The sequence below is a fragment of the Crocodylus siamensis genome, chromosome 6 (genome assembly GCF_052110815.1).
Source record: "Crocodylus siamensis isolate JL-2025a chromosome 6, ASM5211081v1, whole genome shotgun sequence".
In the NCBI taxonomy this organism is placed as follows: domain Eukaryota; kingdom Metazoa; phylum Chordata; order Crocodylia; family Crocodylidae; genus Crocodylus; species Crocodylus siamensis.
The window spans coordinates 37,082,763-37,143,710 of NC_143400.1; the positions used below are offsets into that span (position 1 = coordinate 37,082,763).

General features: G+C 55.2%; 2 protein-coding genes across 6 annotated transcripts; one reads left to right on the forward strand and one right to left on the reverse strand.

Annotated features, from left to right (window-relative positions):
- The first annotated feature begins 11,187 nt into the window (after positions 1 to 11,187).
- On the forward strand, positions 11,188 to 27,624 carry ERLIN2 (ER lipid raft associated 2). Of its 2 annotated transcripts, none has more exons than XM_090053245.1 (12): positions 11,188 to 11,246; positions 11,929 to 12,050; positions 15,447 to 15,528; positions 16,049 to 16,095; positions 16,568 to 16,629; positions 17,697 to 17,822; positions 18,896 to 18,969; positions 19,483 to 19,541; positions 21,359 to 21,450; positions 22,010 to 22,099; positions 23,477 to 23,556; positions 24,362 to 27,624. In XM_090053245.1, the coding sequence occupies exons 1-12, from the start codon at positions 11,202 to 11,204 to the stop codon at positions 24,548 to 24,550; spliced, it is 1,068 nt and encodes a 355-aa protein (XP_089909371.1). In that variant the 5' UTR covers positions 11,188 to 11,201; the 3' UTR covers positions 24,551 to 27,624. The 2 variants fall into 2 exon arrangements, with proteins under 2 accessions (XP_089909371.1, XP_089909372.1); XM_090053246.1 differs by lacking the exon at positions 11,188 to 11,246 and adding an exon at positions 11,540 to 11,561.
- A 10,069-nt stretch (positions 27,625 to 37,693) lies between these two features.
- On the reverse strand, positions 37,694 to 60,601 carry HR (HR lysine demethylase and nuclear receptor corepressor). 4 transcript variants are annotated; one of them, XM_090053646.1, is made up of 19 exons: positions 60,195 to 60,601; positions 48,863 to 49,837; positions 46,491 to 47,445; positions 45,659 to 45,851; positions 45,055 to 45,284; positions 44,734 to 44,883; positions 44,434 to 44,529; positions 43,866 to 43,987; positions 43,167 to 43,245; positions 42,582 to 42,745; positions 42,044 to 42,259; positions 41,489 to 41,660; positions 40,988 to 41,063; positions 40,611 to 40,741; positions 40,004 to 40,123; positions 39,779 to 39,918; positions 39,442 to 39,624; positions 38,913 to 39,041; positions 37,694 to 38,303 (listed from the first exon to the last, which is right to left on the reverse strand). In XM_090053646.1, exons 1-19 carry the CDS (start codon positions 60,384 to 60,386, stop codon positions 38,241 to 38,243), a joined length of 4,386 nt encoding a protein of 1,461 aa, XP_089909772.1. In that variant the 5' UTR covers positions 60,387 to 60,601; the 3' UTR covers positions 37,694 to 38,240. The 4 variants fall into 4 exon arrangements, 1 of the variants encoding a protein (XP_089909772.1); XR_016443168.1 differs by lacking the exons at positions 37,694 to 38,303; positions 38,913 to 39,041; positions 39,442 to 39,624; positions 39,779 to 39,918; positions 40,004 to 40,123 and having other exon boundaries at positions 40,612 to 40,741; positions 41,489 to 41,712; XR_016443170.1 differs by lacking the exons at positions 37,694 to 38,303; positions 38,913 to 39,041; positions 39,442 to 39,624; positions 39,779 to 39,918; positions 40,004 to 40,123 and having other exon boundaries at positions 40,683 to 40,741; positions 41,449 to 41,660.
- Between the last annotated feature and the right edge of the window lie 347 nt (positions 60,602 to 60,948).

Genomic DNA, 60,948 nt, shown 5'->3' on the forward strand with positions numbered 1-60,948 from the left:
CTGGGAATTGTTACCATCCGATGACTGATCCTCGGCCTGGGTATAATGTATGTGGGCAAGGAGGGCTTGGCACTGTTCTTTGCAGGCACACGTGACAGCTTCACAAAACTCACTGCCGTTAACACTGACTCTTTTAATTACCATTATTCTGCAGTCGGGGGCCGAGCCCAGAGCCCCATTTTGCCAGGTGCCATACAGGCAGGGTGTCTGCTACAGTTTGCAGCCTGAAGAGGCCAAATGAGATGAAAGGAAGGATCAGCATGCAGATGCCACCCGAGCACCGAAGCAAAGAGGTTGAGTGACTTGTCCGAGGTCACGTGGAGAATCTGTGGCAGAGCTGAGACGTGAATGCAAATCAACCGAACTTTAAAGCAGGGTCTTTGGCACAGAATTACAAGAGAGATGGACAAACAGTTTGTTCCCCTGAGACGCCCTGCCCAAAAGGCCCCAGATTTTTAGACACGGCCTGCTCCATCTGAGCTTCTCGAGTGAGTATTTTTAGCCGGGGTGTTTTTCTCTCCCCCTCTCTCTTTGCACAGATGGGTTCTGTTTGCCATTAGCTTCCTCCCTCGAAGCTGATCTGAGCACTGAGGCTCATGCGTGTTTTGGGTAAACCTACTTTCTTTCCCAGGATGAATTGTGGTTTCTAAGTGCCATTAATCATTTTCCTTGAAAAACAGGATCGAGGGCTGGAAACATTGCTCCTTTATTTACTGAGAAGATGACCTGGCATCCTGGCAGCTGGCCACTGGGCTGGCGTCTGGAAGATTAAGTGAAGGAAAAGCCTCTGGGCAAGTTCCCCTCAGCAAGTGTCAAGCTCTCTGCATTTCCTCTCCCTTTCTAAATGCCAGTCTGAGCCACGATGGCTTCCACCGGGACAGGGGGCACTCGGCGAGCTGTCCAACTGGAGACAAAACCTGAGTGATCCTCCACTCCCAGAGCTGGCTGGTCAGACTCTGCCCCAGCCTCTTCAGAAGAAGCCCTGGTACCTCCTGTGACTTGAGGCCAGAATGGAGAGTCCCCCTTCCCCATTTGCACCGGGAAGCCTCCCTGCATTGGAAGCATCTTCCCTCCCCTCTCCAGCAGCTGCCTTCCGACCCATGCCTGGTGCTGGGGACTTGTCCCCGGGGATTAGGGGAGCGCAAATGATGCAGAATGAGATGTGGTGGCAAGGAGGAGAAATAAATAGAAAGTCAGGGGTATCGGACAACAAGCAGACGTCAATTAATGTTGTGGGGCACCCGGGTTCCTCCCAGACCGCACACAGCATCCTTGTTCCCGCTCCTCTGACTCGCGCTCTCCGGACAGTTTCCACTCTCTGCTGCCCCGCACGTTGTGTCTGAAGATGTCCGGCTACTCTCTGCCGGGATTTCCTTCTGCTCCGAGCAGCCCGAGGTTTACAATTAGCTGCTTGCTTACTTTGCAAGCTGGCTTGCAGCAAGCAGCCTAGAGTTTGAAGGCCTGCCTCCCAGCCCCGCAGCAGAGACATGGCGGTGGCTGTAGGGTGCTGGTGGAGAAGGGGAATCTGGGATAACATCCCCTTTGCTTTGGGATGGTGAGCTGAGACATTTTTTCCTGGAAACTCAGGCTTTTTAAAGCACTCTAACCCTATCCCTTTGGCATCAGGCACAGACCATTGTGTAATAACACCACCTCTCATCGTTTTGCAGCGGGGCTTATCTTACTGCTGCCACCAGTACACCTTGCACACCCCTTTGCCCCCCTCGCCATTTGGACTCCCCTCTCGGTGACCCCCCAGCCCATCAGTACGCAAGCCCAGGAAGGCTAATGCCATCATTCCCCAGACCTTGCACACTCAACACCACACACAGCTTGCCCTAACATCCCAGACAACCTTTCCTGTGCAGCAGCCCCTCTGGGTCCTCCTGTTGCAGAGGTGGCTGCATTGCCTGGCACTGGATGTGCTTTCCCTATGGATTTGAGCTGACTCTGAATGATGGCCCTGGGCTTTGGGTTTCAGCTCAAGAGACCTGGTTTTGATTCCCTGGTTGGCTTTGGATTTGTTGTGTGTCATTGACTCTCCCGCTCCTCCATTTTACAAAGGGCCCTGCCCTGTCTCCCTTCCCAGGAGGCTGTAAGAGGAGACATCCTTTAAAAACATGGACCATGAGATGCTCAGTTATTACTGTCATGGCAGGGGGTGAGGTACCACTGAAATGCCTGAGAGGGACAGATCTCAAAGGTGCCTTTTCCCTTCCCTGCTCTTGCAAGAACCCACCCAACCACAATGTGCCCTCGCAAACTTTTTTGAGCAGAATGAGTTTGTTTGCGTTGTAAAATATTTTATGAAGATGGATCGAAAAAGCTTAAATGCAAAGCCTGTTTGTTAGGTGCCCTGAGCTCCCCATAAATACTAGTCCATGAAATAAGGACCCTTTCTCCTTATCACCACGAGTGAGGCTCTAGTAGGCAGGGAGTCAAAGAAAACTTTTCATGCCGTGATTGCAGCAAGGGTAAATAGGTACATCTAGCACATGTGAACAGTTTCCTAGTTTCCAATTCAGGACCGTCAGAGAGTGATTAATGACTAACAGCCAGAGAACTGCCTTGATTGCCAAGTGCTGTATTGTTAATGCTGACATTTAATGAGCCCGGACATACTTTAACACAATTCTGCCCTGTAATCTGCAAATAATGTTCGATAGACTTAATTTGTTAAGTATTTTTTCACCTCCCTTCTCCTTTTTTCGAACCTATGTCACAAAATGTCTGGGGACCGCACCAAGAAGCACGGTAATGTTGTACGCGACAAGGAACCCTCACAAGTCCCTTAGCAGTGGGCTGGAGGGGAGCAGAAGACAGCTTAGCCCCTGGGAAAGGTTAGGAGCAGGGGCACCAACCTGCAGATCTGGAGACTTGCATTCAGTCCCTTGCTATCCACCAGATCCAAAAGCAGAACAAGAGGCTCTCCGGACCTCAGAACTGCATGTGGAAAGCAGAGGCGTGCAGGGTTTGTGAGGCCTGTGAGGGGCTTGGATGGCACAGCTACAGTGAGAGCATATTGAAAGCAAGCTCAAGCTGGAAGACCGAGCTTCTGTGGGTGTGCGGAAAAGCAGGGCTCTGATCAGACACGGCGACGGCCTCTCGGAAATCGGTGCATCCAGGCAGGATTTGCCACCTGCATCTCTGCCACCTTTTTGCCATCCCCACCCGTCTGCAATCCTTAAGTACAAAGCGTCGCTGCTCCTACCAGGTGCTCGCTCTCTCTTTCGGTGCCAGCTCCTGGAGCTACTGCCAGGCTGCAAAACTGTGCAAGCCTCCTGGATCCCGTTTTATGAATCAAGCCCTTAGATACAGGGGGGAGGGTGCTTTGTTGTTGTTGTGGTTACTCGCTTTAAATAGCAACAGACATACACATAAGCTAGGCGTGAGGAGATGATCTTCTCCTATATGTGATTTAGGAACATATGGCAGGGATTGCCGTGCCAAATCCGAGTTTACAGAATGCAAATCTGGTGTGCGTGCTTGCATGCGTGCCGGTGCGTTTCTGGTCAGAGTTAAGGCTGCATGTGATTACTAGTCATTCAGAGCTCGGTGACGGGAAGAATTGGTTCAAACTGTTCCCTGGCTCGGTTAGTCCTGAGTTTCCTCAGCTGTCCTGCGGCCCCTTTGCCCAGCGTTCGCAGCTCTCCCTGGCAGTCCTCAGCCTTCATCTCATCTCGGCAAGCTTACGGCATCCTGGTGCCTTGCCAGCTCCCGTCACTCCTCCTCCAAATTGTTAATAGACACGCAAATGTGACAAAACAGCCCCATTCGCCTGTATGGAAATGGCGGGTGGCAGAAGTGACACCCACGCGTGTGAGCTCGGTGTGCCAGGAACATGCCTGCCTTGGATCTGAACCCGGTGGGATGACCAAGCACCCCTTGGTGCGACCGTACACAACAGGATGGTTCGTTTGCAGCAAGCCTTGCTCCTGATGCTGCCTTGGGGGATGTGACAGGTTGCGTTACCTCCCAAACCCTCACTCGGAGGCTGTCCCGACTCCCCGGCATGTCCTCGTGCAGCTGTGCGGGTGTCAGCTTTGGGAAAGAATAATGAAGGGGTACATTTTCCTCTTCATATTTTTGGACACGGGTCGTAACTGAACGGCCCTGTGTTCGCACATGCCTTTCAGATAACTCCTTTTCCTGCTGTCGCTTCTGCCAGCTTCATTCCCCTTGGCTTGATATCACAGGAATCTCTCCTGAATAGAAGGGACGACTGCGTCTCAGGAACAATGAACTGTTTATGCTTTCCCCGATCTTCCCCACGACCGACAACCTGACTCAGCGCAGCCCGGCATCGCCTCAGCCGGCTAAGCGCTAACTTTGCTTGCATTTTAACAGCCCTATGGGATTAGCGATTCTTCTGCCATTTAGCCACTGGGAACCTGCTGGAAATGTGCTCAGGACTTTGCAGAAGGCAAAAGCCACTCTGCAGAGAGAGCTCGCCCTAAGCCAATGCACCACTCGAATCCTAGGACAGAGCGGATGCGTAGTCCTTGTTCACACAGACACGCAGTCCTTGTTCACACAGGTCCTGGCTGCAAAGAGTTTGCAAGACTAGCGCTCGGACTCTGCGTCCTCACCTTTCTGCGCAGGCGAACGGTTCTCTTGCAACGCGACTTGCAAGTTGTGGGGTTCAGGCCTACGTGGTGATGAGAACGGTAGCAATAATAATCACCACCATCATCACCCCTTGCAAGCAGAGGCTTAGACTGGAGCAAATATAAATAAATCTCCTGCTCGCCGGCGTGAAAGAAGACACCTTTCAGCCAGATTGGATCGTGTCTCCGGGGGAAAAGTTCCAGTCGGGCTGTCAGTAAATAATAATAGCGCTTAGTGCTTACACGGGGCTTTTTATCTTCAAGGCGCTTTACAAACTTATTAAATCATGATTAGGCATCACTATTAGAGGAGCGCCTCACTTCCTTTTCTCAGAGATTTCACCCAAATGAGTTGGAACCAAGGAGGCATCTGCTAGGATACTCATCAGAGCATTAGGACTGTGAATATCCATCTGAACTGGCAGCCTCAGTAGTGACCTGGCCAGGCTCAGACAGAAGTGCAGCTGTAGGGGAGAAGTTGGGAGACCGGCAGGCACTCGTCTTTGCTGTAACTGCTCTGTGGGTCGAGGACATGACTCTCCAGGGCTCTGACAGTGACTAAGCATGGCATTTTCTTGGATATCTTGCTGTACTCTGGCCCCGTCTTATTCCCTGCGACAGTGAGGAAGTGGGTACTTTTCTCAGTCACTGCTCCAGCTGATAGTCTGGTTCTGCATCCAGGCGCGCATGTATGCGCACGTGTGTGGGATGCTTCGGGAAACTCGGGCCTTTTGGATGCAGTTTGGCAGCTGTTTTACAGGGACCAGCTGCACTCCCTAGCAAATTAGGACAAAACGCAGGGTAGGAGCTTGCATTTGGGCGTCACTGCCATGGAGCTGGAAGAAAAACAGGGCAGCCCGATTGAAGGAAGCAGAACTTGTGCTGGAATTTGGCCAGGCCAAGTTGGGTGACGCCCTGAGTCTCTGGAAGCAATAATCATGGTATACAATATATGTGTATCCTGACTAGGGTCGCCATCATAGAGGACAGTCCGGTTGTCCTCTGTCCTCTTTTGATACGAAACCGGACGCCTTTATGTCCTCTATTTTTTGTCTTCAAGAGAGGACAGAGTAGCAGAAAATCAGATTGTCCTCCTATGATGGCCACCCTAATCCTGACGTACAACCCTGATCTGCATGTGCGAAGACTGATACGTGCCAGTATGCAGAGTCTAGCGTGTCTTGGGTGCTGCTGCCGTACAAACAACAAATGCATCATCAAAATGAAAAGTGCCAGGGGGGTGTTTAAACTCATGAGTGATTCAAGCCTAAGCTTTATGTCTCATGCAGGAAAGCAGCACAGCACCACTCCTAATGCCTTGCCAGAGTATGGGCGTAGCATAGCCCAGAACTACCTACCCACATCCCAGCTGCTCCACCTGAAGCACCTGGGTTTGCTGAGATGGGCTCTCCTCCAGGCTGCGAGCAGACCCTCACTCCATCTAGCCATTGATGGGATCGCAGTGGGCATGGCCGCAAGCAAGCTGTCTACCTCCCAGGAAGACTTCAGGCAATGTAGTGAGCTGCCGAGGTGAGAGAATCACCCCCCACTGGAGACAACTGAGATTTTGGGGACTGAAGCAGCATCTCCCTTGGAGCGCTGAGTCACTGTGTGCAGCAGCGGTGCTCGGGAACAGCCCTCAGAGCTTCAGTATCAGCCTCTCCCTGAGTCTTTCATAAGGGAACCATTGCCAGGGAGTCCTAACACATATGCTGGTCCACCAGCAACAAAGCCTGAGCCCTCCGACTTGTTCTACAGCCACTGGCTGGTCATAACTCCTGATCTGCATCCATCATTGGGTTACAACAGGCAAGCTCTTCACCCCAGGAATGCCCCTGATGCCAACCAGTCCCCGGGACCCAGCCATTAACACCGGGAAACACTTGCAATTACCTTCGTCAAGAGGTGAACACCCTTCTAGCCAGTCACAGAGCTTACACCATGGGCCAGAAATGAGTCAGAGCTGTGCCATTGCTCTGAGTGCTCCTTTTCCCAGGCACGATCCATCTCCCCTGGCCCCACCAGGCATTTTCTGTGGACCAAGGGTTCAGCGTGGGCCTCGTGGCCACACACTCGCAACCTAAACGCGGCAACCGAGAAGTAACATGGAGTCCCCGTTCATAGCTCACTTGACAGTGTGAGATTCCTGCTGCATGATGCTATTGTTATTATTGACCGATGTCCCCGCGTCTCCCAATAACGCGTCCGCCACGTATGGTACGCATGGAGGTAACCTTAAACTCCCAAGCAGGAGCCGTGGGGACACAGTTTTTCCACCTCTATTCAAAACTGTCAAGCAGTGATTAATGACCAACAGGCTCGAAATTGCCTTTATTGCCAGCTCGGTATTGTTACTTGTGACAGTTAATGAGGTTAGACAGACTTTTACACAGCACTTTATGGGGCCCCCAGTTTGTCTCCCGCAGAGCTTAACAACACCGCAAGCTTTCGTACACAAAGAGCAAAGAATGTTTGGTTTCCCCTAAGACAATAGACAAAGAGCCAACTCACTTTTAACACAGTGTTTGTCCACCTGTTATAATCCATTATCAAGCCTTCCCTTTCATGCTTTTATAGCCGGGGCTTGTAAAGGGCGAGGGGAAAGGTAATGAAATAAAATATTGCACCTTTATTAAAAGGGGAGTGACTTTCTCGCCCCCCCTGCAGACAGGCTGGAGACAATGGCGTTAACAAGCAGATTTCAAAGACTTTCAAACTTGTCTCAATTAGCTTTGCAGTAAAACCCACAGAATATTTTTATCCCGGCTGCACTTCTACAGGGCACCGAGGAACCGAGGCTTGCAAAGAAAGCTCTTGAGTGCTGGAGAGAAGTGGCTGTAATGAACCATTTGTTAATCTAAAAAAAACCAAGCTGTTAAAAGCCAGCGAGATCTGTAGCAGACACCACCAAACGTTCCTGGCCTGGGGTCTCAAAGTAATGATTTTTTGGCTATTTTTTTCCGGGATTATTACAAATAATATTTACCTTTGTGCAAGTTCACATCTTGATACTGTTAAGCACGTGGCCACAGATGGTTTCCCATTTAGAGTAATGATATAGGCTTGAGTGTTATGAAGCAAAACCTCATCTGCCAGCCAAAAAAACACCCTGCATTTAAAAATCTATTACTTTCCAATATTATACGAATGCATTTTGCTTCAGCTCAAAGCAATTTCCTAGTTTACCCTTATTAAACTGAGAGGGGGCTGAGCAGACGTTCTTGATTTATGAAACACATACTAGATTCATTAAAACCTTTAAAGATTTAATACATTTTATCAAGGACTTAAATCTGGGCAAGCATTTAAAACATCTAATGCAGGGCATATTTCATCACAGGCGCCCTTTTGCACTTATTTAAAGGCTGTAAAATTTGGATTGACAAATATCGCGGCTCTTTCATTCCTTCTTTCTGAACGGCGCTGAATTCTTCTGACAGGTTTGTAATATATATGCTCGGAGATCTATTGAGTGTAAAGATCAAATTATTCTCCTTTATTGACATTTTATATGTCTTTTCTATGTTTTCTAAGTCCCCTTCAACAATTATAGAAGCAGAAGATTTAATAGATTTTTGCATGGTCTGTCACTTTCCCCATCCTGGCTCCTCCGCCTGGCCCAACAGGCATCTAAATAGGGAACAGATTTTTTAAATCACCTACAGATTTGTCAAACCCGGAATAGGAGAAGCTCAGAATTTGTGACACGGTCTAACAGCCACTTTGCAGCTGGAGACTGACATTGGATTAGTGTCCGTCAGGGGGAGTTAAGGAGTTTTCGATTCCTGAGAAAACTTGCTGAAATCTCTCCTGTGCGGAGAGGACTGGGAAAAGAGAGGCAGGTTATGTGCCTAACCCCAGGCTCACTTTGGGATGCAGGCTTCCCCCACACCGCCCATGGCTGTGAGTCCCAAGAGGAGGAGAAGTCTCTTTATTCTGCTCTTTAATCCATCCCACCTTTCCTTCAATCTTTGTGTCACAAAGATCTCCCCAGTGCTACTTCCCAGCCATCTGGGGGGTTTCATCCAGCCCTGGAAAGAAGAAAGGGTTTGCGTCTTATTCCAAGTGGATGATACCCCAACCCACGAGCCCTTGCACCAGCATGGACCCCGTGTCCGGCCGAAGCACCGCCACACTCTTCAGCCTGTGAATTCTCCTGTGCATCAAGTGCAGCCCTGAAAGCTGACGGCACAGTGGCCCCGCGGTGGGGCAATGGCTGCAGGCAATTAAATGCACTTCTTTGCATATTCGCAGTCGTTGAGGAAGCTATTTCTGTGCACCTAAGTCATCATTGGAGAGGTTTTGTGCCGCCTTGTAGTACTGCAGGCAGAAGCAGGTGCAGGCTGGCGCCGGGGAAGGGGGAAAGCTTTTCAGCACCGATTTGTGCATTCTCCCAGGTTGCAGGCTGCGCAGTTCTCTCAGCATCCCGGGCACCCTGGCTTTTTTCTGGCACGTTACAGGGTGTGACAGCTGGTTAGCAAAGGCCCAAATGCAGCCCTTACTTTTCAGCAGGTAGGTAGCACTCAGGCAGTGAAATCTGCACAAGTGCTTGGCTCTCCATGCTCCCCGCAGTCCTGTCCCACCTGGAACAGGAATTGCAGCTCTGTGGCCTTTGCAGAAGTAGTACCTGCCCTGCCCGTCACCAATAGCAAGGCTTGAACCTGCGGTGTCTTTTGCAGGAAATTGCCCTAACCAGCAGGCCATAGGTTTGGCCTTGCCTCATGTGGCCTCATGTCAAGGTTGCTTCCCTGGGGAGCTACGAGAAGATACATGGGGCTAGGAAATAAGCAAGCCCTCGAGTGTGTCATAAGCAATGGGGGCACTGTCCTGGAAAATAAGGGGCCATGGGTCCTGGCTCCTGCCCCGATGTTTTACGTGCACTGGATAAAATGAACAGGGCTGCCATAAGGGAGCTTCAGCAGGCCTAGGGACTAGAAGCCAGACCCTCCCACACACTAGGTAACACTTAGTCCTCAAAGCCCTATGCCCTCCTAGTCTTCAGGGAAAGGGGCTATTGAGCACGGGAGCAAGGGGCACCACATCTGAATGGACCTAGGCTAGGGTCTGGCCCAGCCTATGGCAGTTATTAGGTTCTTTGCTTGGCCAGTCTTCTCACCCCACACATCCTCCACATAACTCGGCTGCCTGGTGAAGCGCCAGCAACGGTGAGAAGGCTGCTAGGGGCAGAGCAGGTAGGTCCCTTTGCTGAACACTTGATGACAGAGGTTCTCGGCCTCTTCTGGGCGAAGATCAAACGTGGTCGCTGCACTGGTCTGATACCCGACCCAAAATGCATTTTAAAATGGCACTGTGTAGCTGAAGGTGCACCCCTATCTGCATGCAAATAGGACTCCCTACAAGAGCCTCCCAGTTAGCTTCCCACCGGCCAGCTTCCAGCAGGAGGACCTCAGCTACACCCCAACCTGATGGCAACGCTCCTGCGGCTGAGGGCAAGTGAAACTTGGGGGCAGCTGAACCCCAAACCTCCGGGCTCGGGCCCACACGTAGGATGCCTGCCGAAGGATTTGGAAGTCTCTGGAGCCCCAGGCTGAAAGGTCTGCAGTGGAGGATCCTTGTGGGCAGTACAGCCACATAAGGCTTTTGAATGATTCAAAGGATTCGGAAGTGATCTAGCTAATTTGCCCTGGGACACCTGGGACCTGGGAACCACCTCCCTTGGAAGCTTATTCCATATTTTGGTAACCCGCACTGTAGAGAATTTTTTCCTGATGTCCAATCTGAATTTGCTGTCTTCCAGTTTGTGGCCATTACTTCTAGCTATCCGGACAGGTGCCCTGGTACACATTGTATCTCCTGTTTCAGGGGCAGACAATTATTTCGGGCAGAGGGCTTACTGAGTTTCAGCAAGCCATCATGGGCTGCATGACAGGCAGCCCAGGGCAGATTAATATTAATTTTCTAAATTTTTAGGGGCCCCGCAGGCCGGATAGAATGGCCTGGTGGGGAACATCCAGCCCCAGGGCCGCATTTTGTCCACCCCTGCCCTATTTTTTGTTCCCCCCCATTGAGTTTGTAGGCGGCCACGAGATTCCTTCTCTGGCAGAGGCTGAAGAGATCCAGGTCTCCCAAACGGTCCACAAAGGGGGTCTTCTGTAGGCCTTTAACCAGACAAGCAGCCCTTCTCCGAACCCTCTCCTGTGTGTGTGTGTGTGTGCGCGCACACACGTACATGTATGCGTATATATTTGTGTGTGTATTTTATACTTTTAAAAAGTTTTCAAAATGTATTTTATTTACACCCACACCCCCCCCTCTAAATCCAAACCCAGAGATGAAGGCCTGGTGCCTGCAGCTGACACCTGGCTCGGAGGGGAGGACCCAGGCAGGGGCCCCTCCATGCAAGCAGCCAGGGAGGGAGATGGCTTCGGGTGCCCCAGCGCCCCTGCCGCCCGGGGTGCATTTTGGCCGGGTTTTGCTGCCCCCCTCGGCCAGCCCCCGCAGCAGACGGGGCGGGGCGCGGCGCGCTGCGCTCCCGCGGGCCAGGCGGCGGTGGAGCTTTGGCGCCCCCTGCAGGCGCGGCTGCTGGACCTGCAGGGCTGGGCCGGGCGGGGCGGGGCGGGGCGGGGCGTAGTGATGGCGTCACCGGCGCGACACCCGGAAGCGCTGTGGCAGGAGTCGGTGAGTGTGGGCCCTGCGGGGCTGGGGCAGAGCACGTGTCCCCGCCCTCCGGCCTGGGCAGCCCCAGGGCAAGGGGCAGTGGCTGGGCCCAAGATTAGTTGGCCAGGCCTGGGGTGGATCGTTTTAGCAGATTAGCAGCCTTGGTGCCTGCTGCCTGGGGCTGGGGGGGCGACAGGGCCTGGGCCTGGGCCTGGGCCTGGACCTTGACCTTGACCTTTCATCCCCTGCCTCATTCAGGGCGTCTGGCCTGAGCAGCCCCCTCCCCTGTGCAGGGGCAAGCCAGGAGGCACGGTGGTACGAGGCCCCACCGCACAGGTGGGGGACAGGGTTTGGGACACATCTCAGCTAATGTTTGGCTTGGTGATTGCAGAGCCGCAGCCCTGGCATGGGAGGGCGGGAAACAAAGGTTATTTGCACAAAGCCAAGCAAGAGCGAGAGGGGTCATGGCAGGACTCCCAGGCTCCACTCTCTGCTTTGTAGTCGCTTCGCAATGAGGGTTGCGTTAGCTCCCTGCTCTGCTATCACTGTTTGGCAAGCTGGGGAAGCCCCGACCTCCCGGAAACACCAGAGAAGCAGAAGTGCAGAGTCCTGCCTCTGCTGGTGTTCACCTCCCTGCCTGTAATAAACCTCTCCTCTTCGTGTCCAGCTGTGACCATGTGTGTCCTCCTTTTTGTTACCTCAGGGCTTACTCTCAGGGATGGCTCAGCTAGGTGCTATAGCAGCAGTGACTGTGAGTTTTGTGGCTGCAGCGTTCTTCTCTGCCATACACAAAATTGAAGAAGGACATATTGGCGTTTATTATAGGTAAGAGGCGTGCAAAAAAAAAAAAAAAAGAAGGGTTGATGTCACAGTGTTTTGAAGCCACTGTCCCGGAGATTCCTTATCCAAAGGCTGTACGCTGGTTGGCTGGGGCAGAGGGAGGAAAAGATAACGTTTGCGCTCCCAAATTAGTAAGGATGTGTGCAGCTTTAAACACCAGAAATCCAGTATCTTATAAAGTCTGAGTTCAGTCATCATTGCTATCCACAGAAGAGTGGATGACAAATGCCTAAGTTTTAAATTGGCAGGAGGCTTTCAGCTCTGCTCTTCTCCAAAGCTTTTGATGTTATCAGTAGCATTAGCAGAAACACCAGAAGTTCAAGTTCTGGTCTCTGCAGGCTGTGTGAAGAAAGGAATAGCAGCATGCTGGTGAGAGCAGCGGGCCTGATGCAGTAATGCCAACCTTCATGAAAACATCGTGAATTTCTAAGTCAAAATAATTCTGACTCATGATGTCCCAATCAAACCCTGAAATCTCCAGTCAGTCAGTCAGTCCATGGAGGGGGGTGGGCACAGATCGAGGCCCCCCATGGTGAGGGAGAGACTTGGACAGAGTTTGGGATGAATGAGGCCCCAGAGCAGGGGCAGGTCATCCAGAAGTCGGGGGGGGGCATGGCTCCTTGGAGCTGTGTGTATCCCTGGGGGAAGCATAAGGGGCACGTGCTCCACGTGGAGCAGAGGCAGGCTGGGGCTCTGTGCCCTGCTGCCTTTGCCCTGGGAGCTCAGCCATGTGATGCCAGTATGCTTCCTGCTACAGAGGTAGCAGAGTTGGGGACAATCCGCTTGTCCCAGAGGTAGGGACAGTCTCGGGGATAGCTCTGTCAGGCCTTCAGTCAGTGCAGGTGTAGTTAGGGATCTTCTGGAAGGGCTAGACATTTTTAAAATCCGCAGGTCCAGATGCCGTCCTCCCAAAGGTGTTGAGGAAGCTGGCAGGGGTCATCGCGGAGCCCTTGGTCCGGCTGTATAAGCATTCGTGATCATCTGGCCAGGTGCCGGGGGATTGGAAACTGGCTAATGTGGTCCCAATTTTCAAGAAACAGAGGAGGGAGGACCCAGGTAACTGTAGTCCTGTAAGCCTCACCTCGGTGTTCAGGAAGATCTTGGAGAGAGTCATCAAGGAGCACATCTGTGTGGGGCCTGCAGGGGAGATCATGCTCAGGGGCAGTCATCATGGGTTCATCAAAGGCAGGTCCTGCCTGACCAGCCTGATTACCTTTTATGACCAGGTGACTAAATCCTTGGATGATGGTGTTGCCATGGACGTAGTCTTTCTAGACTTTAAAAGGCCTTTGACACTGTCTCTCACCCCATTCTCATCAGTAAATTAAGTGACTGTGGCATCCATGCCTACACAGTTGGATGCGTAAAAAATTGGCTGACGGGGCGCACCCAGAGAGTAGTAGTGGACGGGTTGTACTCAACCTGGCGAGATGTGAGCAGTGGGGTCCCCCAGAGCTCGGTCCTCAGGCCCACACTGTTTAATATCTTCATCAGTAACTTGGACGAGGGGGTGGAAAGCATGCTGTCCAAATTTGCTGATGACACTAAGATGTGTGGCGAGGGGGACACACTTGAAGGGAGAGAGAGGCTGCAAATAGATTTAGACAGACAACAAAAGTGGGCAGATGAGAATAGGATGGGGTTCAACATAGACAAATGCAGGGTGCTGCACCTTGGGAGAAAGAATCCACAGCATACAGACAGGCTGGGGAGTTCCCCTCTTGAAAGCACAGAGGTGGAATGGGATCTTGGAGTCAGTATCGACTCCCAGATGAACATGAGCTGCCAACGCCAGACCACAGCCAGCAAGGCCAGCCATACCTTGTCATGCATCTAGAGATGCATCTCAAGCAGTTCCAGAGAAGTGATACTCCCCCTCTATGTGACACTGGTCAGGCTGCAGCTGGAATACTGCATCCAGTGCTGAGCGCCGCACTTCAAGAGGGATGTGGCCAGCCTGCAGAGGGCTCAGAGGGCCACCCACTCAGTGAAAAGGCAGCAGGACAGGCCCTATGAGGAGAGACTGAACCTGTTCAGCCTCAGCAAGAGGCTGAGTGGGGGACCTGGTGGCTGCCTACAAACTCATCAGGGCAATCAACAGCAAATAGGTAGAGCGCTTTTCTCCCCAGCATCACCTGGGGTGATGAGGAACAGTGGTAGTAAGCTGATGGAGAATAGGTTTAAGTTAGGGATCAGAAGGCAATATTTTACAGTTAGAGTGGCCAAAATGTGGAACCAGCTTCCCAGGGAAGTGGTCCTCGCCTCTACCTTGGGCCAATTCAAGAGGAGGTTGGATGATCACCCGTCTGGGGTCTTGTGAATCCAGCATTCATTCCTGTCTGTGGAATGATCTGTTCAGGTCCCTCCTGACCCTAGCTACTATGAAACTATGCTGGGCAGGCAGGGCACGCACCATGTGGCCAATGCACCCCGCATCCCCTGCCTGCCCAGCAGGCAGCAATGGCGTTGCGCAGCTCCTGGAGCAAAGGCAGCAGAGTACAGAGCCTTGAGCCGGCAGTGGGTAGCCTTGCTCTGCCCTGTAGAGGGCATGAGCCCCCCATTCCTCCCCTGGGGGTGTGCACAGCTTTGGAGAGGTGCTTCCCCCACACAACACTGGATGACCTGCCCCAGCCCTAGGGACCCATTCACCCCAGCCCCTGCTCCACTCCCTCCCTCACTGTGGGAGCATCAGTCTGCATCTGCCCACCCCCCCCCACTGCTCCATCCCTTTCTCCTCCACTTACCAGCTGGGTGCTGTCTGGGTCTCAACCTGGCGAGAGTTAGGGACAGTCTGCCTGTCCCAGAGGTAGACAATGTGTCTACCCCTCATTCCCAAGTCACAGCCCCCCTGCCCCCTGCTGTTGCCTTTATTCGGCCTCCATCCGCTTTCTGAGGCTGGCAGACTTTCTGCCTGGCAGTCAGTGGTTGGAGGATTCACTGCTTATATTTATTGTAGTTGGGCTTTGAGTGCAGTTGTGAAGAGGTTTTCAAACCTGCTATGTCTGCCATGCCACAGGAGGAGAGACGTGTTTGATGCCAAGGGGCCTGAATGCAGTTTGTGGTAAAGGAAAACCAACTGCCAAGAGGAGTTTTCCATTTATCAAAGGCAGGGTGAGCGCATGCAGCTCAAGTGCTTCATTGTTTAAAACATCTCTGAGCATTTGTGTATTCACAGAGCACAAACTCTGCTGTGAGCTTAAATCAGAAGAGAAAGCTATCCAGGCACAGCTTACAAATACTCAGGTGTCTGTCCATGCTTTGGCAGTGAAAGGCAAGGCTGGTTTATGATTTCAGTGAATCTACTTTCCTGCTTCACTTACTCACAGTCTTAGCAACTTATTCTGTTATAGCCCTGTTCTGTCCTTCTCCCTCTTCCTGCAGAGGTGGCGCGCTGCTGACATCAACCAGCGGACCCGGCTTCCATCTTATGCTCCCCTTCATAACCTCTTACAAGTCTGTGCAGGTAAACTTGCATTTGTTTGTTTAAGGCTTCTGCTGAATGTCTAGAGAATTTCACCCCAGAGCAGAAGACCAAGCACATACCCTATAAATTGCCTTCTGCGTGGCATTCCCACCTCCATAGATTTACCCTGGCCTGACAGTCCTCCCTGCCTCAGCCTCTCTTAGTCCCCACCGCCTGTTGCAGGGTCTGCTCCACAGCCTGCTTCATCCTTTCTCCAGGCTGTTCTCAAACAAGAGACTGAGCGGTCCAACAGAGGGGTTAGGGCTTGCCACAGAAAGTCACGCAGTGCTTCTGCTCTCTCCTGGGACTCCAGTACTGGATTAGGAAGACAGGGAGGAACTGAAAGAAACATATATGGTTCTGTTGCTTGGTCTTTGGGAACAAAGGGGCATGACTTAGTGAAGAAGTTGGAGCAAAAACTGGTCTCATGTCAAAGAAGTTGCTTAAGCAAAGGACTTAAAATAGCACTTGGCTTGTGAGCAGTCCAGCCTCTGATAGCCTGTGTTCTTTCTCCTCACAGACCACGCTGCAGACAGATGAGGTGAAAAATGTTCCCTGTGGGACTAGGTGAGCATTTCTGCCAGGACCCGGCACAGCAAACCACCTACTTTGCTTCCTGATTCCTCCCCCTACTGATTCCCAGTTTGCATCCCTGGATGTGTTTTGCCCTCCGTTCCTATTTAGAGGCTAATAAGATGCCTTCCTGTCCTCTCCCTGGTTGGAGCATGTGAGTGCTGAAACGTCTATCAGGCGGTAGAGCCTCTCCCCTGGTTATAGTGGCATGTTTAGGACTGGGGTTTTAGTGTTTTTAGCGTGACAGTAGCAGCAGCAGCATTCTGCTTCTGGAGCCACTTCTGGGAAGGTATAAAACTAGCTGGGATCTGTGAACATCTACACCTTCCCCTTCTCCCCTTCACTCTCCTGCCCTGCCTCAGAATGCCACCTGGGCCCCAGCTGTGTCTTTAAATAGGCCAGGCTGTCTCAGAACATTGCACTGGGATGCCCATGCTGCTTCTTGTGTTGTCTTTTTCTTCTGCAGTGGGGGCGTGATGATTTACTTTGACAGAATTGAGGTGGTGAATTTCCTGATTCAGAACGCCGGTGAGTCCTCTCTGCCCATGGCTTTACTAGTCTCCTTTAACCACAGCCTGAAGAATTGTCAGTCCTGAGGCGTAGTAGTGCTACTGCCTTCTCAAGACCCATTATGCAATGTGGGTGTAAAAAGCCGTGTGTGCAGGATAGTGGTTAATTTTGGGGTGGGATGTGCCAGAGGTATCCAGCATGAGCAAAGGGATTGGCAGTTGAAATACAGAGATGAAGAGGCTGAGCCCCTTTCACGCCTCGTATTTCACAGATGGTACGTGCAAGCTCCTCTGAAGTGCAGCCCTTCAGGGGTAGGTGAGTTAAACTGCCTAGGTGCGTGGGAATTCTCTAGCCGTGTTATCTGTTTTGCAAAGCAATGGTACTGCCTTGAACCACTAAAGTAGCAAAGGTGACTAGGAGCTGTGAATTGCAAAGCTTCTAAAGCCGTCCTGAACAGAGAAGGTCCTGTTGCTTTCAAGGTTGTTATCTGAGGCGTGAAGTGCTCTGAAAAGGTAACAAACAGGCTGTTCCTGTATTTAGTGGACATCACTTGCATTGAGTTCTGGCAAGTGTGTATCATGACTAAGTGCGTAATCTTTTTTCAGACCCAGCCTGCACTCATGAACACTTCTACTGTACATTGTGCAGACCCATGTGTGCACCCTTGAGACCTGCTGTTTCCCTCAGCTTTGGAGATTTCCTCCCTTTGTATACGTCCAACCTAGTGTGAAGCCCCATAAATAGAAGTGAAGTGCACACCATGGCTCAAGGCAGTTTGGGTGCAGGTGCCGTAGCAAGAACTGCAATGACACAAGCTTTGTTATTTTGCCACAATGTACCACAGAATATGGGTTAGCCTTCTGTAAAGCAGTGGCATGGGTTATTAAACTGTTAAAATAAAGCAAGCAGGTGCTGATTTGCAGTGTAGGACTTGCTCCCTTTTTGGTCCAGTTTGTTTGCTAATTGAAGCATTGCTCTCTGGTGTTGTGTTTCCTCTGCTCACTAGTGTAGGTGACTGAAGTTCCCACTGCCGGTGACATTAGTCCCTCCTGTCTACTAACTCCCCCCTTTCTTCTCCTCTCCAGTATACGACATAGTGAAGAACTACACAGCAGACTACGACAAAGCGCTTATCTTCAACAAAATTCACCATGAGCTGAACCAGTTTTGCAGTGTCCACACACTGCAGGAGGTCTACATAGAGCTGTTTGGTGAGCCTGGCTCAGTCTTGTCTCGCTGTAACCTTTCAGGGATGGACTTTCACACTAAGCCAGACCTGACAGTGAGGTCTTTCGTGCTTCATGCGGCCAGATGACATCTCTCTCCCAGTCATTTGGCAAATAAACAAGGTCTCTCTTTTGTCCTATCTCCATCACTGATGGACTCCTTACAAATGCTGTACTGTCTTCTGTATGTATTCTGTCTTCAAGCCATGGTACTAGAGAGTAATGTATTTCAGTTGCGTTGGATGCTGGGTGCTTTTGTACACTGGAACACAAAATAAGGGTGCTTAACCAATAACCAGCTGTCCAAGGCAAGGGCCAAGTTCTGTCAGGTAGATCTGTCACAGATTTGGTCCTGGATGTTTACTAACCTTGGCCATCACAACAAGTGTAAGTGAGAATTTACCCACCTATTCAGAAATGTTACATGTCTGGGGCAGCTGAAAGGTTGCAAGACTCATCGAGTCTTTCGGTATTCTAAAAGTGACACTTTCTGTCGTATCTGGGCATTGCATCTAAGCGAAAATGGTAGAATCTCCTGGGAATGGACAGATGATTTTCTGTTCTATCCTGCAGGCCGTGGTAAGAATTGACAGAATGGGCATTGGAAAGTACATTGCTAGAGATTATTTAAGAGACTATTGCAGTGGCTGAGCGTGTGGAGGGGAAGAAAAAAATTTCTCAGTAGGGCTTTGCCATCTCCAAATGTGATTACTTGTCAGCATTGATGTTTTCTGTGTCATGAGAACTACATGGGTTAGTAGAAGTGATGGCCTCATGCACAGAGGTACAGTCTGTGTGTTAGGTTTGGACCCAAACGGTCTCATTCATAGCAGGGGCTCCATGTTTGATTCCTCCTCTCAGAATAGAGGCTGCTTACCTTGCATTGGGTTTTGGTAGACCTGATGCTCACAGCCGTCTCTTGATGTTGCTACCTATATATTAATTGGAACTTAATTTCCAGGAGGACTACGTCTGAGTCCCCCTGAGAAACCGTTGATGATGACATCAGAGTGCCTTAGGAGTTCTGTAACCAGATTTCCTTTTTCTGATACCTGCAGATCAAATTGATGAAAACCTTAAGCTGGCTTTGCAGCAAGACCTGACCTCCATGGCCCCCGGACTCATCATACAGGTATGACGTATGGACTCAGTATCCAGGGAGCAGGGGCTACACTACACAGGCAGCTCCTGCTCTGACTTGGGTTTTAGCTGTAACCTGTGTGCTGTTCACATAGAAGATCTGACCCAGGTGTGGAGGTCTTTAAGCTCAAGCTTCCTGGCTCAGCTGGACAGTATAGGTTGGAGCCAGAACCCTGCTTTCACACAAGAAGGAACCTGCCTGTTTTGCAGTGAGGCTGCAGGCTGAATAACTTGCTCTTGTCCTTCAGTGCCCTTCCCATGGTTCCCCTTGAAGAGCAGACATTCTGCTGGGACAGAAACAATTGACTGGGGAAGCATCACAGAGTGCTCTGCATGCAGAACTGTGAGACAGGCCCCCTGGGCCAAGAGAGGAAACCATACCAGGGGAAGCTTGACAGTGGAGAGGCCCACATCCCAACTGGGCCAACCTGGCTGCTTGTCACCAGGGTAATTGTGCAGTGTGAACATTACTGTGGACTTCACCCTTTTCCTTCTGTCTCTTCAGGCAGTTCGAGTCACAAAGCCCAACATCCCAGAAACCATCCGCAGAAACTATGAGCTCATGTGAGTACCGGGGTCTTGTGCCTGATGGTCAGTGGAGAGCATACAGCCAGTGTGCTTTCTCAGTGTGCTATGATCTGAATGCTCTCTGCCAAGCACACTCTTGGCTGAGCTCATGCTGGCCTCCTGTTGTGGCTAGGAAAGTCCAGTGCGCAAGCAGGCAACTGCTGTTGGGTGGGGAAGCTGTTTCATAGTAAACTCTTGCAGCAGTTTCATAGTAGTTGTGGGGGTCAGAAGGGACCTGAACAGACCATCTAGTCTGACCCCCCACAACTGGCAGGAGCACATGCTGGGATCACACTACCCCAGACAGGTGTTCATCCAACCTCTTTTTGAATTTACCCAAGGTAGGAGTGAGGACCACTTCCCTAGGAAGTTGGTTCCAGATCCTAGCCACCCTAACAGTGAAATAGTGCCTCCTAATCTCTATTCTCCAGCAGCTTCTGGCCATTCTTCCCCGTCACCCCAGGTGCTGCTGGGGGGAATAGGGCCCTTCCTATTTGCTGCTGATCTCCCCTCACGAGTTTGTAGGCAGCCACCAAATCTTCCCTAAGCCTCCGCTTGCTGAGGCTGAACAGGTTCGGGTCCCTCAGCCTCTCCTCATAGGGCCTGCCCTGTTGCCCTCCAACCAAGCTGGTAGCCCTCCTCTGAACTCTCTCAAGGCAGGCCACATCCTTCTTAAAGTGCAGTGCCCAGAACTGGATGCAGTACTCCAATTGCAGCCTGACCAAAGTCGCATAGAGGGGGAGTATCACCTCTCTGGACTGGCTTGAGATGCATCTTTGGATGCACGACAAGGTGCGGTTGGCTTTACTGGCTGCGGTCTGGCATCAGCGGCTCGTGTTCATCTTGGAGTCAATAATGACTCCAAGATCCCTTTCCGCCTCTGTGCTCACAAGGCGGGGAGCTCCCCAGCTTGTATGTATGCTGTGGATTCCTTCTCCCCAGGTGTAGCACCCTGCATTTATCTGCATTGAACCCCATCCTGTTATCATCCACCCACTTCTGTAGTCTCTCTAAGTCTAATTGCAACCTCTCCCTTCGAGCGTGCCTACCTCTCCCCACATCTTGGTGTCATCAGCAAACTTGGACAACATGTTTTCCACCCCCTCGTCCAAGTCGCTGATGAAGATGTTGAACAGTGTAGGCCCCAGGACCGAGCCCTGGGGGACCCCACTATTCACATCCCGCCAGGTCAGGTATAACCCTTCCACCATCACTCTCTGGGTGCGCCCCATCAGCCAATTTTTGACCCATCCAACTGTGTAGGCATGTCAACTGTAAGACATGCAATGACCCAAGCTTTATTTTGCCACAGTGTACCACAGAATGTGGGTTAGCCTTCTGTAAAGCAGTGGCATGGGTTATTAAACTCTTAAAATAAAGCAAGCAGGTGCTGATTTGTAGTGTAGGACTTGCTCCCTTTTCGGTCCAGTTCCTTTTGGGGCACTGCTGGTTTTTGGAAAGGGCTTGCCCGAGCATGTGTGGGAAGTCATAACTGAATTCCAGGAGTTATCCGCCTGTCGGGATTGCAAGGGCTGTGGGTACAACAGGCTGAGCACTTACAGAAGGCTGGAATAACTTGCTTTCATAGCACTTGCCTGGCTGCTTCAGCCTTCCCGAAGCCAGCAGCTGGCCTTGCATTGACGGTGCTAAGTGTCTGCACACAGCCTGTGTCCCTGAAAACCTCCCTCCAAGAGATTTCCTCCCCCAGCATTGTCCACCAGGGAGGTGCTAGCACAAGCATGGGTGGTGGTGGCTTGCAGCCAGGGGCCACGATGATGCTTGAGGTTCACGGATGGCTTGTTTTGGCACAACAGGGAGAGTGAGAAGACGAAGCTGCTGATTGCAGCTCAGAAGCAGAAGGTGGTGGAGAAAGAAGCTGAGACAGAGAGGAAGAAGGCGCTCATTGGTCAGTATGCCCCACCATCTCCCCACCCTTTCCACAGGTGTGCCTGTCCAAGGTACTCTTCAGGGCCTGGGGAGGTAATAAAAGGGATCCCCATAAGAGATGCACCTAGCCTGTTCCTGTTGGTTGTCAGGGGAGCATTGCTACAGTGTGACAGCAGCTCAGGGAAACTTGAGACAAGGTGGCCATGAACTAGAGTAGCGTTGGCTGCTTATGTGGCACAAAGCAAAGCAGAAGCTGGAGGGGAGAGATCACGAGAAGAAGTACCCTGAGATCTTTGCCAAGTTCTGTCTCTCAGTGGTCTCTAAAAGGGCAGTGCAATCTGATGCCAGTCTGTTGCTGCTATAAAGCCCTCCAGTGTAGCTCTGGGCTTGGCCTGTCCTTGCTTTGCCTAAAACATCCCTCAGTGTGAGTGACACCTCCAGTGGAGCTAAAAGCATCTCTGCAGGACTTCTGCTTGCCAGAAGAGCTGGTGAAGGGTTGTGAGGCTGTGTCTGTTCCTGGCAGAAGGAAACCAGGGTCCTGGTTTGTTGGGCACTGAGATGTTTCTTTGATCCTTCAGAGGCAGAAAAAATTGCTCAAGTTGCCGAGATAACTTACGGGCAGAAGGTGATGGAAAAGGAAACGGAGAAGAGGATTTCGGAGATTGAAGGTGAGTGGCAGCCTTTCTAGTAAACAAGTAGCCACTCGTGGTTCCTGGCCAGGGGTTTTGAAGCACGTTACAGGCACATTTGCTAGTCCTTGTAGCACTGCTTTGAAATAGGAACACATTATCCCTGTTTCACTTCTGGGTAAACTGAGAGACAGAGAAGGGAAGCATCTGGTTCAGATTTTCTGAGCAGTAGGGCCTGGGGGCAACTGGCTACCATCCTACATTTTGAGGGGGCTCATGTTTGGAATGATTTAACAGGTTATCATGAATGCTGCTGAGAAAGGCAGTGCACACTCGAGCAGATTTCCCCTGCCTCCCTAGTGATGGAGCATGTGACTGCCTAGGTCTGTTGAGAGACTTGATGGTGTCTGCTCTGGTACCAGACCTGAGGACCTGCACAAGCTAGGATGTTTGTCAGGGACATGCAGGGTTCATGTCAATAGTGCTGCTGGGATCAGGAGTACAGACTCCCATCTCCACAGAAAGAAGGTTATCATCCCCATTCATATACATGGGGATGATTCAGATACATGGGAAAGACTTGAGAGCCTCTCAGAGTAGCCTCTGAGGAATTGCTCACAGGTGTTACCAGCTGGACTCTTTTTGGAAAAGATCCCTTCTTTCACCCCTGGCATTCCCTGGAATGGCCTATCCTTCTTCCTTGTGTAGAGCTTTGCAAAGGTGCTGATACTTGACATGACTTGTTTTTCAACAGCAGCTCTAGGTTTTCAGCCCAACTGCCCCCAGCAGCTTGTCTAGCAGGGCAGCAAGCAGAGACTATCTGGCCAGTATAGGGGAAATCTCCCAAAGAAAAACAAGGACGTGTTCCTTTTTAAGCACTGTCAGCAGTGAAGGGGCCCTGTAATTCTCCCATCTGTTGTAGTGCCCTGCCTTACACCCTTCTGAGGTTCCTCTGAGCTGCCTTTAGGAACCGGTAGGAACGGAAAAATTGATCTCCAAGGTGCTGGCTGCTGCGCGCCCTGAGGACAGTCGCGCCATTAGCCCAAGAAAGTTCCTTGCCCCTGGATGTGCAGAGGGTTCTGCCTTCATGGCTCAGAGCAGCCGGGCCTTGCCAGTTATGTTTGTTATAGGCCCTGTCAAGCTTTGCAGAAGCCCACTGAGGAGCCATTTAGAGCTTTACAGATCACCAGCTTCTTGTTTAAAAGGTCCCAGCAGAACCACCAGAGTTTTAATTCCTTATAAATCCATGTCGCCAGTCACTCCACCTCCAAACTGTATGCCAAGGCCTTTTCTGGCAGCAAGGGGATGCCCCTGGCTAGGAAGGTGAACCATTCTGCCCTCGTGTTCGCTGTTAACGAGTTCAGCGGCTGCTTGCTTTGTTCCACTAGTAAAAGGGTGCCACGGTTTTCCATTCAGATGCGGCGTTCCTTGCGAGGGAGAAGGCAAAAGCTGATGCAGAATGCTATACCGCTCTGAAGATAGCAGAAGCAAACAAGGTAGTATTGACCTGCCCAAGTCCCTTTGCGCTAAGTACTGCACAAATACACTGCAGCTCAGGCTCCAAAGAGATTGCGTGTTAGGTTTAAAAAAAAAAAAAAAAAAAAAAACAAGCTAGATCTGATGGGCCCAGAGCCTTCAGTTACCCTAAAGGCATGTGCAAAATGGACGCGGCTACCAAAGCAGAGACTCGTGGTGGTGGTGGTGGGGTTGGAGGTGGGCTCTGTCAAGCCCCTGAGCTGCACCTAGGTTAGTGAGGATGGAATTGTACTCGGTCCAGCAGAATGACAGCTTTGTCCTTACCTGTAAACTCATTGTCTGATAATGTTAATCCATCTGGCCAGAGGAGATTGGAAACTACAGGGTTGTGAGATAAGAATGCTATGTGCCCTCCTGACCGTGATGACTGAACAAGATCACTCTGATTCCCAGCATAGAAATTGTACCTGTGCTTTTGCTCCTGTCATTTGTGGAGGGGCGGTTACAGGCAGCTGGTAGGTTAATCGAATAATTTTCAATGGGTGGTAAGCGCTTCCCTTTCCAGAGTGGGCTGGACTTTCTATGTGACCAGTGCTATCATTTCCTGGCTTTGCCATTTAGGTACAAGATATTGAAGTTTGGTTTGGAAATGCCAGAAGGGAGCATTGTTCTTGGCACAGTTCCTTAAATTTGAAAGAAGATATGGATGTGCAGGGCTTAGGGGTCTTCCTACGCCACTGCCTTGGAGAGGTAGGACCCAAGTGACAGTTTGCATTTGTGAAGTGCAGGTTGTTGATGGTCTGTTTTCTTTTTTTTTTTGTGCAGCTAAAGCTAACTCCAGAGTATCTGCAGCTGATGAAGTACAAGGCCATTGCAGCAAACAGCAAGATCTATTTTGGCAAGGATATTCCCAACATGTTCATGGACCATGCAGGGAGCCACGGCAAGCTTGCAAAGGGACTAGCAGAAGAGATGAGGGACCAGCTTGGGGCAGGAGCTCCCGAGGACTTGTGAGGTCATTTCTAGCACCGTGTGATCACAAAGATTTCTATTTATTTTTTAACAGCAGAATCACAAACCAAGGTGTCTGTTTCCTCTTTTGATCTTCCCCTTTTCTCTGAAGATGCAGATGAGCCAGACTCACCCCCACTTTTTTTTTTTTTTTGTCTGAAAATCAGCTTAGATACCAATGCTTCAACTTCCCCAGGATGTTGTTTGGCTCCTTCTTTACAATCGGGTCCAGCCACCTCTCTACCAAAGGGCAGATTTAGACCCAATAATTCTGGAAGGATTGAAGCAGCAGTTTCAAAACTGATTCTAGTCACAATCCTGCTTACAGCAAGGATAATTCTTTGCGGCTCTTTATGCACAGTGACCTCTGTTGATAGGCCTGCATGAGCTAGGAACTGGGCTTTACTGTCTCAGCTGCCCTAGGGTGACGGCCCCCGCAATTACATGACACTAAGAGCTAAACTGAGACTGTTTGTCCCTGAATGAGACAGGGACCCAGTGCAGCTTCAGCTTAGCATGGGATAGGATAGACACATGGGACAGTGACTACAGGAAAAGTGAGATGTGGCAAGTCACTGGGCTCCATGGATTCCAGGCTCAGCACTTGTATGCATGTCTGCAATTATTTCAACAGAAAGTGAAAGTTGAACTGAATCCATTTAGATCTGTTGGGTGTGCTGCCTTAGTTTATCCTTCAGCCTGGGGTAATCAGTTTGTTCTGAGGTTAGTATAAATGAGGTGATTTTATTTCCTAATAAAGGTTGGTAAAAATGCAAGTGAGAAAAACTATGCTTTTTTTGGCTGGAAGCCGGAGCTTTGTTTGGTGAAAGTTTCCCATTAAGCGTGGGTTGTTGTAAGCCCTGTGGAAGAAATAAAGGTGCTAGATTTTCTATACGCTACGTGTGGCAGCCACACCAAGGATGCACTGGCACAAACTCTTGATTTCCCATTAATTACTTGAGTATTTGCACTGGCCACATTTTGGAGGGCTGCGATCAGTCTTGGGATGTTTGTTCTCGAACCTCTGTTGTAGAAGTGGTTCTGCCAAGTCAGGGCTGAGACGCACTAGTAGGGGGCAGCATAAACTTGCACTGCTTCTGTTTTCAGGTAAGATAAGACTTGGCTTCTATCAGAAGGGTCTTGTTTAGAAACTTCAAATTCAAACTCTTAGCAAATGGTAAGGGAGGGGGAGGGGGTTATTTGCAGTGGTACATCATAGACCTGGATCTGCCAACATCTGCGCAGGCAAGTAACAGCATGCAGGGGCATCGCCTCACTGCCTTAGTACCTGTAAGTGTTTGCAGGACTGAAGCCTAAATTTAAAACAGTATAGTTTCAGTGGTTACCATGGTTTACAAGTAAACGCAAGCTTACATAAATTAGAAGGTACAGGACCAGGTTTTTGTCTGTCCTGCTTAAACCTTGTAAAAGGCAAAGCACAGTACTATAGAATAAGGGATAGACGGACGTCTCTTACCTCTAGACAACTCTTGTTCTGCACATCCAGACTGGTGCTCCGTGGAGGTGTATTCTGATTATTTAAGCCCTCAAACATGGAGCTATGGAAAGGCAATAAGTTTTGATGATATTTTATATACAGAAACCTACTGGGGGGTGGGGGAATAAAAGGCTTTTTTTAGTGCTCAGGTTGCAAACAACATCTTTTCCCCCAGTCCATCTGCTGCAGGGTAGGAATGCCTGTTCTTAATCACCGTTCTAACTTGCACCCTATGCACCAATACATGGTGCCGTTGGGGTAAGTGCACATTTAATTGTCAGGGACCAACTTAGAGTGTTTATAATGTAATGCTCCAAAGCCTGCCACACCATGCTCGAGACTAGTTTGTTCCAGGCATCAGCAGCCTGCATATGTATTTTTTTGTAAGAGCACAATCCAAGGAAGATAGAAATGGCGATGAAGTTATGCTGCTGGCTCCAATATTTTTCATACAAGGTTTTTTCTTTATTTTCACAGCTTGATTGACTATAACTTGTGCTTGAAAACTTAAAATAAAAGATACCACCAGTTAGTGCACGGGGAAACCAATCTTTCTTTTTTGCTATGGGGAAAGTTGCATCTCCTATGTATTTTTTTACTTACTGAGCAGCCTGAGCTTTTTTTAAATTGCAGATAGATGTAGTACCCTACCCAAACTCACCTAATGTGGTATCTGCAACTAGGACTGTGAACAGGGAATAACTCAATGCTGGGTGCAGGGAGTGTTTATACCTATTATTTTGGAATTGGTCTTGCTTGTTCAGAAGTGTTTCATACTCATGGCAAAGGTTTGGCTCTAATAGCTGATGTGTAGCATTTAATCAAAGATGTTTTCTTGCAACAGAAAAGAATCAAAGAATGCAAAGCATATTATAACTAGTGTTTTTACATGATTACATGTATGTGGAATAAGTAGGTCTTGGAGATTTTTTTTATTATCTTAAAAGTGCACAGCAAAAGGGTCTCTGAGAGAAACAGAAAAAACTGTATTAGAAATAATTTTGCTAATATAAAACACAGTCTTTTGTATAAAAACAGTCTTAGGACCTAGTTTATTCCTTATGATGAACCGCTTAGTTACTGCAGATTTTAGCGGCGATAAAGCAAAATCTTGTCAGTCATTTTTTTTTCAGTTACAAGAGGAAAATAAAGCTGATGAATTAATGAGACTTTTTCTACCAGGCTGAATCCAGCATTGGCATCTGGCACAGGTGTTACCTTATTTCATATTTTCCTCCGGAAGCAGGAGAGACAACTCAGTTACTCTTCCACTCTCTCCCATCTGTTTCCTTGTGAATGTGATGGCAAGATGCCAGTGGAGTTTACTTATTTGTCCTTATCTGCTTGCAGGTTTGCAATCAGGATTTGAATGTTAAAAACCATGATGTTTAATGAAGGAAATATGAGTACCAGTGAATATGGGCAATGGGGAATCTGGGACTGAGGCATGGCGATGCCGTGCTGCTATGGTTGTCTTCTGATTTTTACTCTGCGAGCAGTGTAAGTGATATATTGGAATTATAAAAAAGCCTTTCTATTTTGGTATTTCTAAGGACTGAATAAAATGGTCTGCATTTGGAATATAGTTTTTCTTTTTGGCCTTGAATGTGCTTTTTACTATATTGTGTGTATCTGGGAAGGCAGGTGGGGTGCTCTGGACGAATGTAGAACCAAGTGCAGCTGAAGGGCCAGCCCAATGCAGCCTCCCGCTGTGCTTGGCAGCACCTACACATCCCTGGTGCTGCTGGGGAAGGCTGCTGGGTGCCACTGCCAATCTTGACCGTGGCACATGTGCCAGCAGCATTCGGTGGGACAATCACTCTCCGGACCGTACAGCCAGGTCCAGGTTGACAGGCATACACCACCTGCCTGCTGGGAGGATGGAGCCCAGCCAGACCTTTGCAGAGGCTATGAGGGAGCTGAAGGAGTAGCCAGGGCTGGAGTGTGATCTGCTTTCCCTGCTGATGGTGGAGAAGGGGCCCCTGCCTGGGTCTGCTTTGTCTTTACTGAGCTGACAGGTGAGTCCCCTTGGCTGTGCAGCCAGTGGCATGGGAGGGGCAAGGAGAAGTGCATAAACCCAGCCCATGCTGGACCTGGTTGCATGGTATTGAGCCCACCAGTTCCATCTACTCACTGACAGGTGAAGATGCCTGTTACCCAGAACTGCCAGTGACTTTTGGCAGCCTTCACCAGCGGTGCCGGAGAATTGTGGGTGTATATGAGCACAGTATCTGTAGGTGGTGGCCTGTGGCAAGACCCCCTTGGAAATGCACAAGAGCCAGTGGGCTGGAGGGGTTGGTCTCTCTCCCTGTGCCAGAGGGTTCAGACTGGCTGGCTTGGGGGGCAGAGGCCTCCCGCAGCTGCTTGGCTGGCTTGCGGGGGCCAGATAATGGTCAAGGTGGTATTGGAGAGGTGTTTGGACAAATGGTCCCACTGGATCACCTCTCCAATGGGTTCCTCTACAACTGGCCCCGGTCTCCCAGGCTGGCTAACCAGCTGGTCACAGGACCCAGGTTTCCCCCTGTTCCCCTCTCCCTTGCACCCTCCAGTGCTGAAGGTGGAGGAAGTTCTGCTTCGGAGGCCATGCCCCTGACTCCCCTGCTCCATAGCCAACCGCTTTCTCATCGGACTTTGGTCCTTCCCTCGAGTCCTATCTCTGAGAGGAGTCTAGAGCGAGTGGGAGACTTGCTCCCTGCCAACACGGGCCTCCACTCTCGCTATTCCGGCGTGCCTTGCTACAGCAAGGCAAGGTCTTTTGGGTAGCTGTGATAACTTTTATTATTTCTACTATTTCATGACTTACTTTTTGGCTACTATTTAGTGGGTCATAAAAGATATCGCTTCCAACCCAAGAGCTTTGTGGATTAAATATCGACTTTGGATTTATGGCACATGACATCATGCCTGCCAACTGATAACCACAGGTAACCTGCCTGCAGCTGCCAGCTACCTACCTCCAAACATTCCCCTCCTTTTCCTGCCTCCCCTCCTATCTCTACCCATGTTTCCCAAACTACTGCTCATGGGCATGTTCACTGATCTGCCTGTTGAACACGAGCTTAGATTCTTTTCTATCTCGGAGAACGCCTCACACCAGCAGTCTCCCTATGCCTGAAGAAGGGCTTTTGTGCCTGAAAGCTTGCAAAGAAGAAGCTATTTACTTGGTCTAATAAAAGAAATTGCATCTCCCCAAATAACCTGGCCTGCCTATGTCCTTAGACCGATGTGGCTACCACCAACAACCCTGCTACAGCAATATAGCCCAGTCACGGGTGATCTTAGGTCCTCTCCTTGGAGGTGGCAGCATTAGGGGGAGCAGAGGAAGGCACCCACGTGAGTGAGCCAAAGCCCCGGCTCTACCGCGGCCCCTGCACATGGACTCCCGGCCCCATGTGCTGCCCATGGGAACTCAGCAGGGACTGGGCAGGCGAGGGAGCAGGATAAAGCAACACCCCTGGCACACGGGCATCCAGCCGTCTCTTGCTCACCTGTGAGCATCTCTACTGGTGCAACCCCTGGGGCATGGCTGAGCCCCTTGCTCTCCCGCACAGCTCCTGCACTTGGGGGCTTCCCTCCAAGCTTGGAGTCTGCTTCCTTCCCTGCATAGCAAATGCTGCTCCGCTGTGGCCCTCTCCCCAACAGAGGCCCTGCCTGCTCTCTCGCAAGGACAGACTCCCAGCCCTGGCTCCATCGCCCCGGCCCAGTGGCTGCCTCTCAGGAATACTTGCAATCTACCACTGAGGCGAACATTTGGACACTTCTCCGCCTTATTTATCCTCCTTGTTCAGCTCCTGAGACCAGGGCCATGGGAGCCTCCAAATCCTTACAGTTATTTAACATGCCACCTGCAGATCAGTCCTCTCCCCTGAAGCAACAGACTGCCTTCGGTGGCTTGCTGCACACTTACAATGTGCATCGATATCAGGGTATTAAACCAACCCATTACCCAGGGCCTGGCAGCCTGACCAGCCTCTCATGGCGATAAAACGTTTCCCGAGTGCCTCTGTAAATGTCTCAGCATTGTTTGACTACGTTTAGAGCCTGTAAAGTGCCATCGAAACGCCCTTGCTTCCCGGCAATGGGCACCCGTCGCTGCCCACACGCATGCTCGTCTGGCACCAGACCCCCGCTCATCATCTCTGCCAAGCTCCTCAATTTCAGAACCGCCGTCAGCACCCTCCTCCAGCCGCGAGCCAAGCAGCTGCACCACAGTGCACCACCGCCAGCTTGGCCCGGGCCCCGCTGTTCGGCACTGGCGGTGGCCACGCCAGCTCAGACACGGGTGCTTGCACAGGGGTGGTGCCAGCTCTGCTGCTCCCCGCACCCGGGCTGCTCCCTCCTCGCCTAGCACCGTTCCAGGACCCCTTCTCACCGGCTGGCTCCAGGCACTGCTCTCCTTGCGCTGCACTGTGCAAGCCTGCCTGCTGGCACACAAGCACAGGGTCTGAGGGTCTCGTGGCAACATACCTACCGGTAAGATTGCCCAGCTGTAAAGGAAAACTGCACAGCATGAGAAGACAACTTAGATGGGGAAAAGGAGAGAGAAGGAGCACAGCACCCAGCAGGGGACAGTTTAACTTGGATATAAAATCCCACCTCCAAGGGAGGCCCAGCCTGTCAGTGCCAGACTAGGCTCAAACATTGCAATGGCCTGAGGAGAGCTTCTGGTTTTGGTCCAGCAGGAGCATTGGCACAGCCTGCTCAATGTCCCCAGCATTGGCTGTCGCCAACACCCAACGCCTTTGAGGAAGGCTTACAAACACCCTGATGCATGTCGAAGAAACAGGGAGCAGGGACAATGAGGAAAGCCCCGCAGCATGGGAAACTCCCATAGTACACCACAGGCATAATTAAGTTCAGTTCATCGCTGACCAGGGACCACCCAACCTCTTCTTCAATGCCCGCAGGGATGGAGAGTCCACAGCTTTTCTAGGCTGTCTATTCCACTGCCCCAATAGTCAAACAGCAAAGAAATTCTTCCGGATGTCCAGTCTAAAAATAAGTTGCTGCAACTGCAAGCCATTGGTCCATGTCCTCCTCTCTGAAGCAAGCAAGAAAAGGTGCTCCCCCTCCTCCTTATGGCAGCCCTTCACGTATTTGAAGACTCTTATCATGTTGCTTCCTAAGCACCTTTTCTGCTAGCTGAACATAGAAATAATAAAATCATAGAAAAATAGGGCTGGAAGGAACCTTAGGCGGTCATCTCACCCAACCGCCTGCTCGAAGCAGGAACAGCCCCAACTATGTCATCCCACCCAAGGCTTTGTCTACCCAGGTCTGAGAAACCTCCAAGGATGGAGACTCCACCACCTCTCCAGATAACCTGTTCCAATGCCTTACTACCCTCCCAGTGACAAAGTTTTTCCTAATATCTAACTTAAACTTACCTTGCTGCAGCTTGAGACCATTGCTCCTTGCTCCATCATCTGCCACCACTGAAAACAGTCCAGCTCCAGCCTCTTTGGAGCCCTCTCAGGTAGTTGAAAGCTGCTATTAACCCCTGCCCCCCAGGGCAGTCTTCTTTTCTGCAGACTAAACAGGCCCAGTTCCCTCAGCCTCTCCTATGAAGTCATGTGCTCCAGCCCCTAACCATTTTCCTTGCCCTCCACTGGACTCTCTCCAATTTGTCTGCATCTTTTGTGTAGTGGGAGGCCCAAACTGGACACCGTACTTCAGATGTGGCCTCACCAGTGCCAAATAGAGGGGGCAAACACTTCCTTTAATCTGGCAATGTGTGACACTTGGAGACTGAACCCCATCACTCCTGGGTATCCCAAGAGCCCAACAGGCGAGCCGTCTGTCCGCTGGAATCACCCTTCCTATCTGCATTCAACTTCCACTGGTTCCCTAGGAACCAAACCACAGTTGCACCCCACACATCCATATGTCTCTGTTGAGGAGAAGAAACCCTAGCATAAAGGTCCTGAGGGGTAACAAGCACTCTCTTGTCACCCTAGCATAAAGGTCCTGAGGGGTGACAAGCACTCTCTTGTCACCCTACCCAGGGACCTCCCCTCCTAGGAATGAGCTAAAACAAGCCTGGAGCCATTCAACCAACACCCACCTGGTCAAATGCAGGTGACATAAATAGGGTTAGTAAATTCTAGTCTGCAAAAAAAAGCAAATCACAACCTGAACAACAGAGTGGGGCCCAGTCCCCAAAGGTGGGGAGAACTCCAGACCTCCAAAAGCCCTGGAACCAAGCACACTGGTAGCAGATGCAAGGTGGGTTTTAAAAGGAGGCCTGGCGCCTTGAGATGGAGAGACTTCGGCACCCCTAAGCCCCAGAAGAAAGCATGCTAGTGGCAAATACAAGGTGGTTGAGATGAGGCAGGGATCTGGTACCCTCGGGATTCCCAAACCCTAGCACAAAGTGCACTAGTGGCCCGCTAAAAGGTCTAAGAGAGTGAACCAAGCACCTTAGTGGAAGAGGGAGATGTGGGCATTTGAGGAGCAACTCTACTGTCTCCTCTGTTGAGTGGCAAAAAGCCTTTCTTTCTCTAAGGCAGACAAGGTTTTTGGGATGAATCTGATATTGTTTATTAGACCAACTTAAATAGCTGGAAAAACAATTTTTAGCAACTATTTAAATTGGTCTAATAAAAGATATCAGATTCACCCAAAGAACCTTGTCTGCCTGTGTCCTTAGACCAACCTGGCTCCAAACTACACCCCTGCTTTCTTTCTACAAGTCCTTTTCCTCTTCAGACTTGACCTTTTTTACATTTTTATTTCTACCTGGACGCCAAGCTCCTCAGGAAGGGATTATGCAACAGGCACCAGATGGGCACCAAGCGGCTTGAGATGCTGCGGAGACACGCAGGAGATTGAGGGGGCAGAGGGGAGGACTAGAGAGAGATGGGAAACTGTCCAAAACAAGACCTGTCGGGGGAATAAGTCAATGCTGGCTGAAGGGGGAGGCAAGTTTTGGGGTAAAAATAGTGCAGAGCTGCCCTCCTGTGGTCCAAGCTGGCCACAGCAGCTTGGAAGTAAAGCTGGGGGGAAAAAAACAAACCCCAAAAGCGGCTCAGTGCTACCCTCCTGTGATAAAACCTGGGCATTGAAGCCAGTAGGCAAAGGTGGAAAAAAGGTGAGCATAGCTGGCCCAGCCAGCTAGATGGGGGCGCTCCTTGCCCTGCAAGTCACCGAGGCAGCCTGGTAGCCAGCAGACTAGCCAACCGGGGCGGCTCCTTGCCCCACGTCACCCAGCCATGCAGCCAGTTTGCCAGCCTGTCTGCCAGTCAGGAGAGGGAGGGGGAAGAGGGAGGAAAGCCTGCCCCCATTACTGACTGCAGCTGGGCAGTGACTCTGATCCTTCCCTGAGGTCCCTTCCAATCCCAGTGCTCTGGGGGAGGGATGGAAAAACTGCATAAAAGGCAGCATTGTTTGAACTGCCCTGCTTTCTGCCTTGGGGGTCATGATACGACACCCCTGCACCCATCTCCTCAAAATTTGTCAGGCTTCATGCCTTCAGAAGGGGCTACCATCCCGGCAAGGTTCATCCAAATCAGGCCAGAAATGACAAAGTTATAGGCTGTTTTGAGCTTCCCCATGATAGCCTATGGGCGAAATGTTGAAACAGCGAAACCGTTGCGACGAAACGAATCGAAACAAAATTTGAAACAAAATGCTGTTCCATCGAAACGCAAGTCAAAACAGAACGGTGCCATTTTGCACAGCCCTAATGTCCAGTGTGGTGCGCAGCTCACTGTCCCACCCCTGGGTTTGCAGTGACAGCATCAGTTCCCTGCAGCGTTTTCACAATCCCACCTGGACAGGGAAGTGAGAACAGGCCCCTCGTTCTGCACTCCAAACCCCGTGAAGGTGGTCCAAGCTTGGCATTGCAGTTTGGAAGAAAAAGTGGAGGAAAAAAATAGCTCAGTACTGCCCTCCTATGATTCAACTTGGGCACAGGCAGGCAATCACCGAGCTGATGGCTTGATTTTCCCAAAGCACCCAGATGGGCAGCTGGCCGATCAGCCTCCCATTTGACCAGCCAGGCAGTGGGACAACTAGCCAGCTGATGGGCCAGCGGGACAACAGACCAGCCAGTCGACCGGCCTGCCAGCCAGCCATCCAACCGAGTAGGTGACTGGCCTGCCTGCCCGCCAGCTGATCAGCGAGCCAGCCAGCCACAAAAAGCCAGACAACCAGTCAGCTAGCCACAACCCTGGGGGTTTCAGCCCCTTACATGAGCCAGGGTGGGCTCGGTCCCATACTACCAGCTCTAGGAGGGCCAGGATTTCCAGCGTGCAGGTGCAGGGCACACCATAAATCCTCCGTGCCCCTATGCAGGCCCCTCTGCCACCCACAGCTGAGCTGGGGCATCCCTGGCCTCCCCTTGCAGAGGCCAGGCAGCAGCGGGCTTAGGAGCTAGAATATAGCTCAATGTTAAAAAAAACTCTTTCTTTTTCGAACTTATTAAAAACTTCGTTCTTTCTTCCACTTACGAATCTCGATTATCAAAATAGGTGTGGGAGCAATGGCTGGACCTTTGACTCCAATTTATTTGGGGGCAAACATCTGTCATTATATATTTGTAACGTGTCTCTCAAAAAATGGGTGTGTTATGACTTGTGTTCAGCGTGTTGTATTGATGAACGGTATTGCGTAATATCCTCCACTCCGGCTGTAATAAAAATTAATTACACTGAACGTCTGTATTATCCGTATTGTATTAAGAGACTTTCGTTGCAGTTTCACAGATAGGGCAAAGAGAAATTGAAATCGAAAGTGTCCATCTTGCTTATAGGTCATCAAAATGAAGCCTCTAAGGGGCACCAAATGACTTTCTTGCCTAAGGCCACCACTGGCGCAGGCTGGGGGTGGCAGCAAGGTGCCCCACCTCTCTCCCCCCTTGGGCCAGCTGGAGTCGAGCAGGGCTGGATGCTGCACCCCCACCGCTTGTTCTGCTTGGGGAAAAGAAACCAACTTCCAAGAGAAGTGGTGCTGGCTCCTATCTGGGGGTCTTTGAGAGGAGGCTGGATGCACACCTTGCTGGGGTCATTTGACCCCAGTACTCTTTCCTGCCATGGCAGGGGGTCGGACTCAATGATCTGCTCAGGTCCCTTCTGACCCGACCAGCTCTGAAGAAGGGGTGAGATGAGCCGTGCCAGCCCTGAGCGCAGCAGGAGGCAGGGTGTGCACAGGGGTATGTGCCTCCAGCTGTGCACTGGGCCTGTAAATATGAGTCCTGCATCCCCACCCCAGCTGCTGCCTTGGCAGGAAGCACCCATCCCCGCCAGCGCCCTGACCTTGGGGACCGTGCAGCCCACATCCGTCTCGGCAGCACTGTGAGATGCCATGACTAGCAGGGCCAGCAGAGGAAACACAGATGATTTCCAGACTCCTTCGCTGATGACAGCAAGGAGGGGAAGGGGGCTGAGATATGCCAAGCTCATGGCACTGACCCAGGTTAGGATGGCCTTAAAGGCCCTGCAGTAGTGGGAACCCCGCTCTGCTACCATCAGACCCCGGTAAACACCTCTGCCAGCCTCCATCCACCCATCCATCCCTCCATCTATCCCCCGCAGTGCGCTGAGCTGGGGCAGAGGCCAGGAGGCGGCTCCCAGAGCTTGCTCCTTGCTCAGAGTTCGTCATTGTTTCACAGCAAAAGGGAAGTCCCAGCTCCCGGAAGGATCCAGGGCCCGGTCCCACCCTGGGAGCAGCCAGCCTGGCTGGAGACACCTGAGACGCTTGCAGGCAGAGAGAGGGTGAGACTCAGCCGGGATGGACAGTGCAGCCCCAAGCGCAGCAGCATGCGCCTGGCCTGCAGCCAGCTGCACCATCTGGGATGAAATTCCCCAGCGCTGTGCTCGACAGCGTATAATTCAGTGGCCTGAAATGACCGGCTCTGCCTCTCCTGGGCCTGGCGCCGTTGTCCCTGCCTGACCCCTTGCAAACTGAGCCCTGGGTGCTGACCCATTCATTGCTTTAGCTCAGGGTCTGCTTCAAGGTCGCCGCTAGAGGTGGCTGAGGAGCGGCAGTGCCCACCCAGCCGGAGACGCCTGCACGGGAGTTGGGCTGCAGAAGCCCTCCTGGAAGGGGGCAGAGGGGGTTGAGTAGAGGCAGGATCAGCAACCCCCACCAAAAGCCTGCAGGGCAGTGCATCATCCTGCCAGGCCGCAGCAGCAGCTTCACGGGGGAGGAAAGGATGGGGGCTGGCAGGCAGAGGGAGCTGTGAGCAAGGCTATTGTGCTGCGGCCAGCCTGGCGCATCCCTCTTCCAGGAGCTGTGGCTCAGCCCAGCCTTAGCCCCGGAGGCAGCTCAGTCCCTGCCCTGGGACATCAGTGAGGGAACATGAGGCTCCTCGCCCCGTTGCTTCACCCTACGCCTGTCCTAGCAACTGGGGAACGAACCCAGGAGTCCCAGCTCGCAGCCCCTCTTCTTCTCTAACCCCAGGACACCTGTCCTTAGGGGTGGCTGGGGGCCCTAGGGCGGTCCTGCCGGTGCGAAGGAGCCCCGTTTCCATGTGCTTGGGGACAGACCCCTTTGGACCATTGCCATGGAAATACCAAGCACCGAGCACTGCCAATAGGCAGATATCACCAGTGACGAATGCAGTGACATCATCAGGGCAAGCCCACCAGGTGATGACTTTAAAACATATACCACGTAGTGCGACATCATCAGAGCGAACCGCAGGCAGCACGGCATTGAAAGGAGCACCGAACGCTGACCCTGGCACCATCCCCCTAGGTCAGCAGGACAGGCCAGAGCCCGGGTGCAACCGAATGGGAACACAACTCGGCTGCACCCTGAGGTGTAGCAAATGATGTCAGTCACCCACCGTGATGTCATCACACGTTGCATGTGCACCAAGCCGCACGGCTCCCTGCCCTGCTCAGGCACGGCTGGGGCGTCCTGGGTCTGGGCACCATGCCGCTTCCCGTCCCCAGCCTGGGAAGTTTCTTAGGGGCTGGAGTTGTTTCAAGCTCGCCACCTCTCTCCTGGTGCTCACGTGGCCTTGACCCTGACAGGCACTTTGGAAAGAGTTAAGCACAACTGGGACCTTAAGCATTTGTTACAAAGGGAGATGCGAATCCCCCAGTCTCCTCGCCACCCCCGAGGCCAACTGGTGTCAGAAGGAACAGCTAGAAACGGGGCTCCTTGCCATTCATTAATAAATAGAAGGGGAGGGGAGGCCTCGCACCACCCGCCGCCCCATCCTCCAAGGGCAAGGCTGCAGGAGCAGGCCCTGGTGCACCGGGTATCTGCGAGGGAGGGCAAGGGAACAGGGGGCAGCCCAAAAGGTGGATGCCAGGCTGAAGGGGCAGGGAGAGGGAGGGAGCAGGCCCTCGGGGGTTCCCATTCACCACAAAGTGTGTGTTGGGGGTGCTCTACTCAGCCCAGCTTCCCTCCTGCCCCACCTGCACCCCCTCCATGCAAAGATGGGCAGTGCCTTGCACCCCACAACTGCCTGCCCCAGAACAGCTCGTGGGGCAGAGGCTGCCCCGCTGAGCCATAAAGTGTCTGGATGCGCAACCCCACAGGACAGCAGTGGGAGGATGGAGTGAATGAAGGCAAGAGCAGGTCCCATACCAAGGCAGGGGGTGAATTTGGGGGCCCCAGGCGTGCGGCTCGGGCCCTGCACCCTGAGACAGGGAGTAGGGGGCGAGAGAATTGGACACTGACTCTGCTGCCACGTCTCCTCCACGACTCCTCTCGGACATTTATTTCCAGAGCTCACCTGCCCCTCAGCCCATGCCCGCCCCGCGAGACCCCAGCCCCATCTCCCCCAGGGGGGCCCCACGGATATAGATCTGCAGCCAGGTCCCTTCCCCTTCCGAGCCCACGCCACAGTGGGATGCGGTCGCAGCAGCACCAGGCACGACATCCCGGGTTGCAGGGTGAATCTTGGGGCAGGGGCCGCGTCTGGGATCCCTGGCTGGTGCTGGGCAGCAAGGGTCAGGAGAGGCTCAAGGGCAGGGGTCACGTTGCAGGAGAGGACCTGCTGTTTCTCACAGCGGGTGCCCAGCCCAGAGCTCGGTGCTACCCAGGCCTCCGCAGGCATGCACCTTGCTTCAGCCCCTGCTCCGTTCAGCCGCTGTCTTCTCCATCGCTGGGCCTTGGTCACGCAGGCATCCATCCCCCGTGCTGGGCAGGAGCTCCCTGTGCCACTGCCTGCTTCTCTCCAGTTCTGCTTGCCAGATGTCGAGGCACTGGGCTAAGCCAGCCCCCCCTGTCCCCCGGCTCCTAGTTGTAGCCCTGCAGGGTCCCCACAGCCTCCCTCACGGCGCAGTAAACCATGCTGTCCATCTGCAAAGGAACAGGCAAGGTTTGGACCGGCCGCACCATTGCCCTATGGGCTCCATAAGGGGCTGGATTCCTCTCCCACGTGTGCAAGCATAAAGCAGAGGCACCGCTCTCTGCCCTGACAAGACTGGCCCATGGGAGCCACCCTTGTGCCCACTCTCGCCCCATGGCACATGGAAGCTGAGGCAGGACAGGTGAGCTCCAAAGGGGGCTGGTGGGGGAGATGGAGAGCTGCGCTGCCAGCCCGCTGCTCTGCAGTAGGTCCTGGCCCCCTTCGAACCTGCTGCAACTTGCTCGCCCACGCACTGACAGAGAGGAACCCAGCCCCAGCCCTTTGTCTCCGATCCAATGCACCCAGCTCTGGGGTGGAGGACAGCAACTGTGGAGCAGCCACGTGCCCCCCTTGCAGAACTGTGGCAGGCAGGACGTGGCAGGAAAGCCAGGGGCGGGGAAGGGACAGACAGACAAACTGGGTCATGACGGCTCATCAGACGCCAGGGAACAGGCTGATGACAGCTTTTCTGACCCCGTCCAGCAGGATGGGACCCCCAGAAGGCCCTCCCACAGCCAGGTGCCCTGAAGCAGGCCAGGGGTAACAGGATGGGGATTGACCTGCGCGTGGAGCCCCTGCACGGTGCCAGCAGGGTCCGTGGGCCAAGCTGCGAGCCGAGCGGAGCGGGCTGCGTTCTCTGGCGAGAGAAATCGCTGCTCCACAGTGATGGTGCTGCTGAGGCTCTGCACCTGCCAGGGAGAGAGAGTGATGGGTACCAGGGTGCTCCCTGACAGACCATTGCCTGGGGACAGGACACCCCAGGGCTGGAGATGCGTCCCTCCAGCTTGCTGGCCAGAGGTCGATGGGGTGAGGTCTCTGTTTCTGGCTCTGGCACCAGCTGGCTTCTGGCAAGTCGGTGGCCTGTGTTGTGCCTTGATTTCCCCATGTGTGCAGTACGGACAGTCCTTCTCCCACCTCCTTTGTGCAGCAGGTTGCAGTGCTGCAAGGCGCCCTAGGGAGCCAGGCACCGTTATTACAGAGGGAGAGGCCAGCTCCATCCCTCCGACTGAAGAGAGAAGGTGAGGATGGGGTGTCTGACCCATCCTGAGAAGTTTGCAAGGGGAGTCCGATGCTGTCCGAGTGCCTCACCTGGTGCGGAGCCCCTGCCGGCACCAGCACCGCATCCCCGAGGAACTGGAGCAGGGTCCAGCTGCTCACGCCATACTCCTCGCGCAGCTTTCTCCTCAGGGAAGGGCCCAAGTAGCAGCTCCAGAGGGGGCTGTTTGGGTCCAGCTGGCCCTCACCAGCCTCCTCCGGGTCTTCACCCACCTGCTGGGGAAGAGGGAAGCTGGCATGAGATGAGCCCATACGACACAACCCATGGGAAGAAGTCTGAGCAGAGACGTCAAGAGCTGGTGGAGGGACACGGAGACAGATGCCCATGGACATCTGGGCCCGGGGACAGCTCCCTACAGAGGTCACGCACCTCCTGCAGGAAGCCCCTGATGCGGTCAGCATCCTCCGCTCGGAAGATGTGCCACAGGGCTCCGGGCTGGAGGCTCGTGTCCCAGAGCCTCTCCTTGAGGGCGCCATCCAGACCGTCCTCCTCCACCCGCAGGAGAATCTCTGCAGGGCAAAGGCAGGGGGTTACAGAGGCATAGAGGAGGGCACGGCCAGCAGCACAGTGCCCGTCCAGCCCCGAGAGCCCTACCCTGGCGGGCAGCAGGCCAGTCCGGTGGGGCCGCACCAACGTGCACCAAGACGTGGATGGAATCGGTCGCCTGAACGGTCAGGTTCTTGGTCCCAACAGCCCTGTCCCCAGGCATCGCACCTGGGCGGTGGGAGGAAAACACCTCGTTAGAGCGTGGCTCGGGGACGCGGAGCAGAAGATGCAGCGGGGCCGTGCGCCTCCTGCATGAGCAAGGGCTGGCGAGCCAGCCTGCCTCACCCTGCACGCACCTCTTCCACCACGGATGTGGTGAGACCAGCCTGGGTGTTGCAGGTGCCTCCGGTGAGCAAGACCACCATGCACAGGATATAATGCACAGATGGCCACACAGAGCACAGCCCTGACCTGGCTCCGGTATGGGCTGCACCACAATACAAGTGACAGCAGCCACGTTCCCTACCGGGATCCCCAAGAGGTCGACTGGCTGTCCCAGGCACAGTGGTGCCCCTTATAAACCCAGAGGCAGCCAGAGTTGCTCTGGGCAGGGCTCCGTGCCCCCGTCTACCCAGGAATAATCAGGCCCACCCTGCTCTGCTAAGCACTTGGAGGACTACCGGGGGGGTGACTGCATGATGGGAGCAGGACTGACCATAGGCAGCACAGAGCCGGGGCCTCAGCCACAGCCTGCCTTGGCCGTCAGGGAGGTAGGAAACGAGGTTCAGCATCCCGTCAGGCCCACAATACTCCAGCAATGGCCAACTGGCATGGAGGGTCTCCGCCCTGTGGGAGAGAGTGGGGGAAGTCGTGTGACTCAGAGCCCGAGCACCCAGTGCACCCCCACGGCCCAGCTCCGCTCAGTGCCAGCCCAGCCTTCCTATAACACTAGCCCAAGCACTGGGGAGGCGACGGGTCCAGGCAAGGGGGACAAGATGCAATGCGGGCCCAGGCATGTGCATGTGCTGGGGAGGGTCCAGGCACAGCCCAGGTGATTGGGGAACCTCCCTCCGTCCCCCGCTGCCCACGTACCTGCATGGCTCCATGTCCCCAAGGCTGCTGTCCAGCCTGAGCAGGCTGCCTTCACTGTGCTCGGGGTGCAGGCAGGCTGTATTGGGGGAGAGCAGAGTGTCAGGGATTTCCAGGCCGTACGCTGTGATGCTGCAAGAGGGCACGTCCTTCAGCCTTGCTCCCGTGCTTCCCTCCTGCTGTGCCCCAAGGGGACAGACCTCTCCAGGCAATGAGAGGGTACAGGTTTCCCCACCACCCCCACTCCTTCTGCACCCAGCACCTGCAAACAGAGCCCAAGCCCTGTCCAGGAGTGCCCTTACCCACCTGTGCACACGGGCAGTCCCCTGCTGTGCCCAAGCCCTGCTTTGGGCCTGGGTCTCCCCTCTGCACTCGGAGGAGAGGTTGATAAACAGCCCAGGCCCTGCCCACCCATGCATTCAGTGAACCTCCCACCATGGACCCAGCCCCTCCTTGATGCTAACCCTCCGGCGAGCTCTCACGCGCGGGCGCTGATCCGCTTACTGGCTCTGGAGGCGAAGCCGTCCCAAAAGTCCTTGCTGCTGATCTGGGCACGGCCAGCCGGGGCTCGTAGGTCCAGCACCCGCCCCTCCTGCTCCCCGCGCTCTCGACAGAATGACTCTGGCCCCCACAGCTTCCCGTCCAGCATCTTTTGCAGCCCTGAAACCAGGACGGGCTGCCGGGGGCAGCACGCGGGAGGCAGAGGTTACTGGGTGGGAGAGGCTACCCTGGGAAGGGGAGAGGGGGAGGCTGTCACCCTGCGGGGCGCAGAGGTGCAGGGAAACCCCCCCTGCAGCGTAAAGCACTGGGGACCCTCATACGCAACCCCCCCGGGGCAGGGCAGCATGGGCAGGAGCATGCCCCTTCATCAAGGGGGCAAGGGACTAGTGCAGAGGCAAGCCTTTCTGTCTGCACAGCACCAAGCCCAGGGACCAGCCTGGACCAGAGGCAGCGGGGACAGCTTCCTCCCAGTGCGGGGTGCAGCTGGTCACCCCAAAGCAGGGTGCAGTACACAAGGACCCCTGTTCCTGCCTGCCGTCCTGGGGGCAGGCTCCCTACCTGGCCCTGCCTCCAGTGCTCCTGGAAGAGCTTGTAGTTCTTGGAGTGGTTTGGGTCCTGCAGCCAGAGGAGCCCGCCAGGGGCCAGGAGGCAGTGAGAGACCTGGGGATCCAGGGAGTGGGGGCTGCCCTGCGTGCTGCCGGTGTGCTTCTCCTGGATCTTCCTCTCCACCACCTGGGCAATGATGCTGTCCAAGATGTTGGTGATGCGGTTGTCCTGTGAGGGCGAGGGGACAAGGCTGCAGCCAGGCTGTTCACAGGCCTGGGGCTGCCTTCCATGCTCGGGCCAAAGGGAAAGACCTCGGGCCAGGTGACAGTGAACCGGGGCAGGGGACACCACACCTGAGTCTCGGCACCACACAAGGCTGTAGGGCATGAGGATCCTTCGCCCTTGAGAGCGGCCTGGGCCCTGCTAACTGGATCCGGCATCAGATCCTGATCTGAACATCCCCAAAGCTGAGATCCAGCATTGCCTAGCTCAGATCTTGCAATACCCCCAGGTGCCTGGGTCCCGAGCAGCTCTGAGGATCTGTACTCACGCTAGGCAAGGCAGGCGAGACGGGCGCAAAAGCCATGCGGACACCGTTCTGCCCCAGGCACAGCTTGACAGCCGTGGAGGTGAGGAGGTCGCAGAGGGTGGAGGTCTGCACAGCCCCTTTGGGGCTGGGAGTGCTGGGCTGCTGGTACCCGGGGTCTGGGCTTTCTGCAGGGTGGGGTGAGAAAGGGAAGCGGGTGGAGTGGGAAAGGTTAGCGTCTCCTCCCATGACCAGAGCAGGGGCCTACAGGAGTTGCACATGTCCTGCTAACCATCTCTCGTGCTGCCCTACGCCCCCATCCTGGGCTCCCCACACACTGCCCCTTGGCCCAGCCCTGCCACTCCCTGCTCCCCTAGCCCAGGTCACCCCCAGCTGTGCTGCCACCCCATGCAGTGTGCCAGGAACCCGTGGGACTGAGCACACCTCCAGTGTGGCATCTCCCACTCCCACACTGGGGGCTTCAGTGTACGCAGCATCCCTCCCTCTCCCCCAGGACTGCAGGGAGGAAGGCTCCTGGCCTAATGCTGCATCCACTCCTTCCCATGTCCAGAGGGTACCCAGCTCCCCAGTGCACAGAGCAGCACCCACCTTCCTTGACAGCCCTGGCTCCATCTGCATCTCCATTGCTGGTCAGCTGCAGGGAAGGCGCCGCACTCCCCGTCTTCTCCTGAAACAGCCAAAATAGCAAAGCCGTGAGGGCAGCCTGGCACAGCCTTGCTCTTGGGGCTTCCTTCTCAGGGGCCTCAGCAGCTAACCCCTGTCCATGGAGTTAGACCCCCCCAGCCCCACAGAGCAGGGCAAGCTAGGCCCCGCCACCACCAACCACTCCTGTCCAGCAACATGCTGGACTATCTGTAGCAGCCTAGTGCGCACAAGGCACAGGCAAGAGGCAGGGCAGCGCTGTGCCCAGTGCTGTACAGACACAGAAGAAAAACAGGGCCCTTCTGCCAAGCAGCTGACAGACCCGAGGTTTAATTGTGCCAGTCCCCAGGCCTCATTGCAGCTGCCATAAAGTGAGAGTGCAGCTTAGCACAGAGCCAGGCCAGCTTTGCAGAACAGATGCCACGAGAGACACCAGCAGCCCGCACTGGATGGGAATGGTGCAGGGGCTGCTGCCACGGCCCCCTGCACCCTGCTGAATTAGCACAAGCCCAGCCCTGCTCAGCCACCACGGGCATTCCCCTTCCCACCCAAAAATGCAAAACGGGGCCTCCCCTACATACTCCCCCTCTGCCACCTCCCTGCTTCCGCCCCAGCCCCCTCCTGGGATCAAGTCCCCCCACATACCTGCCTGCTGCCTGCGGTGACTGCTGGGCTCTTGCTCAGGTTGCTCAATCTGCAGGGGCAGCGCGCACTGATGTCAAACCTATCCCGAACCTCATGCATCAGCTTCCACAGCTCGGCCAGGACTGGAGAAGGGGGGAAGAGACGCAGGTCGGATGGCACCAAGGAGTGGCACATGGGCAACATGAGACCACAGCATGAGCTTAACAGGCAGGAGCTGGGAGTAGGCACAGGGCAGGCAATGGTCACAGCAACGCCAGCCCCAGCATCGAGACTGCAGGGCAGGAACCTTGGCTCTGGGGGTGCCCAGCCACTCCAGTCTCCACCTCCCTCTGCAAGAGGTCTCCTGGTCGGGGGAAGCTGGGCTGGGCTGTGGGGGAGCTCTGGGCCCTGCAGGGAAGGGCTGTAGGAACAGCAAGAGGAGCAGCGCAGCAGATTTCAGGTGCCAAGCAGGGCGGGTCTGCAGCAGAGATGAAGCTCAGGAGCGAGGAAGCTGCATGCCCCCATTCCCCACACCTGCTCCTCCTGCATTAGTCTTGCAGGCCCTGAGCAGTGGCAGAGGGTGGCTCACCATGGGGTGGGATGAACTGTGAAGGGACCAGGGACAGGGTATCGTGATTTGGTCCCTGGACGCACTCGGCCGGCTGCACGGAGTCCTCTGCCTGCCCTGGAGAACCGCAGAGAGCACCCCATCAGTGGTGAGAGCCCAAAGCAGCCCCCCGCCCTGCCCTGTCCTCCCCCGCAGAGCCCTGCCAGCTGGGAGCTGCAAGACGGGGCCCAGCTCAGAGCCACAGTCTCCTCTAGCCTCCCTGGTGACTGCAGCTGACCCCAGCGGGCCGCGCTGCCCCACTGGTGGTGCCCTTAGGGGTACCTGGGCTGGTTTGCTCCCTCTGGGTCCGGCAGCATGTGGAGCACAGCTGGAATCCACAGCTGGGGCAGCTCCAGTGGGTGCTGAAGAGGCTGCGCCGACAGGCGTCACAGGCCTGTGGGGTCCCTGCCCCTCGCCGCCAGGCAGCCACTCCTGCAAGCAAACACAAGTCCGTCACCTGCCACGGCTGCTCCCATGCAAAGCCCCTTCTTGTGCACGAGCCGCCCGTGCTGCGGGTGCCAGAGGGTCCAGTTCCCCCGCTTCACCAGCTGCAGCCAGTGACCGCCTCTGCATGCACGCTTGGAGCCCCTGCTTCTCACATACCTTTGTTTCCCCCTTGTGCTTCCAGCCAGGCCTCTTGGTCTTTCCTGACAGCCTCACAGAACTGGTCCCCCAGGACAGAGAGCAAATACTTGGCTAGGCTGAGACTGGTGCTCACATCCCTGCCCCGTCTCTCTCTGCCGGAGACCCCGAGGTGCAAGCTCTCGCCCTCCGCCTCGTCCAGCATGGAGAACCCGTCCATGCTCAGCTTCCCGTGGTCACCGATGGCCAACCTGCCACCAGCCAGAAGGAGACTCAGCCACCAGCACAACAAAGAGGGAACCGTGACGGCCTCTACCTCCAAACCTAACCTAACCTAAATCTCCAAACCTAGAGATGACTCTGCTGCACAGTAGATCTCACTTCTCCACTTCTACCACCCCACGTCCTCCCTCTGCTCCGTGGGAGCCAGCTCGTGCAACTATCAAGGCACAGTGCAGAGCCCTCAGGAGATCCTTGCATCCCGCCCCCTGCCCAAGGCAGGACCAGCCCTGCTGACACCATCCCAGGAGCTGCTTTGCCCCACAAGGAATGAGATCCCTGCCCACACGGTAGCATGGGCTCCCCCAAGAACCCCTGCTTCCGGCAAGGACAGTGCCCTGCTCACCTCCGGAAATGCAAAAGCCTGCAGCCTGTCCCTGCCAGCTCTTCCTTCTCATGGGGCAGGGCGCCCTCCCTGCTCCGGGCAGTGCACCCACAGCACCGTCTGATGCTGTCGGGCAGGGCCGTGCAGGGCACGCTCTGCAGGTAGGGCTTCTCCACCTCCCTGCTGGCATGCCCACCGTTGCAGCTCAGCAGCCCTGGGGAAGCAAAGTGGAGTTGAGCACCTCTGGCTGACGCATGTACCCCGTTCTGCCAGCTCATCCTGGGGTGCTGCGGGGCCCACCAAGCCCCATGTCCTCCCCACTCTCAGCAGCAGAAAGGTGATAGAGGAAAAAAGGATCAAGCCCCTTCCTGGGGGAGCCCCGGAGATCAGCACAGCCCAGAACGGCTGAGGTCTCCAGGAGCCAGGGATACAAGGGTGGGCAGGGAAGTGGTTGCCAAAGCACAGAGCAAAGTTATACCCTGTGGCTTCTGGCAGCACATCCATTTGCTTTGGATGCTCCTCAGCAGAGGCATCCCATTGCGACAGGCCTCAGGGGCTCTCTGCCCCTTGGCAGCAGCCAAGGACTCCAACTTGGCTTGCTCGCAGGCCAGCCCCTGGGGCAATGGGGACCATGCAGGTGTTGGGGGAGGCAGGAGACCCTGAGGGAAGTACTGGTCCACAAAGGACGCTGCAGCCCACGCCTGGCCCCTGTGCTCAGCCACGCTCAACTCCACTGGCACACTCAGCTGGCAGAGGATGCTTCAGCACTGCAGCCCATCCCTGCCACCCTGTCTTCCCTCCCTGCCTCCACCTCTTCCCAGCAGGAGCGAGTGTTTCTGCTCCAAGGCCTCACCGCCGGCCCCGGCAGCGCCGAGCACAGTCTCTTCTGCGGGCTTGCAACTCCGCTTGGCTGAGAAGTCACCCTCGCTGTCACAGGGGCTCCGATCCGCCTCCCTGGCAATGTGGCCGTGTGTCCGCTTGGCTGCCTGCTTGCCAGGCCGGTCTGCTTCGCTGCTGCCATCCCGCACCTCCCTCTTTAAAACCGGGCACCGTGGAGGCACACCCTCTTTGGTCCGACCGCCGGCCCCTGTGTCCCCAAGGCAGGCAGCAAGGTCCCCATCCTGCTCCGAGTGCCGGGTCAGCCAGGTCTTCTTCAGCTTGGTGTGGTGGCTGCTGGGCAGGCAGGACACCAGGGCGGAAAGCTTGCCCGTCTTGTTGCCCTGGACCCCTTCTGCTTCTTCATACAGCCCCAGCCCCTCCAGCCTGGCACCAAAGGGGCTGAGGGGACCGCAGCCTGTCCCCTGGCACCTCCTGAGGTCCTGTGGGCTGCAGCCCGGAGAGGAGCGCTGGCAGGCAGCGTCCTGGGAGCGAGGTCTCCGAGAGTCTGGCAGGCCCACGGGGCACCCGGGCATCGAGCTTTGGTAGGTGAGGCTGTCGTCTTTGGACTCTGCAGGTCTGGCCCCTGGCTTCTGCAGAGGCTCATCCAGAGCTGGGGGCCTGCTGGGCCATGAGCCCCCCGAATGCCCTTCTGCACCAGGCTTCAGGTAGAGCAGGGCTGGGCCGCTTGGGCTCCAGCCATCAAGAAGCGGGGGGTCGCTGGACGGCAGTGGGGCTGCCGGACTCCCTTCCCGCTGGCCCACCTTCCGCAATGGCACCAGCACCAGCTCTGCACCTGATGAGTCCAGCTCGCTCTCCTGCTCTCGTCGCCCCCACCCTGCCTCGTGCTGGCCAAGCTGCCGTGGCTGCATATGGTTAGGCGGGGAGGCCCAGTCTTTTGCCACGTGAGGATCCTTCTTGGGGTAAAACTCCTGCAGGGGACCAGAGAAGAGACAGCAAGCAGTGAGGAGGCCTTGCTCCCAGGGAGGCGGGGCTTTGGGGAGAAGGGTGAGAAAAGCCAGTGCACTTGAGAGAACAGAGTACCCTTAGCCTCGTTGAGCCTCAGTTTCCCCATCTGTGAGGCAGGCATGATCCTGCCTGCCCAGATGCAATTGTCTGGCCTATTTGTATTGCAAACTCTTTGCCCTGCTTCTCATCATATGTTTGTGATCTGGCCAGGTGCCGCCAGGACACAAACACAGCCCTGCACCCCTGCTCAGGTCCAGCCTCCCAGCTGAGTGCAGACGTCAGGGCTTTCCTGGCACTGCTGCACGCCACAATCATTAACTAAGGGGCCAGGAAGTCAACAGCAACAGGAGCCCGCTGTTCCAGACAGAGGGATTAACCCCTGACTTGACCAAGGCCAGGGAGGGGTGCTGACACCAGAGCAGGGACCAGGACCCCAGTGCCACTCCCGGGGGCAAGCCTGGTCTACCTTGGTCCCCATTCCCACAACAGAGGAGCAGGGAAGAGCTGAGATCTTGTCTTCTCTGGAGGCACCTCTCTGTGAGCTGCATTTACCACCTGGGGAGGGATGCCCTCACCCCACAGCCAGGGCTCACACTGACTCCTGTTTCCCCCAGCCAGATATGAGGGACCTGCTCCCCTAAACACAGGCTTCAACTGCTGCCCAGAAAACGTTGCTGAATCTCAGGGAAGACCCCCTCTGTCAGAGAAGCAGGGCAGTGGCACCAGCCCCACTGTACTGGGGAGCAGGGCACAGGGCACAAAGGGCTGATGTGGCAGCATCACCCACATGCAGCCACGGCAGCCAAAATAAATAAGAAACACTCTGCAGATGCCAGGCTTACTCCACAGCTCCCAGTGTCACAAACAGGACAGTTGCCTCTGACCTACTGTGTCTTCCCCCGGGTGACCTGCCCACAACCCTTCAGGGCAGGCCCACAGGGCACCTGGGCATCAAACTTTAGAAGGTGAAGTGAATGAATATGAATATGAAACTATGAAACTAAGCCTTGCCTTCTAAAGAGGCTATCCTGGACTGCAAGCTGAGAGCCCTGTTTTAGTGAAGGGGAGCTAGGAGCACTGGGCTTGCAAAGATGTGGGACTGCCACTGCAGCCTTAGGACCAAGCTCTCATTTCAGGGATCTCATGGGGATAACAGCCACAGCCCAGAAGTTCCTCCGGGTCCCACCAAATCCAGGAGGGTTGGTCATCCTGCCTGCCCCTGCACTGGCACCTCCCCGCACTGGCTGCATGGATGCAGCAAGCCCCACCTCATGTCAGAGGGGAAATCAGCAAACCCCACCGGGCCCAACTCCCCAGCTGCTCTTGTGGCAGCACCATGGGATCCTACGTCTGCTGGCACTGGAAATGCCACACACCTACCTCATCCGGGACACTGGAGCAGGTCTCAAAAGCAGACGACGTTTTTGCTCGTGGGTGGGGTGCCAGGTAGAGAGAGGGGCTCCAGGGGAGTGGGTCGGATGCCAGGGGCCAGTCCGCAGCAGCATAGCAGGCCTCTCCCCGGGGAGAGGGGCCGTCCTGGGGCTGGCGAGCCAAGCCGGCCAAGCTGTTCCCATGGGCAGACTCTGCCGGCGTGCTGGTCGCTGCCAGGGAAGACACCAGGAAGAGATTTCTCTCTGCCAGCGTGGCCTCAGTGAGGAAGGGGCAGTGCATGTGCAGGCGCTGGAAGGCAGGGTGGTCACGCAGCCCGTCTGCTGGGGGGCTGGGGGCATGAAGGGCATCTTGTTTGGGTTTGGTGGGGCTCTCCAGCATAGGGAAGGGCAGGGAATAGCAGGGGTAAGTGGGGCAGTACAGGGCCATCTGGCTGGCCAGCATGGCCTCCGCCCATGTGAGGCCAGGCTCTGCTTGGCTCCGGTCCACCCAGCCAGGCTTTGCCTCCCCATTCCTGGGCTGGAAACCAGCTGCCTCCTGAGGGGCCGGCCTCCTGAGGGGCTGGCGTGGCAGCTCCTCCAGCCTGTCCTCCCTGGGCTGGGAGAAGTTCCTGTCAGTGCCAGCGGGGTACGGAGACCCTGGTGCCATTCTGGGGGTGTCGCAGCCCCGTCTCAGACCCAGGGAGAAATCCTTGGCCTCCTCGGAGTCCCCCCAGAACGAGGTCTTCTCGGGGGGTGCTGCTGCGTCCAGCCCAGATGTCGCTCTGTCCTGGTAGCTCTGGGCAGGGATCTCCAGCTCAGTGGTCCGATGCCCAGCCCCTGCCCCACTGCTCTCCATCACCCAGGGGTCTCGGCCTCCTTCCTGAGGTTTCCTCCGCCTCGGTATGGCCTCGCCGCTTTCTGCTGCACTCTCCATGGCCCGCTGGCCCTCATGTGGTGCGTGCCGTGCTCCTGGGCGTAGGGTCCCCTGTTTGCACACAGAACACAGAGTGAGGACAGGGGTGAAGGGCCCAGAAGATGCCAGACTGGGGGTAGCTTCCCCCCCCATCACATACCACAGCCCCCACAGACCTGTGCAGCTGCCACGTGGCACCGGTGAATACACCCCTGACATCCCGTGCAGAGCAGGCCATGCCCAGTGCTCTGGCAACCCTGAAATGCCAGACAGAGCTCATCACCTCCCCAAAAAACACAGCCCCACCACCCCAGTGCAGTCACCAGACTCATTATCCTGGATCTTTGCAATAGCAGGACCAGGCCTGAGACTCCAGGATAGGCTCTAGCAAGAATGGCGTGGAGCAGGGGGGTCTGTGGGTAGGAGTGACTGGAGCAGCACCCCAGTGCAGTGCTTCCCATGGGATGCAGCTAAGGGCCCGCTGAGCCACACAGTTGCTCATCAGTAACACTCAGCTGTTTCCACCTAGCGAACTCGGTGCTTGTTACTGGGGCAGACACCTGCAGCCACAGGGGAAGGGCAAGACTCACACATGGTCATGGAGCAAAGCAGGTAGCATCGAGTCAGGCACCCTCGCCACCAGATCACACCCACCTCTGGCCTGACCCGGGACTCTCAGCCCCACCTCTCTCCCTGGGCTGGGAACGGATGGGAACGGAGGCTCCACTGCTTGCAGCGCGCCTGCTCCCAGAGCTGGGAGTGCAAGCCAGGAGTCCCGATTCCCATCGGCCTGCTCCAGCATCTCCTGACTCACCGCTTCCAGCCCTATTGCACAATTGTGACGTTGCCTCTGGGAGTCATCTTGGCTGCGAGCGGAGGGGGCTGGGACGACAAAGAGGGCTCCAGGGACAACACAGATCCTCGCCCGCATGCAAGCCCCCTCCCCTCCAACAGGAGTGAGACAGAGGCGCTGGATCAAGCAGTGCTGTGGCAAGCCACGCAGTCCCAGCTGCGCGACCTGTTGCAATCCCAGTGTAGCATTTCCAGACACCGTGTGGCCATTAACAAAGAATTAACCCTCCCAAAAGTCCTTGTGGCAATGGACTGTAATAACCAGGCTTTGCCCCACCACAGCAGCACAGAGGTTTGCAAACGGGTCTTCATTGCCTCCTGGCACCCGATGAGAGCAATGACTTTGCCCCCATTTCCCAGATGGGGGCACTGAGGCATAGAGCAAAGCTGGGGACCCACACAAAGCACTGTGTTTGCAACACAGCAGAAAGTAGGGCTCCTGGCTCTTAGTCCTCCCCTGCTCCAATCACTAGGCATCAGTCCCTCTCAGAAGCGGGGCAAGAACCCAGGAGTCCTGACTTCCAGCCCCCAGCTCTACTGCGGAATTTTTTTAAATAAATAAATTAGAGAGAGAGTTATATAGAGAGAGAGAGAGAATATATTTTATATATATAAAATATATATATAAAATACACATGCACATCATATTCATCACTGCCAAGCCCAGAATCCTCTGGCTATGCTCCCAAGGCCCAGCTCCATGGCACAGAGCAATGGTGAGGGGCACAGCCAGCCCAGCCCAGGTCGCAGGAGCACAAGGTGGGGATCAGCTGCCAGGAGCAGCACAAGCAGAAAGAAGGAGCATTTTGCAGCAGCAAGGTGCTGCCAACATACTGTTCAGCCAAGACCCCCATGCCCCAGAGGCCGGCTCTCTGTGCAAGAGGCTATTCCAGGAGCATGGACTGAGCTACCCTGTGCCCCCCTCCCAAGTGCCCTGGCAGTATTGTGAGCTCTGTAGCAGCTGGATCCACTGCTGCTGGCATAGAGAGTGGTGATTCCAGTGCCAGCAAGCTGCCCTGCCTCATCCAGGTATTTGCCCCCAGGGGAAGGCTGGTGGTGCCTCCCAGGAGAGCTGGGTGCTCCTGGGACACTGGTGCTTGAAATTACCCAGTAGATGCACTCTGCTGGCCTGCCCTGGCCACAGCCCCCTTCTCAGCCAGAACCACTTCTCTGGGGGCTGTCCTGTGCCCATTGGCAGAAGTCCTGTGACAGAAGGGAGGGAAACACAGGGGTCTCATATGCTCTGTGCTAGAGAAATGCAGCCACTTTTGGGGTGGAAGGCAGCAGCCGCCTCACCACTCCCATCCAAGCCTGAGCAGGGTGGGAGGTAATCCCTGGCACTGAGTGACCAAGCACGCGAGACTGTGGCGTGATCTCCAGAGACTCGTCTGTTCTTTTCACGCCCCGTGATCGCATGGAGATCAAAGTGCTGTTCCAGCGGCTGGCGTCACACGCTGAGGCCAGCCTCCTGCCAGGGCAGGAATGTACTGTTCATTTCAGGCCTGCTCAGCCAAAGCGGGCATGCAGACAGCTGGCAGCGTGCCGGCTCAGTACAGCCCGTCTGCTCAGGCCAGAGCTGGGGACACCGACCGGTGTGTCAGCCGGACCCATTCAGCAAGGACCCCTTGTGCAATGGAGACAGAGAGGCTGGCAGGAAGGAGCCTCTCGCATGCTTCATTCCCCCTGTGGATGCACACTCACCAGGCTGGATCCCCCCTGCCCGGCCTTAAGGCAGAAGGGACCCCGGGCACGGTGACCATGCCAGCCCTGGGAGCTGAAACCCAGCCAGCCCGCGGTCTCACCAAAACCAGACCCAGGAGGGCAGCTCCCTGCTGTGGGGCGAGGGCTCTCCAAGGGGCCTGGCATCTGTGGGGTCCTCCTACTTCCCATTTCACTGCCCCCCAACACTGCCCTGCTGCTTTCAGGGCCCAGGACAGCCTTCATCGCCCACCCAGCCCTCCAACCACTCGCACCCCCGGCTCCTTCCTCGCTGACACAGGGCAGACTCGCTCACTCGGCGTCTCGGCCCCTCCCCGGCGTGTTTACAGTTCCCTCGGCCCTCCAGCCTGAACCCTGTGTTTAGCAGCAGGTCAGAGCAGGCCCAGCTGCCCAGCAGACTTCCCACACACCTGGCCCGCCGGGACCTTGGCTCTGCAGCAGGCTGGGGAGCTCCTGCCTGCACCATCCAGTCTAGCCTCGGCTCGCTGAGCTGGCCACGACGCTGCCAATTGCAGGGGTGGCTTTGTGTCACGGGCACTCGGCCCGCAGCGCAGCCACAGCCAGCTCACGGCAGACGCAGGCCGGCAGACAGACAAACCCCCAAGCTGGTGGGAACAGCTTTCCTCCAGGCTGGAGCTGAACCAGCAAGCTAGAGGGTCTGCAGTGGCTGCCCTGCCCCATGCAGCCTCAACCCCCATCTCTCCGGCATGCCCACACAAGCTTTATTCCTATGATCCCTAGTACATCTACCTGAGACCGAACTGGGGCAGTCTGCACTGTAAACTGCACACATCCCCCCGGCCCCTCTCCCCACCTCAGTCACGTCCCAGCTAGTGGGATGCGATGCTCCATCACCCAGAGGCTGAAGGATCGCGGAGGGGGGCTCGCCGCTGCCCCAGCACAGGACGGCGTCTTCAAGAGCTAGGGAAGGTCAGGGGCAAGGCTTTACATCCACAGACTGAAGGGATCGGGCTCCGGGATCTGGAGGAGGCGGAAAGCAGTGCGAGCGGGTCCCTGGACGCGCTTCTCTGAGCTCTGGAGCTGCATATCTCGGCCCGTTGAACCACGAGCCTCTGGGTGGTCTCTGGGACTGGACGTCTCTCCAGGCGGGCTTGGGGAAAGCTACAAGTGGGAATGAGGTGGCTGGGGGGGGGGGGGGGGGGGGGGGGGACCACTCTCTACAAGGTCCGCACAGCTTCAAACATCCCTCAGCAGGGGCCCGGGACACCACGAGGAGAAGAGAAGCAGAGCCCTGGCCCTCCGGATTCAGTCATGCACGGAGGAGCGGCAAAACGGCGGCACAGAGGGATCCCGCAGCGTGCCCAGGAGATGTGAGACACGGCTCCTCCCGCCAGGCACCTACCTAACAAGGGCGATGCAGCAACCAGCTAGCCTGAGCTCCTCCTTGCCCAGGCAGGCCCCAGCCCAGCCAGCGCCTGCCTTGTGCGCACCGGGCCTCCCTGCCAACCTGGGGCAGGTGTGCTGGGTGGCACGCTCCTCGCCGCGCAAAGAAAGCTGCCTTTGTTCCCCTGCGCTGACCAGCCTCCCGGCTCACTGGAGAGGCAGAGTCCTGGGGAAAGAGTCAGATGGGGCCAGACCTGCCACACCCTGCCGCGGGCACGGCTGGAGCGGCAGAGCCCAGCAATCGGCCACGCCAAGCCCAGGGGCTGGAGGAAAGGGCAACGTGGAAGAGGGCAGGCTGGGAAAGCAGGGGTGCTGCCGGGGAGAAGCGAGAGGCATTGGCAGAACGAGGTCGGGAGGGCAGGCCCCGAATGGCAGGGCATGTTGGAGGGGAAGGAAAACAGACCCAGAAATAAAACAGCAAGGGGGCCCAGGGCAGGAGGAGGCTTCCCCATCAGCTACAAGACCTTGACCCCACAGCATGCACCATGGATGGTCCCCACTAGCTGGCAAAGGCAAGAAGACCACCCCAGCATCCTGGGTGATGCAGATAAGAGAGACCCAGGTGGAAATCCCCGCATGGTTTCCAGCCTCACCATCACCCATCTAATCAAACACTGCAAATCCTTAGTCCCACCCCTGGCCCTGCCCCAGCTGCAGCCCCTGGGTCTTATGCCAGGGTCTCTCCCACCCTTCACCCCGCCTCTGCGGGCTCAGCAAACGCAAGCCCTCAGCTGCCAGTGAGAGACGCTTTCCCCCCAGTACATCTCTCCCATACGGGAACTGAGGAGGAGTTGGCACAACACTAGCACCTCACGGACGCTCAGGATGGGAAGCAAGCAGGGGTGCTGACTGCTCCAGCCTTTTAATCAAGAGCAGGAAAAACTCCTGGCCTCTTGAGGAGCATTGTCTTCTCCCAACCCAGGAAAAGTGCAGGGAAGGCAGGGGTAGAGGACAAGGAGCCGCATGAGAGCAAGGGAAGAAACGCTTCCAGCCCGTAACAGGTTTTCTTGGGCATTTGACCAGAGCGTCCATTCATGGAAAGACATGATCATATCTCATACATAGGAAATAGCCATGCACGCCTACCCAGACACACACATACACATGGCACCCGCAGCATACCAACATGCTTACACTCACCTAGACATGCATATTATACATATGCATACACACCCACATGCTCCAAACAGGCAAGCTCACGCATAGATATGCCTATGCACACGTGACATCCTTGCATGCTTACACACCTGCTACAGCCAGGCTCATACACGCAGATGTGCCCCTCATGGTTTTGTTACCTATTTGCACTGATCCTTGTGCTGTTTTTGGAGCTCATAGGCGATTCCTCAGTCTAGATGCTAAAAATGAACAATGCATGCATGTACACTATCATCTATGTATAAACTACACACCCCCACACACCATACACCCACACACATGCCCAAATGCACTTATATACAGACACCACATATATGCACACACACCATGAACACCTTCCCACTCACAGGCAGTGAGAAACAAGCCCACTGCATACACAGTCACGATAGTTCACAGTACCACCTGTAACAGCTGGAAATGTTAGGGGGTCAGACTTGGCCCATACGGTCTGACCCTTTTCGTGTCCATGCAGTGCACTCAGGGCCTCAGTACTGTCAGCCACGCACAACAGAGCAGCTGGAGCTTAGGGTTATCTGAGTGGGAACTGGCTGGGAGAGGGACTGCTGTGTTTATACAGCATGTGTGCGCCAGCGCGCGCAGAGGGTCTTTCTAGGACACGCAGCCCCCGAGAACTGCACGCACACACACATACACGCGTGCACATGCGTTACATAAAGTCAGCAGCCAGGCTCTGGCATACACCAGCCTTGTGTTCCTCCCCCTCTCCACCCACCACTGCACAGTCACCGCTTTGCTCTGGAGGCAGCTACAGCAGCGGCTGTGCTTGCACACACACACGCACACACACACATGCACGCACGCACGGCAAGCAGATGCCATGAGGTGCAGGGGATGTCTCTGGGGGCAGGGCGCTGTGAGGTGAGGGGAGGACACGGCCGTGGGCTGCGCAGCGTGATTAACATCAGACCGGAGGCTTCATTAAAGCTCAGCAGCTGCTGTACAGCCTGGCCTTGTGTGCAAGGAGTGGCAGCAGCCCCCCACCCCCTAACCACCGAGTCTGGATGCCAGCAGAGGGGCGCAGTGCTGGGAGGAGGGAGGCGAGGCAGGGGGTCTGGGGCTTGGCACGGGGCTGCAAAGCACCTAGCTTGATCTCTAAGAAGGGAGCAAGAGAAAGAGCAGGAGGAAGGCAATGCACTCCACATCCTTTAGCAGCCACCGGTGCTGAGCCACCCCCACGTAACAACTCCCATGACAGGGGACGCCCATGCCCGCAAGGAAGCAGGGGCCTTAGCAGCATCCTTGGCAATAGGCACACACAACACAAGCCTTTAGCAACCGGGGCGCACACGGCCCCCAGTGAGGTGCCTTGCAGGGCTGTGCACACCCTTTAGGGGCACAAACACCCCCAGGCAACCCAACCAGCTGGGGCAGCCTGGCACTGCCTCCTAAACCAGGGGATGTGCATCCCCCTAGTGCTATCCACAGCAAGCCTTTGCATCCCCAGGAAGGAGAGGAGAGGGGAAGGCACCGTCAGAAATCAGCCCAGCCCAGCCCAGGTCCACGCACGCCCACCACAGCAATGACGTCAAATGGAATTTCCCTGCTCCTTTGTGCGCTGCCCGCAGAGGCTGCAAGCTCTCCGGGACAGAGACCCCCTCACGCCATGGACATCCTCACCCATCCTACCCAGACAGTAGTTGTCGTTAGCAGGCCATCTCCAAACACAGACATGCCTGCAATACACAGTGTGCACACGCCAGGGGGTCAGCATGCCATGGGTGTGTGTTTTTCCCCAAGTCCGCTGTGGGCCACACTTTTGGTTCAGTGCCCATGTGTGCACATCTCCCTGCACACGGGCACCTGTTTGCAAGCCTGTGAGCTGCACGGGCTGGGGTGCCAGCACGTACATGCCCTGGCCTGCGTGCGTAGGTGGACACCAGCTGGTGTGGGAAGGTGCGTGCCTGTGGGGAACGCAGGGTTTGCCCAAAGCAAGGAACTCGACAATCAAAGGAAGAGAATTTATATATATATATATCATTTGTATCCAAGGCCAAATTAGCCAAAACTAATTCCAAATTCAAGAGTCCAGAACCATAAATGGCCCTACTACCGGCAAACATCCTCCACCCGCACCTGGGACTTCAGATGTTTCCAAAACCTTTGACGGGCATCCTACTTGCAGGCCCACGCCCGGAAGCACGGGGTTTGGATGCCCCCAAGTTTTGCCACGAGGACCTCGGAGCAAGCAAGGGAGGAGACTCCCATTTTCATAAACTGGGCTTAAAGCACTGTACCTTGGCAGTTACTGAACCACGCCAAAAGAGCAGTTCTCCTGCAAAGCAAAAGATTTGTACGCCTGGAAGAGGTGGAAAACAAAGAGGTAGCATTTGGACTTGGCTGAGTTGCCTCCCAATGTGCCACGCTGCACCAAAGCTGCCCAGAGAAGGGTTAAGCAAACACAGTGACTCAAACTCAGCAGAGAAGAAAGATCAGCTGCCCCGTGCCAAGAAAACAGAGACCAGGCTCTGACGATGGTGGCCCTGCTGCCAAGTCTTGTCATGACCCCGCAAAGCACTGGAGCCAGGACAGCTTTGGTTTCCAGCCCCTTCGCCCTGCCCCACACCTGCACTTCGTGGCTTTCTGTGCTCCCCTCTGGGCTGCTGGAGAGGACTCTGCCTGTCGTGGGCTCCAGCTGCTCCCAAGACTAGATCCTCCCAACAGTGCAATGGGAGTGTAAAGACAGGACACGACTGGTGCCTCTCTCCAGGTTGGGCTGCCAGAGCAGCCCCAGGGATCATGACACATGAAGGCCACCTGGGACCCACTCCTCTGTCCGGTCAAGAGGAGAAAGAGAGGACAAGGAAGGGGATTCTCTTGAGGTGTTAACAGGCCCTTGGCTGGAGGATAAGGACATTGTGTGCTGGGGGGCTGCCTTATATGTCTCCCGCGGGCAGCTGCAGCCTGCCAGCTCTCAGGGAGCTCACCAAGGACAGGTGTGGAGGTACCTACAGAGCTGTGAGCAGCACAGCTGAGCCCAGGGATCTGCTGGGATCACAGCTATACCAAACCCCATGGGCACGGGTGGGCAGGAGGAAGGTGGTCGGTTTAGCTGGGCCCTAATGTTATTGTCTTTTCATAGATGGTAAGGGGCTGGAAGGGACCTTTATTAAAGCTGTTGCCTATTAACTATATTTAATTGTTGCAAAATTATCTTCGCAAAGCAAAAAGCACAGGTAATGAACTGATCAAACAACAGCACTGATTACAACAGTGTGAAAGGATCAAGCAAGGGGGAGGCCCCATTGCGAGAGATCCAGAGCCTGCATTCACTAGCAGAGAGCAGTGGGGCAGCCAAGACCCTGCCTGGGTGGCTGGGGCACAAGGTGGCAGAAACTGGCCATCAGAGCAGAGAGAGACATAAGGGCATAGGGCATCTGAAGGGGAAGCAAGGCTAAGGGCCAGCAGGGTCAGCCTCACAGCACCAAGGTCTGGGGCAGGGATGAGTGGACAGGGCCCCACTGTGGTCAAGCTGGACAGCGAGGAGTTTCCTGCCATGCCCTAGGCCACCCTGAGTTGTGGATAGCAGCTCCTGAGTACCATCCTGGGCTCCTGTTCCCCTCTAGAGCCAGCTGGAGCTGCAGCCCAGCCCAGCGCCTGCAGGCAGCCTAAGAGGAGGGGGCTGCAACGGAGCATGCAGTCTTCCTGGGTATAACCAGACACCATGGCCAGCAGTTTGAACTGCGCTGCCCTGTGGGTGCCAGGGAAAAGCATCTCCTTCACCAGACATCTCCCCTGAAGCCAGCTCAGCCCTCAAGAGGCTTCAGAGGTGATGGGCTGATCCTACACCGCCCCAGGCCTGGCTGAGCCACAGGGTCCAACTCCTTGCATTAAATTACTGCAGATGCCCTGGTGCCCCAGGGCTCTGCCCCTTGCCCCAGGGCTAACTCAGGCCCATAGAAGTAGGCCAGGTGAGCTGGGTGGCACTGACCCCTGCCTGGGGGCATCCCAATTGTGCTGAATGCTTGGGGATGTGGGTCAGGGCTTACAGGGACGGCCGCTCTTCTGGGAGCTAGGAGCAGGTCGCACTGGCCACGCAGGGCACTGCTGCTTTGACTGCAGGCACATGGAGGAAGCTTTGCCACGAAGCCATACAAACAGCAGCCGAAGAAATACAACCCACCCAGCATGAGGTCGGAGGCTCCTGAATTAGAAACCCTGGTGTCCCCACCCTGCTTAACCCCTCTGGTGCCAGCGTGGGGGTGCCCAGGCATGACAGCAGCACGGAGGCACTGGGAACGCTGCCTGGCTTTCTGCAGCAGAGGACTGAAGCCTCCCACGGCAGAACGGGGACCCCGCGTAGCACCACGGCTCGGCCAGCCCTCGGCTGCTGAAAGGGAGCGGAGCAGGAGAAGGGGAGGGAAGCTGCAGCCACAGCCTGGACCCCCATCGATGCCGGGGAGGAGAGAGCAGGGACTAAAGTGTCTAACTTGTTCTCGCTCCTTAGAGATGGGTGGGAAGAACAGAGCAGCCGCACGTCTGACTTGACCCGAGCCGCCCCCCTGCTTCCCCTGCCCAGAAGGCAGCAGGGCTGCCACGCTGACCCGCTGCCCTCCAGGCCCTTGCGAGCCAGCGCCAGAGCCAGCCCCTGCCCCTGCCCCTGCAAAGCCCAGGGGTGTGTGGGCACCGGGGGGGCCTGTGCTGCCTCCAAACTGGTTGTGGGATAGGGGGCAGATAACACAAGCGATGACCTCATGAGCCAAGCTTCCCCTCCTCTGCTCCTCTCCCTTTTCAAGCAAAATGGCACACCAGGGTCTCTCCTCACCACCTCTCCCCCCGGGGATCCCCCCCCACTGCTTCTTTATTTCCTTCCTCACCATCACCATGCCCTGGGCTTTCCACAGCTCTGTGAACCCCCTGCAGCCCCGTAAACAGATCCTTCCTGGAGATCCCCCCTCCAACACCACCAGGCATCATGCTTACGCGTGCACACACATACACACACACACACCCCTCAAACCAGGCATGTCCCTCCCCACACATGTCCCACACATGCACAAAACACACACACACAAACCAGGCATTTCCCCCACACACACACACAACCCAGGTATCACACACATACACAAAACACACACACTAGGCATCTGACACACACACCAGGCATCCCACACACACAAACAAAGCCCAGGCTTCCCTGCACGCACACACGCACAGAGCCTAAACATATCACACACACACACACTTCCCCTAGGCAACTGACACTCGCACCCCCCCCAGGTATCAGACACACACACACGCGCGCGCGTTAAACCAGCCCAGCCCAGCCTGCACCTACCTGAGCCCAAGTTCTGCTTGTCCCTGCGCCTCTTTGGGAAAGAGCGAGCCCGAGGTGAAGGTGATGAAGGAGGGAGGAAGGAGGAGGACAAGAAGGGGTGGGGGGCAGAGGAAAAGTGCTCTTCCTTCCCCTTCCTCTTCCCCTTTCCCCCGCCGAGCCCTGGCTGAGATGGACGAGAAAGCTGGTGCTCATCTGCACCCGGTGCTGAACAACGTCAAAGCTTCAGGAGGCTGGGAGCTGCAGCGGAGCCGAGGGCACGGGAGGACATCCACTCCCACACGAGGAGCTTTCTGGGAATTAGGGCCACAGCCCAACTGTTCTGGCAGCCTCGCTCCCCTCCAGCCCTGGCTCACTTGTCCCGGGCAGCTGCTGAACAGGAGCCGTGCACGCAAGCTCGCGCTCCTAAGGGGAGAAGGGGGGAAGCCAGGGGGGCAATTGGTTTGTGGGGCAGCGGCAGGAGGAGGTATATATGGGAAAGCTGCTCCTTGGCACCGGAGAGCATTTTGCAATACTTGGCAAGCCGCAAGGCCGGCCAGCTCCCAGCATCCTGGGAGGCGAATGAGTAAGCACCATGACGCCCACTTTACCGCTGGGGAGGTGAAAGGAGAGGCCCAAGGCCACCCAGTGAGGCTGTGACAGAGGGAAGGAGGAAGGGAACAGAGCCCGGAGCCCTGCGTCTCGCACCATCGCTCTCACCGCGGTGCCGCGCTCACCGGCTCTGACTCTCAGCGCCCCCCGCTACAGGCAGCATGTC

What these genes read in the sequence shown, in the direction of transcription:
- ERLIN2 (XM_090053245.1), top strand. Translation starts at nt 11,202, where the DNA reads ATGGCGTCACCGGCGCGACACCCGGAAGCGCTGTGGCAGGAGTCG. An exon ending in CATATTGGCGTTTATTATAG is followed by an intron (nt 12,051 to 15,446) that starts GTAAGAGGCGTG and finishes CTCTTCCTGCAG; the next exon opens with AGGTGGCGCGCTGCTGACAT. An exon ending in CCCCCGGACTCATCATACAG is followed by an intron (nt 18,970 to 19,482) that starts GTATGACGTATG and finishes CTGTCTCTTCAG; the next exon opens with GCAGTTCGAGTCACAAAGCC.
- HR (XM_090053646.1), bottom strand. Translation starts at nt 60,386, where the DNA reads ATGAGCACCAGCTTTCTCGTCCATCTCAGCCAGGGCTCGGCGGGGGAA. An exon ending in CGGCGCTGCCGGGGCCGGCG is followed by an intron (nt 45,852 to 46,490) that starts GTGAGGCCTTGG and finishes TTGCTTCCCCAG; the next exon opens with GGCTGCTGAGCTGCAACGGT. An exon ending in ACAGTTCATCCCACCCCATG is followed by an intron (nt 43,988 to 44,433) that starts GTGAGCCACCCT and finishes CCCCTTCTCCAG; the next exon opens with TCCTGGCCGAGCTGTGGAAG.